The sequence below is a fragment of the Euleptes europaea genome, chromosome 1 (genome assembly GCF_029931775.1).
Source record: "Euleptes europaea isolate rEulEur1 chromosome 1, rEulEur1.hap1, whole genome shotgun sequence".
NCBI classification, from domain to species: Eukaryota; Metazoa; Chordata; class Lepidosauria; order Squamata; family Sphaerodactylidae; genus Euleptes; species Euleptes europaea.
This window is the reverse complement of record NC_079312.1, coordinates 44,908,839-44,980,927: the sequence shown is the minus strand read 5'-3', so window position 1 is coordinate 44,980,927 and position 72,089 is coordinate 44,908,839.

Genomic DNA, 72,089 nt, shown 5'->3' with positions numbered 1-72,089 from the left:
CTGTGACCTTAGGCAGATGATGAGAGGGAAGGCATCTTGGCCATCTTCTGGTCACTGGTGGTGTGGGGGGAGGTAGTTGTGAATGTCCTGCATTGTGCAGGGGGTTGGACTAGATGACCCTGGTGGTCCCTTCCAACTCTATGATTCTATGAAATTAGGGTATGGCTTTTTGTTGCAATGACAACTAAGATTTCTACAACAAGCCTCTGGGACAGAGGGTCTTAGTTGGTTTTGAAAGTGTCCAATATGTTCCATCTGGAATGTAGGGGAATACATCTCTCAGGTGACTTGCAAACTTCTGCATGCATACAGCTTCCTCCTATACTATGCAGCTGGTAGGAGGTGGGCTGTAAGATTTCCTACTATGCTACACTCTTTATAACTTATTCTGAATCACTGGAATTAAATTGTGCTCCTGTAGGCTATGCCATTTCTCTTCAGTTTCCAATGCAATTACTGTTTCTTTTGGACCCTGTTTTTTTACTCTCTTCTCATAGTGAAATGCAATTTTATAAGTATTATCTTTGTAAATTTAAATAGGTCTCCCTTTGAAAAGTCGATGAAGGGATTGTGAGGAAAGAGCATCTTCTTAAGGTTGACACAGCTGTTTCCTACTTTTTAGATAAAGTGCTAACCCGTGACGCTTCCCCCCTCATCTCTGTAGTTCATATATAATGTATGATTCTGCATTAAATTTAATAAATTAAGAACAGGACTGACTTTAACAACCTCGCTTTGTATAAATTCAAAACATTCTGTGTTTGCTTGGGAATTGCTCAGTCTGAGGTATTCACACGTTTTCTTAACCTATAAATTAATTGTAATATAACTCCCAGATAGTTTAGATCACCTTCTATAACTCACACAAAATTCCTGCCAGATCTTTTGTAAGGGTGGGGGGGAGAGAGACAATGCTGTGCAATGAAGTAGCACTGGGGGTGGGTGGGAAATGTTCCCGAAAATTCTTCTCAAAATTATCTTGTGTACATTTTAATGTCAACACTATACATTTCCTAACAGCACCTCATTCTGACCTAAGGGGAAGAGTTATTTTGTTTTGTTTTTCTTGAGTTGCTGAGGAAAGGAGGGACAGGACAAAGGGAAGGGAAAGAAACAGGAGAGGTCTCAGGGAGAACTACACCCAAGGAACAGGTCTATGAGAAATTGAAGGTCATCGCAAAGGGTGGGGGGCTGTTGAAGTTGGAACAAAGGAGCCCTCCTGGCAAACTGAAACACAAGGGTTCAATTAAAGTTAACTGTGTTGGGAAAGCCATGGGAAGAAGGGCCTAGAACCAAGGCATTCTGGATATTCAAACTGGCAAACACAAAAAAAGAGCATGAGGACCTCTTGGAGCCCAGTTATTATATAGGGTTGCCAGCTCCAGGTTGGAATATACCTGGAAATTTTGGGGGTGGAGTCGGAGGAGGGAGGGCTTTACAGAGGGGAGGGACTTCAATGCCATAGAGTCCAATGGCCAAAGCGGCCATTTTCTCCAGGGGAACTGATTCCTATCACCTGGAGATAATTTGTAATAGTGGGAAATCTCTTTTACGGAATTAAAAATCAAGAAATGAGCTGAAGAAGTGTATCGAAACGTGATACGGTTAGCTTCATATCCTCCGTGTTCAAACTTCCTGCCTTCGGGCTCTCCTCTGGATTCATTTGCACCCTTCTACGAAACAGAACCTCTTGTCTACTCTGATTTAGAGCCTGAGGGGCCAACTGGGTGCAAACGCTAATTCATGCTAAGATTTGACTCCATGGACCCTTTTTTGCGTTGTTGTTGAATTGCAATTCATGTTCATATTTTTGTATTTTGTTCTATGTTATGTGAATAGAATAGATAACAGCTTTGTGTTAGATTATTCCAATAGTTTAATTTTCTAGATAACAGCATGAAGTAATGGTGATTGTGTTGACAAATAAATAGGTTGAATGATAATTTATTGTGCATTATACACAGTTTGTCAGTATATGAGCCTCCGTGCTGCCTTTTTTCTAAAGTTCACTTATTACTTGCACAGATTGTTTTTTCGTTGTTTAACCCCCTGGAGGTTGGCAACCCTAGGAATCTAGCTGTTCTACCTCATTAATGTGCTTGTTGTTAACAATAGCCGTGCTCACCCATTACACTGAACAGACAAACAAAAGGGCTGCACTAGTCATCAATATGAAAGAGGACAAGGCCAAATGCCGCTGATGGGAAAGCAAGAATGTATTTTATGGATACTAAAGAAGCCCCTACACATTTTGCATGCAGCTTTATCAGGGGGATCTCTAGATATGTTTCTCACCAGTGCTTTTCTTACAGCATGTTACAATGAACATGCATCTATCCTTCAATAAAAGGTGTATATCTAGAAAGAACCAATACGCATACACTTTGAAAATAAAACTGGAACCGGCACCTGGGAGCCAGTAGTCTTAATTTGCATGTTCAGCTATCCATGCATCAGATACAATGTAAAAAAAAAAAATACTCAACACACAAATGTACACTGCACACAGAAGCCCTGTTCACAAGTTATAGTGAATGCACATACAGTCTGTGCACATTGTACACTTGATTTTTCTTTATACATGTGTTGAGTAATTATCACATTATATTCATCACATATATAGTCAAATGTGTGATTGAAAGAGTACATTTCTCCAGGTGAAGGTCCCAGAATTGTTGGGTTGCATGCCCCGCACTGCATAGCTGAAGCTGCTGGGAGAGGGCTACACTTTGGCAGCTGCTTCACCGGTTGATTTTCTGCCCTATCATGCTCATTCTTGCAGTGAGGTATGCATTTTTACAGGCTCTATAAAAGATTGATGTGGTATTGGTGTAGGGAAGTAGCCTGAGGGAAACATTTCTGAATAAAATATAAGTTATAAAACATATGCACTATAAGCAATAGGCCTATATTGATTATCTAGATTTACATCTTTTGTTATCTTTGTACTCTTTTAATTATCTAAAAGCAAGTGGTATTTATCCATAGTTATATTATTCTGTATAGCTAAGTACAGGAAATTTTGCTGACTTGGTACAGGATGCTTTCTCGGTGTCCTGCTGAGTGATTTTTCTTTTGCTGAGGATTTTTGTGTGAAGGGCTCTCTTGTGTACCTCTAGCTGCTGCTTCATTAAAATTGACAGCTTCCCTTCACAAAGTTTCTTTTTAAGTTTTCGACTGTGGAAGTTGCTCGCCTTGAATTTTACTTTGAGAATTGGATTCAAGGAAATAAATCCTCTTCGCACAGGTATTTCTGTACTATGTGATCTCATTTTATATCAAAAGAGTATAATCTCATTTTTACTTTCTCCCACTGGCCGTTTCATCAAACCCAAAGGCTTGCTGTGACATAAATCTAGATATGAGCTGTAGTCCAAGTTATGGGCAAATTCAGCCAAAGACTTCAAAGTCTGATTTATTTAAGTGGGACAAAGTTAATTGAATGCTTCAGAAAGTGCAATCATAAGAAGATTTTCCTTGGAATAAGCCCTATTGAATAGATGGTTACCCAGTGGGGGCACCCTTGCACTCCGTTCCCACTGAATCCCATGTCAGTTTGCACCTCCAGATCTTTTAGCCCCAGATGTCAGAGGTGCAGGATTGAACTTGATATTACAACTGAGGAATTAAGGCAGGAATTCTCCCCAGGCCCTCCCAAAAGATAGTAGACTTGTAGTCTCCCATAAAACTAGAACGCGAGGTCATCTGTTGAAGCTGGAGGGTGACAGATTCAAAACAGATAAAAGGAAGTATTTTTTCACACAACACATAGTTAAATTGTGGAACTCCCTGCCCCGGGATGTGGTGATGGCTGCCAACTTGGAAGGCTTTAAGAGGGGAGTGGACATATTCATGGAGGAAAGGGGTATTCATGGTTTTTAGTTAAAATGGATACTAGTCATGCTGCATACTTATTCTCTCTAGTATCAGAGGAGCATGCCTATTATATTAGGTGCTGTGGAACACAGGCAGGATGGTGCTGCTGCAGTCGTCTTGTTTGTGGCTTCCTAGAGGCACCTGGTTGGCCACTGTGTGAACAGACTGCTGGACTTGATGGGCCTTGGTCTGATCCAGCAGGGCCTTTCTTATGTTCTTATGAATGTCCCAGGAGAACAGTAATCAGGGTCCCTTTGTTCAGACCTCCCAATCTTCCATAAACCCATGATAATAAACAATGACTCAAGTTCACAGGACAGTAACCTAAGGGCTCAGAGCCTCCTTCATAATACAATGTTCTCCATCAGTTCAATCACACACCCAGGGAAGGCCATCAAGACACTGCTCCATTGGAAAACAGGAAGACCCAGCATGAGATGGATTGATTCAATAAAGAAAGTCTTCGTTTGCAAGACCTGACCAAGACTGTTGATGATAGGACATTTTGAAGGACATTAATTCATAGGGTCACCATGAGTTGGAGGTGACTTGATGGCACATGTGTAGTGGTGGTGTAGTGGTTAAGAGCGGTGGTTTGGAGTGATGGACTCTGATCTGGAGAATCGGGTTTGATTCCCCACTCCTCCACACGAGCAGCAGAGGCTAATCTAGTGAACTAGATTTGTTTTCCTGCTCCTACACATGAAGCCAGCTGGGTGACCTTGGGCACGTTACAGTTCTATTAAGAGGTCTCTCAGCCCCACCTACCTCTCAGGATGTCTGTTGTGGGGAGGGGAGGGGAAGGGAGGATGATTGTAAAGCCAGTTTGAGTCTCCCTTAAGTGGTAGAGAAAGTTGGCATATAAAAACCAACTCTTCTTCTTCTTCTTCTTCTTCTTCTTCATATAAATTGCCTTGCAACTATTTCAACTGTTCCCTATCTGATATGTTTTCCTTGACTTCACCCCTCTCTTTTCTGTTTCTTGGATAAGGTAATACATTTACTTGCAGGTGACGCGCTTGTTTCCCTTCCATCTTTTCTTTTCAAGGGTTTATTGAACTAAACTGTGACCCTAGTATAAAATACAACAGGAATCCCCAATGTGCACTTTGGGTGGCATAGTGCCCACTAATTCCTTTCCTGATGCCTGCAAAATGTTTTTAGAAGTGGGTGAAGCCAGGTGGGGCTTCTGCCCAGCAGGGCTTCTGATTGGCCATTGGAGGTATGATTGACTGTGCAGTTTTTTTTTAATTGCTTTGACTGCAGCTGCCACCACAGCATGAGGATCTTTACTGCACTGCATGACTAAAGGCAAGCTGTGTGTATGCAGGAAAATATTTTTAAACAATATGTTGTTTTAAACGCACCCTGTTAAGCAGAGCTTCTGGCTGAAATGTTGAAGAGTGACTGTTAGAATTACTTATGACCTCACTCCCTGACATTTTATGATTGGCTCCACCCCCTGGGGAAGCCGTTCTGTTGTTGCTCCGACCACTCTGTGTCAGAATTTCAAAGGCGCCAGCTGGCTCAAAAAGGCTGGGGACCCCTGCAGTAGTAGGGCTGTCAATTTGGTTTGTCCCGAACCGAAAAATTGTCGAATTTCCCCCAATTTGGCAATTTTTAGTTCGGATGGAACCGAATTCAAAAAAGGCGGAAAAATGACGAGCCAAATTCGGCGAGTTTGGGGCAATTGCTGAATAAATTCAGCAAATTCGGGGGATCCAAATCAGCAGCATAACCATCAGTTAGTAAGCAACTAGCAGCATTCTCCCGCGGCCAATCGGTGGCCAAGCTGGGTCTTCTTCTAGCCAATCAGTCATGGTTGAAAGCGTGAGCCCAGCTGCTGCACGGCCTGGGGAGAGAAAGAGAGAGTGTCTGTTTGTGTGTGAGAGAGATCTCCATGTGGGGGGGTGCGTGTGCACATTTGCGGCTTTGGAGGAAGATGTCCCAAATGTTCAGGGTAGTTTGAGGGGACGCTTCTTGCAAGAATCCCCAAGTTTTGTTAAGATTGGATCAGAGGGTCCCGAGATATGGGGCCCGGAAGGGGTCCCCCCCAAAATCACCCACAGGAATAAATCCATTAAAAACACATTGGCGGCATTCCACGGCTCCGGGGGGCATTTTTGGAGGTTGGCATCCCAAACTTTCAGGGTAGCTTGAGGGGACCCTTCTTGCAAGAACCCCCAAGTTTTGTAAAGATTGGATAAGGGGGTCCCGAGATATGGGGCCCGGAAGGAGTCCCCCCCATAATCACCAATTGGAATAAAGCACATTGGCGGCATTCCACGGCTCTGGGGGGGGCATTTTTGGAGGTAGTCATCCCAAACATTCAGGGTAGCTTGAGGGGACCCTTCTTGCAAGAACCCCCACGTTTTGTGAAGATTGGATTGGAGGGTCCCAAGATATGGGGCCTGGAAGGGGTCCCCCCCAAAATCGCCCACAGGAATAAAGCCACTTAAAGCATATTGGCGGCATTCCGTGGCTCCGTGGGAGGGCATTTTTAGAGGTAGACGTCCCAAACGTTCAGAGTAGCTTGAGGGGACCCTTCTTGGAAGAACCCCCAAGTTTTGTGAAGATTGGGTCAGAGGGTCCCAAGATATGCCCCCCAACTGCCCATTGGGATGAATGGGATCAGGCGATCCTGAATGTGCATCTCTACAGAGTGGCAAATCCAAGGCAAAACCTCCCGTGCATAAATGGCCAGAGAGCCGTGAGAGATCCTGAGCAGCTGCTGCTGCCCTGCTTCTGCTAGAACAGAAGACATCCACTGTTTGACCCCTTTTGGGGCTTTTATCTATAATTTTTTTCCTGTATGTGTTTGTGTGGGGGGGAGCAGATTCTCTCTCTGTGTGTGAGGGGGGAAGCCAAAGTGGGGTGGGTTTGATTGCCTCTGTGTGGGACTGTGCTTTCTCCTGTTGGTTGCCAACTTCGTCGAGTTAACTGTGGGCCAGTGAGTCTCTTTCTGGCTGGCTGCTATTGTTTCCAATGGGCTGTGGAGCCACTCCTGTTGTTTCTAATGGGCTAGCCTGTCATTCGTTTTAGTGCATCCCATGCTAGTTACGCTATTTACTTATGCTTTGAGCGTTGTTGGATGCACTTTTGGCGTAGTTACACCGGCTCTTAGAAGCCACAGACTGGCTTCTACTGTGTGTGTGTGTGTGTGTGTGTGGGGAACCAAAGTGGGGTGGGTTTGATTGCCTCTGTGCTTTCTCCTGTTTTCATTGATTGAAAACTTCATCTGGAGTTAACTGTGGGTCAGTGAGTCTCTTTCTGGCTGGCTGCTATTGTTTCCAATGGGCTGTGCAGCCACTCCTGTTGTTTCTAATGGGCTAGCCTGTCATTCATTTTAGTGCATCCCCTGTAATGTATTTTCAATGGAGTCAATGCAAGTCAACCGACATTCCCCTCTCCCATTATCTTCAATGGTCTGGGCAGCCTCTCCCATTATTTCAAATGGGCTGACTTGTCATTCCTTTTAGTACATCCCTTTTAATGGCTTTATTCCCCCGGGCCGAGGTAATGGTACGGCCCAACCGCCAAGGCAGCCAGACCCCCGGCCGGGCAGTTGGGTGGGGGACCCCTTCTGAGCCCCATATCTCGGGACCCTCTGATCCAATCTTCACAAAACGTGGGGGTTCTTGCAAGAAGGAACCCCTCAAGCTACCCTGAAAGTTTGGGACCTCTACTCCAAAAAATGCCCCCCCGGAGCCATGGAAAGGCTCAAATGTGTTTTTAATGGCTTTATTCCTGTGACCGATTTTGGGAGGGGACCCCTTCCGGGCCCCATATCTCAGGACCCTTTGATCCAGTATTCACAAAACTTGGGGGTTCTTGCAAGAAGGGTCCCCTCAAGCTACCCTGAAAGTTTGGGACCTCTACCCCCAAAAATGCCCCCCCAGAGCCACAGAAAGGCACGAATGTGTTTTTAATGGCTTTATTCGGCCGAATTTTTTCCTGAACTCAGAACTTGGCGCCAAATTCCTCGGATCCGAATCAGGAGAGTTTGGACTTCGGCATTTCCTGAATTAAAATGGGCCAAATTTTGCCAAATCCGAATTTTATCGAATTTTTTTTCAACAGCTTTATGCAGAAGACACAAATTTCTGCCAGGGTATGTGTTCTTAGCATTTTTACATGTCGCGGAAACTCTCCAGGTGACAGGACTGTCCCAGGGACTGATTTGGCTAACGAGACCTGTGATGCCTCTGCAGGTCTTGGACCGCCCTTCTGGGTTCAAGGGGAACCAACCATGGGGGAGTATCGAGCCTGATACCCTGAGGAAGGGCATACCCAAAGTGGAGACTTGCCTATGGGCGGGATGTGGCCAGGCACACCTTTGCTATTATATCCCACATACACCAAATAACAATTCACCGTACAGTTCCAAATACAATCACAAACCTCAACAGAGGAAAAGCATGATAGACACCGTAATCAGTATCTATATAAATATCAAGTCTGTCACCCAAAAAGTTCACCGTAGGCCCAAAGTCCGGAGTACATGGAAGCTGTCCTGCAAATGACAGACTGGCGCAGAGCAGAGGAGACGTCAGCAGGTAGCCAGACTAAGGCGGGGTCTCACGCTGCAGACAGATGGAAATTCCACTTGTGGGGTACAGGGAAACGATCCGGAACGTGTGATCTAGATAACTGTGTTTGTTAGCTACATTGCCACAGCACAGTCATTTATTTATTGGTTAATAAGTCCGGCACAGGCACACTTTTGGCAGGGTGAGGATGGCTAACCCTTTTGGCATCTGTCAGAGGCAATAGTGTCCCATTAGGGCTAAGGCACAGTTGGAACAGGCAGCCAGGAGAGCTGCCACCTAATCATGGTGGGTGGTTCCAACTATTGGGTCAGGCAATTAAGGCGGTGGTGAAGCAGAACTTGGTGGTAGCCAGAGACAGAGGCAGATGAGGGGATCTGGAGTCAACGGGGGAGAGCAGTTAACTACTCTGAGGATGACCGAGTCTTTAATGTTGTTGGCATCCCTAACAAAAAGCAGTGCTCCTGGACTATCAAGCATGCCTCCTCCTTCAATCACGCATGGAATCGAGAGCACCACTTAATTTGATCTGAGCCTTGGACATAAAAAGTACCAGGCCTCATCATGCCTACTCCAACCCCTACCTAAGTAGGAATCTGAGTAAACCTGCTTAGAGTGGCTCTCTAACTCACCTACTGAGTTAACCCAAGCGAGCTGGGGTAGGGGTGGGTGGTTGTAATGTGCTATTTCAATAACATGCCATCATTACTGACTTTTTTAGTATGGTGGTAGTAGGACAGATATAGTTGCAACATGGTGCTGTATGCAACTAATAACGAGAGAGAGAGAGAGAGAGAGAGAGAGAGAGAGAGAGAGAGAGAGAGAGAGAGAGAGAGAGAGAGAGAGAGAGAGAGAGAGTGTGTTGGAGGAGAGGGTTATTTATGTCTACTAATTAAAATGGATACTTCTCATGATGCGTATCTATTATCTCCATGATCAGAGGAGCATGCCAAATATATTAGGTCCTGTGGAACACAGGCAGGACAATGCTGCTGCAGTCATTTTGCTTGTGGGCTTCCTAGAGGCACCTGGTTGGCCACTGTGTGAACAGACTGCTGGACTTGATGGGCCTTGGTCTGATCCAGCAGGGCTTTTCTTATGTTCTTATGATGTTCTTTTCCATTGGCTTTGCAATGGTTAATACGTATTCGATGCCTTGCATTTAAGGTAACATATCAAATCCCTTGTGTATGAACATACATTACAGTATCGATGCATGGTGCAATTCTATTCAACCCATGTGCACAATGCCAGTGAAGAACAGGAATTCTATGCAAACACCTGCTTCCATGTATTGCTTTCCCATGCTGGCTCAGGGAATACAAATGCTGAATATTAAGGCAATTTTTTTTACATCCAATTTTGGTTTTGGACCATGCGTTTGCAGCCCGTGTTTTTCCTTATATGATTTATTTTCTCCTTCGATGATCTGTGTCAAAACATCAGGAATACAAGACTTTTTTTTAAGTTGATGAGATAAATCAGGTTTATGAGTGTTTCTAGAGAAATCATATTCGATAGGTAAACACTTCAAGTTATGTGTTCTCTATGCAGTCTTCTCTTATTACCCCACCTGCAATTCCTGCCGGTCTTTAATTTCAGTTCACTCATGTGAAGAGAATACTTAAGAGATGCAAAGATTTTTGACCAAAAAAAGTGAAAGCTCAATATAAGCCCTAGCAATAAAGTTGTGGCCACTTAAGTCCTATCAGTTTCACGATACATAACTGCACACTGGCATTTGGCCATTATTTTGTAGCCTCTTCTAAGCAATGGAAAGATCAGGTTAGTTTCCATGCAAAGCTGATTCAATCCATCCCATCTTCTGGAGCACACAAACCAGCGCATGATTTCCTCTGTGCCCCTCCCTGTACCTCCTTGACCCACCCACTCTCCCAAAATAACGTATTTGTAGTTAGCATGAATAAGCTACCAGTGGGAGGTTGTGAGGGCCTCTGTCTATGTGTCTCTGCTTCCCATCACCTGCTTTGTTATCAGTGAACTCGTAAAAGCAGTTCACACCTTCTGGTCTCAGGCGCCAGGCCTGATTGCCCCAAGTATCTTCCCTCCCGCTGTTCTTCCTGTCAGTACTCCCTCAGGCCGATGCGGCCTTGGAAGTGTGATAGCTTCACCAGACTTCCTGGGACTCGTCTGATGTTTTGTATTATGCCAAGCTTGTAACTTCCCATAACAATAAGTGTGAACCCCAGTGCCCCAGTGCCCTGGAGTCAATATATTCTGTAAACCCGAATAGCCCCTCACTTGCAACTTTCTACCTGTGCCTGTCTCATCTCCTGATGTCTTCAATAAATCCTTTGTTTCTTTACCACCGTCTGAACATTTGATTTGGAGAAGCAAACTCAGAGAGAGGGGATCTCTCACATTAAGTTGCAAGTCTTTGCCTCTCGGACTGCTGCTGTACCTTTTGGGACAGAATGCAAGGCGACGAGGAAAACACCCCTACTACCCCTGTGGCACCGAAGGAACCGGTGGTGCCGGAGAAACCGGACCCCAAGGAGGAGGGTACCAAGCCAAAGAAACCTAGGGATCCCATCCCCGACCAAGGCCGGGACGGACGTCCCCGAGGACTTTTCAACAATTGGCTGGACTCCCCCAAGGGTTGGTCTCTCTCCCGAACCGCGGCGAAGGATCGCCGATTAGCCTTCCCCAGCACGGGACTCGAAGGGGACCCGGCACGCAAGGAGGCCCTGATGGAGGAAGAACGCAAGCAGTGGCAGGAGGAGCGCCAAGCTATGCAGGAGCAGATGGAGACCATGCAGCGTGTGATGGGTGAGATGGCAGCGGCCCTTGACGCACTGAAAGTGCAACCGCCTGCCGGCAATCTCCCGGACGGGGCACCGGCAGCCCCTCCCGCACCTCCTAACCTCCCGTCCCGTCGGGACCTGAAAGTCACGTATGACGGTTCAGGGGACCAGTTGACCTTTTTCATGGTCCAAGTGGACATTTTTATGCGAGAACAAGGCCGAACCTTCACTTCCGAGGAGTCCCGGGTGCAGTACGTGGCTTCCTTACTGCAAGGGGAGGCGGCCGCCTGGATGGTGTTGCAGTATGAACTCCGCTCACCGGTGCTGCGAACCCTGGACGAGTTTATGGTAGCACTCCGAAACCGCTTTGAGGACCCGACTCTGGGTGAGCGGGCTAAAGCCTCCCTGATGCAACTGCGCCAAGGGACCAAGTCGGTGGCGCAGTATGCAAGTGAGTTCCAGTCACTGGCCAGCCGAATCCTGGACTGGAGTGAGGCCACTTTGGTACAGTGTTTCAGGGAGGGCCTCAACCCGGACCTCCAACATTGGGCCTTTATGCAAGGGAACCCCCCGGATGTGGAAGGTTGGGTTCGCCACGCTGCCGACATCGAGAACCGCAAACAACTTCTGACCTTGTCCAAACAACGCGTTGGACGAGACCCGAGACCCCGGAGCGACCGGGGCCGAGACTTCCGACTGGGGGGCAGCGGGGGTCCCTCGGCCGCTGAACGCCGCAAGCGTTTTGAGACCGGTGTCTGCCTGACCTGCGGAGGTAAGGGACACTTTGCGTCGCAATGCCCCTCCCGTTCGGGCCGTCCCAACCCCCCACGCCAAGCCCCGACCGAACCACAGAAGGCGGCTGCCGAGGACCAGCCCCGCCGCAGGAGCGGACCACCGGGCCGACGTTCCGGCGCACCCTCTGCTCTCCATGCGCGCCCCCAGGACGGGGTCTCCACTTCTACTGGCCCAACGGGGTCCCGGATTACAAGTACTACTTTTGATTCGGACGGGTCCCCGACCGCCACCACTCCTTCCCCCTCTTCCAGCGAGGAGGAGGAGTGGGAACAGCCGGCAAAAAACGCCGTCGGTCTGCTGTAGAGGGGGCTCCGCAGCAGACCGCCCCTGTTGTTGTGCAAGGAGCTCCACCGATGGTAAGCGCCCAAGAGGACAATGTATATGTGCGTGTTCACCTTTCCCTACCAAAAGGGGGTCCCAGTTTAGAATTCCCCGCTTTGGTTGACTCGGGGTGTGCCCGCACCATGATTAGTGAGGACACTGCCAAGAAACTGGGAGTCCGGCGCAAGCGGCTTCCGGGACCCCTCCGTTTTTCCCAAATGGACGGGAGTGATTTTAAACGGGGCCCGGTGACCCACAGAACTGCAGCCGTGATTATGTCCGTGGGGGAGCATTGGGAACGCTTGTATTTCACCATCGCCCCTATAGTAACCCCTGTGGTGTTAGGGATGAACTGGCTACGGGGACACAACCCATCCATCGACTGGGTTGAACGGGTGCTCTCGTTTCCCGAAAACCCCTGTAGGTTACATGATAAGGAACGGGTTGTCCGGTCTCCGGCCGCCGCTGTGGTAGGGTTTCCCCCCCCAGCCACCGTTCCTCCTCAACTGCCCACTGAATACTCGCAGTTTGCGGACGTCTTTGATGTTAGGGAATGTGACGAACTACCCCCCCACAGAGAGACGGACTGCGCCATCGAAATTGTGGGGGAAGGCAAACTGTCTAAAGGGAAGATCTACCCCATGAGCCCCAGTGAAAAGGCGGTGTTACGGGACTATCTGGATGCCAACTTGGCGAGGGGTTTCATACGCCCTTCCAAGGCTCCTTATTCGGCCCCAGCCTTCTTTGTGAAGAAAAAGACGGGAGATTTAAGACTGTGCATTGACTTTCGTAGGCTAAACGCCGTCACCCAGTCTAACGCTTACCCTCTCCCTCTTATTCCCGACCTTCTAGCACAATTAAAGGAGGGCCGAATCTTCACCAAACTGGACTTAGTGGAAGCATACCACCGCATTCGCATTAAAGAAGGAGACGAGTCCAAAACAGCCTTTTCCAGCTGTTTTGGAATGTTTGAGTACCTAGTCATGCCTTTCGGACTTTCGGGGGCTCCCAGTGTGTTTATGCAATTAATTAATGAGGTTTTACATGATTTGCTGTTTCGGGGGGTGGTGGTATTTCTCGATGACATTCTTATTTACTCTGAAACCATGGAAGAACATGTGCGCCTAGTGCGAGAAGTGCTCCAGCGGCTGCGGGAGCACAAACTGTATGCTAAGGTATCCAAATGTGAGTTCCACCAACCTTCCATTACATTTCTTGGGTACGTGATTTCCCACCAAGGGTTAGAAATGGACCCCGCAAAGGTACAGGCGGTGCGGGATTGGGAACCCCCCACTACCCGCCGCCAGCTTCAGCAGTTTTTGGGATTCGCTAACTTTTACCGAAACTTCATTCCCAACTTTGCCCAGGTTGCGCTTCCTCTCACTGCCCTGTTGCGTACCAAGGACAAGGGGGCTAGCGCCGCGCTTCCCTCAGCCCGTTTGCAATGGTCCCCCCAGTGCCAGCAAGCTTTTGAACGTTTAAAGCTGCTTTTTTCATCCGAACCCGTTTTGGCTCACCCGGATTGCACCAAGCCTTTTGTGGTGCAAGTGGATGCCTCGGATGTGGCCATGGGCGGGGCCCTATTGCAGAGGGATGAAGGGGGGCGGTTGAGGCCATGCGCCTACTTCTCCAAGAAGTTTTCCCAGTCCGAAATCAACTGGGCTATTTGGGAGAAGGAGGCGGCGGCGGTCAAACATGCCCTCACCATATGGAGGCACTTTTTAGAAGGTGCCGAACTGCCGTTTGAAGTGTGTACCGATCACAAGAATCTCGAGGCTCTTAAGGGAGCTAGAAAGCTCAACGCCAAACAAATTCGGTGGGCCCAATTCTTCGCAAAATTCCGGTTCACCCTCAAGCATGTCCCTGGCAAAGAAAATGCCCTAGCCGACGCTTTGTCACGACTTCCCCAGTATCGCAACGATTTCGATCGCCCAGTCGACTCCCTGTTCACTCCCGAGCAGCGAGGGGAGGTTCCTAGCTTAGCCGTCACTACCCGGTCCCAAGCCCAACAACCAGAGACCCCCCCTACGCTCAAAGGTATCCCTGAAGCCTTCCAACAGCGGCTCCGGGACGCCTCCTTACAGGAGGAGGAGCACCATCTCCTCCCCACTGGCTTGGAACGAACTAACACCTGGTGGGTGCAAGGGGGAAAACTATATGTCCCATCCTCCCTTCGTAAAGAGGTATTGGGACTTGTACATGGTGCCAGGTTGGCGGGTCATTTTGGTTTCATAAAAACTCTTCACCTGGTACGCAGGCAGTTCTGGTGGCCCGGTATGAGATCCGATGTAGAGCTGTATGTGCGCAGCTGCCCCACTTGCGCCACAGCTAAGAAACGGATGGGAAAACCCCCAGGGCTTCTCAAACCGCTTGAGAACCCCTCCCGTCCCTGGGAAGTCATCGCCATGGATTTTATCACCGACCTACCTCCAAGTCGGGGAAAGACGGTTCTCTGGGTAATCACGGACCTCTTTTCCAAACAGGTCCATTTCGTTCCATGTGCAGGTCTTCCCTCAGCCCAGGGATTGGCTAAACTGTTCGTCACACACGTCCTCAGGCTACACTCGATCCCGAGGAAGGTCTTCTCCGACCGGGGGGTCCAGTTTGTTGCCAAATTTTGGCGAGCCTTCCTAAAGCTAATGGGGGTGGAGGAACAGGGCCTTTCTTCCGCCTATCACCCCCAGACGGATGGTCAAACTGAACGAGTAAACGCGGTGGTAGAATGTTATTTGCGTTGCTATGTAAATTTCCACCAGGACGACTGGGTCGACCTGCTGCCATTTGCCGAATATGCGTACAACAATGCGCCTCATTCCTCTACCGGCTTTAGTCCCTTCCAAGTAATATACGGGACGGAATTCGGTCCTTTCGGTTCCGCTCCCGTCACGCCAGATCTCCAGTCCACCCCTGACCTTCAGGAGTGGATTCAGGTAGTCAAATCTACCTGGCCATGGCTGCTCAAGAATCTTGAGAGGGCAAAAAGCAAGTACAAGGAACAGGCAGACAAACACCGGTCTCCGGGATGGGAACTCAAGGTGGGAGAGCAAGTCTATCTGTCCACTAAAAACCTCCGCTCTCTTCGTCCCTGCAAAAAACTGAGCGACCGTTATGTGGGACCTTTCCCCATTACCAGAGTAATCAACGAGGTTACCGTGGAACTGGAACTCCCAAAGACCCTCAAGGGGGTCCATCCAGTCTTTCATATAAGCCTCCTCAAACCTTATGTGCCAGCTCCCCAGTTCCACCCCCCTCCCGCACACGAGATTCCTACCGTGGTAGGGGGGGATACCCATTTGGAAATATCCAAGGTTTTAGATTCCAAATGGAAGAAAGGGAAACTGTTTTACTTTGTTCGTTGGAAAAACCTTGGGTCCGCTCACGACGAGTGGGTGGCCGCACCCCACATGGCGGCCCCTCGCTTGATCCGAGAATTCCACCTCGCTTATCCCGATAAGCCTCGCCCTCTCGAGGACCCTGGAGGGGGGCCTTAAGGGGGGCAGAATGTGAGGGCCTCTGTCTATGTGTCTCTGCTTCCCATCACCTGCTTTGTTATCAGTGAACTCGTAAAAGCAGTTCACACCTTCTGGTCTCAGGCGCCAGGCCTGATTGCCCCAAGTATCTTCCCTCCCGCTGTTCTTCCTGTCAGTACTCCCTCAGGCCGATGCGGCCTTGGAAGTGTGATAGCTTCACCAGACTTCCTGGGACTCATCTGATGTTTTGTATTATGCCAAGCTTGTAACTTCCCATAACAATAAGTGTGAACCCCAGTGCCCCAGTGCCCTGGAGTCAATATATTCTGTAAACCCGAATAGCCCCTCACTTGCAACTTTCTACCTGTGCCTGTCTCATCTCCTGATGTCTTCAATAAATCCTTTGTTTCTTTACCACCGTCTGAACATTTGATTTGGAGAAGCAAACTCAGAGAGAGGGGATCTCTCACAGAGGTATTGGGGTGGAGCCTGAGGAGGGTGGGGCTTGGGGAGGGGAGGGACTTCAATGCCATAGAGTCCAATTGCCAAAGCGGCCATTTTCTCCAGGTGAACTGATCTCTGTCGGCTGGAGATCAGTTGTAATAGCAGGAGATCTCCAACTACTACCTGGAGGTTGGAAACCCTTTTATCCCACTGGGTAATTTTGGACCAGTCACATACTTTCTGCCTAACCTACCCCACAGGATTGCTGTGGAGATAAAAAGGAGGAGGAAAAAATGATGTAAGCTGTTTTTGTCCCCGCTGTGAAGAAACCATGATCCATCATCACGAATGGCAGCTATCATTAGAACTGTGGTTTTTGAAGGTCTGGCACTGAATTTCATCAATAAGTAGGTGGCTGATTTTCTGTTAGTAAAATTCCCTAATTCCTATTTCTTATTCGTTACCCAAAGTACATAAATAATTAATTAATCCACCAGGGTGTCCCATCATTTCGGCCGTAGGGTCCTTAATTGAACTCCTCTCCCAATATGTGGATTTTTTCTTCCAACCTTTCGTTATGGACACCTCCTCATATATATTGGATACAAGAGAAAAGAAGACCAACCAGCTGATGAAGCTATCAAAATGTACACCAATCTAGAGGTGGCTTCCGGGTTGGCTTCGCTTCTCGGGACCTTGCCGATTGTGAACCCCGCGGGGGTGTATCCAGCCATCTCCGTTTGAAGGAAGTTCTTGAATCCACGCTTCTTCACCCACCTAAGCATTTGGAATCCGTGAGAGTTGCTGGGCTCTGCTCTTCTCGCTTATGGACAAGAGTTCTAAGAGCAAGTAGAGACTTTCTTTGCAAGGACTATTCAAGCCACAGGTGGCATATTATTTCCACATTGAGTAGGATTTCTATAGTTGTTAAGGTTCTCTGTAACTGTTAAGAAGAATTATACTCTTGGTGTTTATTATAGGTGTATGTCTATGTGTTGGGAGGTTCAGTTACTTTAGAAATATAGTATAGTCTTTGAGATAAGTGTATGTTGTAATCTTGAATATAGTGAAATTGAGCAAACAGTGTGTTGCATTCATATTTGAATATTCTATGCTTTAGTGCTATATTTTGAGCCCACATGCTGTTCTTATTTGCAACGTAGTTACATTCAGCATAGGTTTATTAGTTTCAGTAAGTGTGCTTGACTACCTGGAGGTTGGCAACCCTTTTATCCCACTGGGTAATTTTGGACCAGTCACATACTTTCTGCCTAACCTACCCCACAGAGTTGCTGTGAGGATAAAAAGGAGGAAAGAATGATGTAAGCTGTTTTGGTCCCCACTGTGGAGAAAGGTGGGGTACAAATAAAGTAAGTAAATAATAAATATAGCTGAAGATGGAAGGCAGATAAAGTGCAGGTTGTTGAACGGTTGAGAAGGAGAAAAGGGGGCAGGGGAAGAGGAAATAATGTGGGGAGGGGAATACAGGGGAAAGTGATGTGCCCCCCACAAGTCCTTGAGGGTTCCCTACCATGCAAGTGGGTCTGGCCCAGGGGCTGGCCCCACATCATTGGGCCATAGCTGTCCTAGATAGAGGATGCTGGGAGGGAGAGGAAAACCTGAAGACAGTAAGACAGATAAAGGTAGGTTGGCTGTTGGTTGGGAAGGAGAGAAGGAAGTAGGAAAAGAAGAGAGGCTATGGGGATTCCAGGAACGTTGCTGTAGATATATAGATACTGGAATGCAAGGGCTTGCTAGCAATATGCTACTGCATGGCATGGGGATGTTGGTGGGGCTCAGCTCTTCTTGGCACAACTCTGTATAGAAAAATAAAGTGTCAAAAGTGTTCTTACCACTGTTGTTTGCGCTATCTCTCTCTCTCTCTCTCTCTCTCTCTCTCTCTCTAAGTTCCTTCATTCTGAGTATCAAAATTTCTGGTTTCATCCAGCAGGGCTCCTTTTTGTGTCCTTATGTTCTCATGTTGCCTTTAACCTTTTAAAGAGTTTGTGTTTGCAAATCCACAAGAATGATCTGCAATAGTCTTTTTGATTGGGTTGAATGTACCCAAATGATATTTCAGTGCTTTGGTAGGCCAACATTGGTGCATGCTGAGTCCCTTGTCTTCAATATAACTCTTTGAGGATGTTGTGATTTTTATTGCATTGTAATAGAGAATAATATTTGGTCTTGTCATCCTTCCTTTAACTGTTGCCAGAAGGAGGAGGAGGAGGAGGAGGAGGAGAGGAGGAGTTTTACTCTTTGCTGTTTTTGACTTTTATGAGAGATTTTATGGTTTTATTACATTTTATTGTTAGTTATTGTCACCCACCCGGAGCCTGGCTTGGCTGGGAATGAGGCTATAAATCTAAATCTATCAATCAATAAATAAAGACCAGCTCCCTTTCCACACAGAATTAAAGATTACCATTTTTGTCATAATGCCATTGTGATGTCAATCAGAATAACAAGATTAATTTAAAAACATACATTTTGACCAATATTACCGCAGAGCTTTGGACTTGTTTTTTTGTGTCTAAATTCACAACTGGAGAAGAGGTTTGTTAATAACTGATTAGTTATAAGTACTTTGTTTAAGGTAGCTTTTCATTTGCACTCAGGGATGATTTCAAAGTGGAAAAGTCTGCAAATAGCAAAAGAAAAAATCTTACTACAGAAAACAAATTTAGTCCTCCACATAATGAGCTTCCAAAACAATATCACAAATGTTACTGTTGCCTGGGCCAAATAAGCTTTCTTGCTAAGCTTCTGCTTCAAATGAGGCATGTTAAAAAAGAGGAGGATTCTGTCACCGAGACAATTTCGGAATATTTAAAATCAAATTAAAAGCAAAACTCTGAATGTAAGTGTTTTGTTTGATTACAACTCATGAAGACAAGATTTTAATAACTGGTCATGTAATGGAGACTAATAACTCCTTACTTTATCAAGCAAACCAACAACCCCTCCCCCCGCAAAAAAAGTTTCACTAGAAGGATTTCCTTTTCCCCCTTCAAGCTATCTCCCCTTTTCCCTTTTGGCTGCCCTATCTTGACCGCAATTTTCAGCATCTTGTGTGAAAAATATTTAATAACCATCTGATATACTGATAACTGTATTGCTCCTGCAGCTGATATACCAAAGGGGAAAATCATGAGTGAATTATAATTAGGTTATAATTTAATAATGCTCAAATATACAGAGATGCAATCAGGGCATGGTTTTAGACATTCTGAAGGATTCCCCAAGACTGTTTCCTTACAGAAATTACATGCAAAGTATATTTAGGACATAGAAGACCTGAGAAACAAACCAAATATGCCTACAAGCAAACTGAAATGTTCTGATTCCTCATCAGCACCTGAGACTTGCCATGCATGTTTGCATACAGCAGAGACCCTAGGGAGGTAGCAAGAGGCAGCAGGAACTTTTGGATGTGTTCCATGAGTGAGCAAATGTTCCCTTTTGATTATTTATATTTTAACCAATGGTTTCAAGACACTGCTTTTTGCAGATGGCTTTGCAGATTTGCTTGTGGGTTACATAAATAGATTTTAAACCCAATTCACACAATATTAATGTGTATATGTGTTACTGTGTGTCTGTGCTACAATGAGTCACCAGAAGAGTTAGGGTTGTCAAGTCCCTCTTCGCTACCAGCGAGAGGTTTTTGGGGCATAGCCTGAGGAGGGCGGGGTTTGGGGAGGGACTTCAATGCCATAGAGTCCAGTTGCCAAAGTGGCCATTTTCTCCAGGTGAACTGATCTCAATTGGCTGGAGATCAGTTGTCATAGTAGGAGATCTCCAGCTGGGACCTGGCAAGCCTAGGAGGATTGCTTGAGGCTGGTTGCCGGAGTAATAGTGGTCAGCCATGTCAATGGGTCCCTGAACCGCCTGCTGTGGTTTGGCCTTGAGTAGGCCTCACCCAGGTAGTAGCAGCTCAGCATCAGGGCAAAGCTCTTGGTTTGAGACCCAGGTCGCATCATTGGGACTCAATCTATTCCCCCCAAACATTTTACCAGCTTTCCCTTCCACATCTTTTTTATTCTAGGTTCTGGCTCTTCCCAGTTGCCTTTGCCAAGTAGACCATCTCTATTTGTGTTAGGATTGCCAGCTCCGGGATGAGAAATACCTGGAGATTTTGGAGGTGGAATCTGAGGAGGGCGGGGTTTGGAGAGGGAAGGGACTTCAATGCCATAGAGTCCAATTGCCAAAGTGGCCATTTTCTCCTGGGGTACTGATTTATATTGCCTGGATATCAGTTGTAATAGCGGGAAATATCCAGCCATTACCTGGAGGTTGGCAACCCTAATTTGCATCCAGCCTCACAGAGGAAAAAAAGCTTTTAATCTCCAGTTCCCTATTAGGCTCCTCCTCTTGACCTTCCCCTTCCTCAAAGACAGGGTCAAGGAAAGAAATGAAATGAAGGACTGTGGGGAGAAAGAAGAAGAAAGAAGCTGTTCCTGTACTTCAAACCTCCAAAGCCCTTTGTCAAAACTGAAAACCATATCCTTACTCTCTAAAGCACTTTATTTTTAGTGGGAGGTTTTTAAGTCAGCTGGATTTAATAAAGAAAAATGGTTCATTGATGAGGTTCATATGTAAGAAGCTTTTTTTTTCTGGGGCTTTGGTACAACTAAGTTGTTGATTGGGCAGCAAGTGAGCTTTTCGCTAAGGCAAAAGTATTATCAAGCCCCAGGTCTTCTGTATAAGCTTATGGAAAAGGGAAACAGACTCCTTTTCCCCATCAGCTAAGAGCAGCTATTGATCTCTTTCCAGCAGCCTCCTACTCTTCATCTTCCCTTATACTGTCAAATAGAAGTCTCCAAATTATGCTGAATTGAGGTTAAGTGGCAGAGACTTTCCAAAGGTATCCATTACATTTGTGGTTGTGATGAACATCCAAACCTATAAATGTGTTTCCAGGATCACTCAGAAATAAATTAACCTCTGTGGTGTTCCTTGAAATTAAATTGAGACAAAATGACAAGCCATGAAGATATAGCTGTATCTGACAACTGCTGAACCGAATACAGCAAGGCGTGATGAATGGGCCTTTTTCTGATCCATTATTGTCCCATGGAACCAGTGGTTCTGAAGTCCATGAGAGTCCATTGAACGATGGTTGTCAATGTCAATTGACTTTGTGAAAATAGCTAATTTTATACTTGTACATCTGTTTATCCAGATAACACAAGTTCCTTTGGGAACAGAACACAATGCTTATTCATGTAGAAAAATCAATAATACAGAATCACTTTGTGGCCAGTTGAAGGGAAAGTACTCTTGGTCCATTGTGAATGGCAGATGCTGATGCTGAACTTTAACAGGGGTTTTACTCTTTCATGGCTTCCGAGGGCATTTTGACATGGAGTTCATTACTCCCATTTTCAGGTGTGCTCTTTCAGCATCAATCCAGTGATCTGCAAGGTTTCCAGGTGGCTTGGAATGGCGGGCAATTGCCCGCCAATCCATCAGCTGGCTCACAGCACTTCCAGAAGTGCCACAGCACAAAGGGACAATTTACCACTCAAATGGGGGTTTGAGTGGTAAATCATCCCGTTGCACTGCTGTGCTTCCTGAAGTAAACCGGAAGTAATGGGATTGTGTTGCTTGCGGCCGCACGTGTGCAATCCTTACCCCAAAAATTTCCTGCCGGAGGAGAGGGGGGCCCTGGTAACCCTAGTGATCTGGCAAAGTGCCACTCCTGGAGAATCCTAGGTGCGGTTCAAAAGGAAATAATGAAACTTTTGTGGGTTCCAAGATTGTGTCACCACCCCATGTACACACCACATATCACCATGCTTTCGTTTTATTAGCTCTGCTAAAACATTCAGGATTACTAAAACTCATGCTTTTTAAAAAACAAAGGTGGGTGGGAAGGCACCAACACGCTCAAGAAAAAAACACACAGAGATGTGCATTTTCTGTGCACCAGTAACTGTTATAGCACCTCTTTGGCATGTGTGTCATCCTAAATTAAATACCACTGGTGAAAGTGTAAGGCCATGTGATATCTTGGCCCGAGACGCTAGAAGTGCGACTTAGGGCAAACTTCCTGTGTCACAGTAATAGCTTGTGGGCAGAAGGAGGGGCTGCCTGCTCTTTACTGGACAGCAGCAGCACCACTGGTTGAAAAACAGAATTGCAGCTACCAACTTAGTAAGGAACAGGTATCCATGCAAGAGGTGTACAGGATTCTGCTTTGTCTAATAAAGTAGCTAACTTTGGCCAGGCCCTTCAATCTTCAGGCATCGGCTAAGTGACTATTAGATTGCCCATCCCTACTTGCCTCCAAACCAGCTCAACTGATATAAAAGGATTTAGGCAAAGGCAATGGGAAATACCTCTGCCTCTGACCTTGAACAGTTCCTCCCTGAATAGGGAATACTAGACCAGAGGAACAGATGGATTGGCTCCAGGCTGCTTACCACCCTGGCCTGCAGATTGCCAGCTCTTCATTCCACCTGCAGAGCTACAACTCTGTCCCTGCCTAAAGAAGATATAAAGACCTGGAACTGGGAAGGGACAGCTGCTTCTTGCCTTGACCTGCAGATTGTCATATTTTCAATGATTTGTTTCCCTGTTTTTAACTTTTGGGCTTCATAGCTAATCTGTTTTTTTTTTTTGGTCTCTGTGAGTGGGTTTCTTGCTGTTGTCCCGTTTTGAATTTTTGTGGTAATGGGGGGTGAGCAAGATGTGTTTTGATGTATTCGAATTTTAAGTGATTATACTGAACTTAGATTTTTTTAAACTGCATTTGACATTTGTAAACCACTTTGAGTCCTGTGTTTTAGGAGAAAAGCAGCATATAAATATGCTAAACAAATAACTATGAGAGTGGAAGGTACCACTGGTTGCAGATCTTTCCTGATTCCCCGAACATAATTAGATACCATCAGCCACGAAAGGCAAAGGTTGAGCTTAGATGTGATAGGGCACATGCTTCGAAGTAGCTTCACCCAGGCCTCACCAGCTAAAACTCACCCATATAACAAGGACCAGAGTGCCAGCGTGGTGTAGTGCTTAAGTGCAGTGGAGCGGTGGACTTTAATCTGGAGAACCAGGTTGGATTCCCCACTCCTCCACATGAGCGGCGGAGGATAATCTGGTGAACTGGATTTGTTTCCCTACTCCTCCACAAGAAGCCAGCTGGGTCACCTTGGCCTAGTCACAGTTCTCTTAGTGCTCTCTCAGCCCCACCTACCTAACAAGGTGTCTGTTCTGGGGAGTGGAAGGGAAGATGATTGTAAACCAGTTCGATTCTTCTTTAAGTGGTAGAGGAAGTTGGCGTATAAAAACCAATTCCTCTTCCTCTTCCAATTATATCCTGAGTCAAAACGTACTCAACTGTGGTATCCAAGTTAACACATACACACATTTTTATCTGCAGAATGCATGTTCATTGCCTGGGTTTACATTCTCAAGCACCTGAGACAAAAAAAAAAAAAAAAACCTCACAGCTCAGAAAGACTCTGTCAGAAGATGGAGGCGTGAAACTTCTTTGCTGCAATTGCTGCCACAAAGTGGACACGACAATGTGCTCTCACCTATGTTTATTTGCCATTCATTTAAAGTTTTCCTCCTCTTTCACGTAGCCATCTGCTCAATTGTTTCATCACTCTGAGTGCCTTGGTAAACCAACAGGTATTCCTCTGATAGAGTTGACAGGTCCCTCTTCGCCAACTGGTGGGAGGTTTTGGGGGTGGAGCCTGAGGAAGGTGGGGTTTGGGGATGGGAGGGACTTCAATGCCATAGAGTCCAATTGCCAAAGCGGCCATTTTCTCCAAGTGAACTGAGCTCTATCGGCAGGGGATCAGTTGTAATAGCAGGAGATCTCCAGCTAGTACCTGGAGGCTGGCAACCCTATCCTCTGAAGATCCATATTCCCCAGTATTCTTGGGAATCCTGCACAAGCATCTCTTTTATCACCACCACTGCCACTAGATATGTTTAGGGAAGTAGGGAGAAAAGATGACCATAGGGTTAGGACACACAGAGGTGGTTGGGGGGGGGGGGCTTACAAGACTTGAGGGGGAATTTAAGGCCCAATTACACTTCTCAGTATGTCATCATGGGTGAAATAAGCTCGCAAAATATTTTGGCTCACTGTATAGCAATACCTTTCTCAGTAAAAACAACCTTTTCATATGTAAAGGAACACATACAGTTACTTTACATCAGGCTTGACAGTCTATTTCCATTTATCTTACCACAAAATCAATATTAAGGAAGTTATAATTTCTGCAAGTTCAAATCCCTCGGAGTCCATTCCAGAAAACAAACAAACACAATCTGACTTTTGTCACCAAGGAAACATGGACGGTGGAATTTCTGCTTTCAGGCAATTTAATATTGTACCATGTCAGCTAGTTATAAATATGTTCTGGGATTAGAGGGAAATATGTAGGTACAGGTGTAGATCCAACTGTAGACGCATATTATTTTTCCTAGTCTCTAGGAAGGCACAATGTAATACAAAACATGGCATGAAGTTTTCAAACTGGATACATCTTTGTTGTACAGTTTGGTCTTGTGGGATTTCTGGCCGACATCGGACAGTGTTTAAAATTAAATCTTAAATAACACCCCAAGTGACAGGCTGACAATTCACAATGCAGAGCTCTGGGTTTTTATTTTCATTCACCGTAAGCAATTGCTTATTTCATGCTGTATTGTTCCAAAAGGTGATATTTCATGATTAATAATAAGCTATTTGACAGTGTCAAAATGTAAACTTGAGGCTTGGGGATGATTTATTGGAACGCTCCAATGACAACGAAGCACAAAACTATCGCCTCAAATACAAAGTGGAAACTGGTAAAATATTTGACTTCTATTACATTATTTGTTCTTAACCCTTTGGGGTTCTGCCATTACACCATCGTAAGTTCCTTGGACAAAAGGTGGGATCACGATTTAATAGAGAACATATATATGAGCAAGTCTTCAGGCTTAACACATTTTCAAGCCATGTGGATTCATCATTGCAGAATATCTATCACTATCATTACAATAATCAAGAATCACATTCTGTCCATAATACGGTTGTGCCCCCCCCCCCAAAAAAAAATCCAGTAAATTTTGGGTTCAGGTTTATTGAGCCTATTTTTTCCAGTAAACCCAGAATAAGCAGAATACCCATACCAGTAAATACGGGTATTCGATTTATTTCTAGGTTTACTGAAAATTCAGGTCAGTATAGTCTATGGTTTTTTTTTTTGAAAGCTCCTGTGGGGGCATTTTTGGAGGTAGAGTCCCCAAATTAGCAGCGTGGCAGCAAGGGACTCTACTTAGATGGTTGCAAAAGTTTGGTGAACTTTGGGACAGGGGTCCAATTTTATGGGCCCACAAAGGGGTCGCCCCCATCCTCTATGCATTTGCGAGCCAAGCTGTCAATCAGTTTTCAGGTTCAGAAGTTCAGCTTTGCCCAGGACTGGCAAAAAGAGCAGACTGGCAGCATGGCACCTCAAAGTCTGGCTAATTTTGTGTTTGTTTTTGGTTTGGGTATATCGATATGCACAGTCCTAGTCCATAACCTTGAACTGAAGGGTTACCAGGTCCCTCTTCGCTACCGGCGGGAGGTTTTTGGGGCAGAGCCTGAGGAGGGCAGGGTTTGGAGGGGGGAGGGACATCAATGCCATAGAGTCCAAGTGCCAAAGTGGCCATTTTCTCCAGGTGAACTGATCTCTATTGGCTGGAGATCAGTTGAAAAAGAAGGAGATCTCCTGCTACTACCTGGTGGTTCATAGACCATATACGTGACATATATACAACACAATTATATACAATATGTACAGTTCACACAAAAAATGTAGAGAAATTTCCAAAGGTCTCAGCTGAGTACCACAAATATATAGAGGAAGTTCCAAAGGTCTCAACTGAGTACCAAATGAATGCTAATATTGTAATCCTTGTGTAAGGCAGAAGGAGGCTTTCTTCATTCACCTTTTGGTACAAGTACAGAGGTGCCGTTTTTCTCCCCACTACCTGGTGGTTGGCAACCCTATTGAAATGAAGAATCAAATTATGTAGTTATCTGCCATTACTAATCTCTTTGAGGAACCTCCAATATGGTTTGACAAATGCCAGCTTTCCTTAGAATACAGTTCAAAAACTACTGCAACAAACTAATAGCAGATAACAGAAATGTAAATTAGATCAGAACGATGATGCAAGTTTCCAATGTGTTTCGGTTCAACGCAACAGGAAAATGGGTAATTGTATCTGAGGACAGCTAAATGCAAAAATCAATCCACTGTTAAAATCAAAATGTAGTTTTGTATCTAGTGATTGCATTGTGATTTAGCAAAATATTTTCAGCCTCTGTTTTCTTAGCAAGGAGATAATCAACATATTAAGGTTTTCACGAAGCTTTTTCCTCTGAATTGTCCTTGCTGATATTCCAATTAAGGGAAATGCAAATGAAGATATGGCAAGACCAATTAGTAAAAACAGAGCGAAGTTCAGTAATGCTCACTGGAAACCCGGGATTATGCCCATTGGCAAATTAATGTGCTACCGTTATGTCATACTTGAAGCATTGACTCCCTGAATACAGGTACAAGGAATAAAAGAATTGCTAGAAACAGCCAAACAAACAATATTTGGGGCATTAACTGACCTTACTAAAGTCTATGCCTCAGACTTGTACATTGATTAAATGTACAATACCTTAAGGAAAGACCTAATCAGTAGGGCTGCCAACCTCCAGGTACTAGCTGGACATCTCCTGATATTACAACTAATCTCCAGCCGAAAGAGATCTGTTCACCTAAAGATAATGGCCGCTTTGGCAATTGGACTCTATGGCATTTAAGTCCTTCCCCTCCCCAAACCCTGCCCTCCTCAGGTTCCACCCCAAAAACCTCCCGCTGGTGGTGAAGAGGGACCTGGCAACCCTACTGATCAGCTCTAACTGAACCATCACCCATATCCTAAGCAAACTCTGTCCTCTTCTTCATGTCCCACTTTGGCCAGAGAAATTGTGTGCTGTCTCAACAATGTATAAGAACAACTGAAATCCTCACACTGACAGCAAAGGAGCTCTGCCCAATCTCAAGTGCTCCAGCTGCCTCTTGTCATATATATGGAAACCAGGAATGCATTCCCTTCGTCTCTCAAAGATGGCAGTAAAGCTCACTACGGTTCTATTTTAGCCAATTGATGTAAGTATTGAATGTATTTTTATCCTGCTCTCTCAATCTCAAACATTTCCAAGGCTGCCTACACACATTTAAAAGTACATGGCACATCCATCTTTTGCTGGATTAAAGTCACTCAGGGGTCATGTTTTTTGGTTGTTTTTTTAAGGACAAGAAGAAGAGTTGGTTTTTATATGCCGGCTTTCTCTGCCACTTAAGGGAGAATCAAACCGGCTTACAATCACCTTCCCTTCCCCTCCCCACAACAGACACCCTGTGAGGTAGGTGAGGCTGAGAGTGAATGACTTGCCCAGGGTCACCCAGCTGGCTTCGTGTGTGGGGAAACAAATCCAGTTTACCAGATTAGCCTCTGCCGCTCCTGTGGAGGAATGGGGAATAAAACCCGGTTTTCCAGATCAGACTCCACCACTCCAAACCACCATTCTTAACCACTACACTATGCTGGCTCTCACCATGTTGGCTCTCAAGGAATCTATATGTTGCCTCATTTTGCTTCATAACCTCTAGGTTGCTTCATTTACCCGGCATGAGATACCACTTCACCTCCTGAGGTTCAAAACACCTTAAACATCAGGCTTTTATTTGCCAAGTCATAATGTATCATTTATCAGTTATAGTCTCAAGTAATACAAAACCTACCTGCTAGCTGATGTCTGGAAGCATCAAGGAGAGAAAAAGCAGCCATATGGTTATAATAGAGCACCAAATGAACAGAATTCCTTTACAAAATAAACACTCTATCTTTGTCGTCTGGTCCCTTGAACCCTTTAGTAATATGACACAGGGCTATATATCCTTTCATGGCTCATTCTAGCTCCTTGCCACATAGTAAGTATGCCATTTAATGGGAAGGAGCACAACATTTCTGCTTCCTATTTAACAGACTGTAAATTATTTTTACAACCAATTTAAAAGAAAATACCAATCTTGCATAATGTGCTTAACATCTATTATCCCCAATCAAATTGTTACTGATTTGTATTATAGGGGATTATGCAAATTAGTAGATGATCAATCAGAAAACACCCTTCTGTCGTGCCCTTCATGCAACATATCCCAGAGCGCTAAAGGGGATAATAAAAGTAGCAGCTGAGTAAATAGGAAGAAGATAGGCCAAATAAAGCCTTATTGGGCAGCCCATTCCTGAAGGGGGGGGCGAAGTTCCTTTAAAGCTTATCATGGAATAAGGTAGCATCTATGTCGGCGCAGAGGCAGACACAACAGCAGGGCTTTCCTGGAAGGGAAAGCCTGCGCCACCATGGGGGGCATTCCCGGGGGTGGAGTTGCCTTTAGGCAGCTTCCACAGCCCTTTCACCCCAGGAATGACCCCCTGAGCCTCACTGTTTTCAATGGGGTATTTCCCCTTTTTAAAATTTTAAATATGCTTTTTAAGGTTCCACAGCGGCTGGGAAGCCTCTGAGGAGGAGGTGTGGCTCCACCTTTCCCGGCCGCTGCAGATCTACACCCCTTTTCAGGATGGTGTTCTTAGACATGAAAACATGTCTGAGAGGTAGAGGATAGGTAGTTCTATAGAGAAGGTGTGCAGTAATTCAAAGCTCTCACTTTAGATTATTTCAGTTGATGCAGTTAAAACGAACCCCAGGGTAAATAAGAGACTGCAATAAGAATGACGATTAAAACACAATATATTTACAATGTGATTACATTTTTAAAAGTCTGCAGGGTGCTCACCAAAGATCTGTTTTCCAGTCGGTGTTCTAAAACTTTCCTCGTATTTCTGCATCCCATTTTAAAGATAGCATTTCCAATGTCTGGATGTTTTGTTCAAAGTCTGTCAATATTTGAGGTTCTTTGTAGATATCCAAGTTACAAAATAAACTGCTTTCACTTTGGACATATTTTCAGACCATGTCCTTTCCCCATCTAGTTCCCAATCACATTTTCCACTCACCCTTTCTCCAAGAAGCTCAGGGAGTTATGTGGTTCTCCCATCCTCTTTTTTATCCTCACTACAATCCTATGAGTTAGATGAGGCTGAAAGGAAGTGAATGGCCTGAGATCAGTTCGTGATAGAGTTGTCAGGTCCCTATTCACCACTGGTGGGAGATTTTTGAGGCAGAGCCTGTGGAGGTTGGGGTTTGGGGAGGGGAGGGACTTCAATGCAATAGAGTCCAATTGCTGAAGGGGCCATTTTCACCAGGTGAACTGATCTCGATCAGCTGGAGATCATTTGTAATAGCAGTAGATCTCCAGCTAGTACCTGGAGGTTGGCAAACCTAGCCGGTGACCTTCATAGCTGAGTGGGGATGTGAACGGATTCCTGAGTCCTTGTCCAACACATTAACAGTTACATCACACTTCACCTTGATTTGATCCATTTAAAGTACTTATGATCAGGAATCAGGTCAGCACATTTCAGGTTCTGCAAACAGATGTTTCTTTCAGCCTCCTCTGGTTCTTACATGGCTGATAAAAACCCAAGCCAGTCACATGACTTCCTGTGCTGGGATCGAAATAGGAACATGGAGGGCAACAACTGATAAATGCAGGGAAATCTACGTATAAATCTGTAACAAAATTTCAAAGGGGTTCAGGGGGATCTTCCTGAGGGTCTGCTGTCCCCCTGTAACAAAATTTCAAGGGGCTTAAATGGCTGCAGTAGGAAGGAGGAATCTGAATAAATCATCACCCTTCTTAAGAAAAGTTAAGCGCTCTAATGACTTTAGAATGGTGAGGATGGATAAAAGGCAGGGCCCTTCATCAATAGGTGCCATGCTCCAACCCTGCTGGGCACCAGCGGGGGCATGATGCCCAGTAGCGCAACATCCTCCATCAGCAGATGTCATTTTGACTGGGGATGGCTTCCAACAGAATTACCCCTCATTATTTTCCAAAGTACCTCTATACTGTTCTGCAGCTTTCAGCAGCTCTCAAAATATTTTTGATTCTATAAAGGAAAGGAAAGGAAGACGCTGAACTGAATGTTCACAATGGAAAGAGACTATGGTAAATTGGCACCCCGTTGTTAAAGTCAAATTATGCTGTCTGGCATCACATAACTAAGCATGTGGATACAGTCATTACTTTACATGATCCACAATTCATTCATGACTCTTTGTCTGTTGTTCTCCCTTAAAAGTCTGTGGCTGCCTCGGAAAATAATGAGTTAAACAAATTGTGCCTTCATTTTCTTGCTACCCCAAATGGGACCACATGCCAGCCGAGTCACCAGAGTGATTACAGCTAATAAGATCAAGCATCTGTGATGTTCTGCTTGCACAGTCATTGTTCAAATCATAATGGAAGCCATTTAAGTTTCCAGTAACCAAAAACTGCACCAAGTGGCTTCAACAAAGTTAGACTTTTATTTTTAAAATTAATCAAATAGTATGGGGAAATAGCAATCATTTGATTTCAATATTGATGGCAATATCAAAACATTGTTTCATTCTCTTTCCACATTTTAGCACAGGGTGCAAAGTTGCATGAACAATAATAGCAATTGTAGAATGTTTTGTTCTTCCTGGTAATTCACAGTGGTTATTCACACAGTGTGGAGAATTCTTGCAGTCAGTGACTACATATGATATGGCTATAGAGGGAAGAAGCTGCAGACTGGAGAGTGTGGAAACCTTTTTCAATGGTCTTAACATGGGAGTCACCATAAAGTATACCCTGGTTCTCAGTTTCTCAAGAGGGCCTCTGGGTGAGATTATCAAACCAGTCATGGGAGTGAGCTGGCTAATCCCTAATGAGTCCCAAGAAAGCATTTTTTTAACCCACATCTGCAATATACATAACAGAGTAAAGCTTTCCTTCTTGTTCACTGAATACTCTGAATAAGAATTTAAGGAACCAGCCAAAAGCACAGAAAAATATATAGTTAGCCCAGTAAAGCAGCTTTCTCAGAATCACTGTGAATTGTTATTAATTTATTGGATCTGCAACATAAAACTATGGAAATATAACTGAAAAAATAAGGCAGGTCTGCACTGTCAAAGGCAAATTAACAGCCAGGATTGAAATAAGCCTATGCCCATTGCAAATAGGCTGGAAGGGTGATCAGGCTTCCATCCGGATCCACTCTGACCCAGCAGGGCTTTCCCCCAGAGGTGACGGAGGGAGACAGAGAGAAAGCCAGGCAATAAATTCTTGAATATAGAAGTCATGTTGATTAAGCTCACACCAAGGAAATCCAAAAGCACCTTACTGTTCACTCATACACAATCATATGCAGGCTTACCATACATACCTAGACTGGCTTTTGATGCAGCTGATACCATTCAAGCTGGAGAATTCCGACAGGTGGTAAAGGAGATTCAGGCTTTACCACCTGTTGGGATTCTCCTCTCTTGCCCTTTGCTGGTTTTAAACTTCTTCGTGTCTCAGGCCCCATTTGGCTTGCACCCTCCTCCTTCTGAGAAACAGGGTGGGAATCAGCCAGATCCTGGTGAGTTTCTTGGAGAAATGGCCTTTTGTTTGGGAGTCGGGACAGCCTAGTGAAAACTTCTTTCCCAATCATCATCATCATCATCTAGACCTGGCCCAGGGCAGCTACCAACACAATTAAATATACAAAATTTTACTTAAAATATAAAATAATCTAACATATTTTAAAAACATTCTAAAACAGAATGAAACAGTTCTCGTTATAATTATGGCCTCCCTAGTCCTCCCCCCTTCCCCACCTTCTATACCACCTTGGGGTGGTTAGATTCAACTGCCACCTGCAGGTTGCTATTTTGGGGGTTTTTAGCACCTTTGAGGGGCATTATTAGGCTATTTTAAATTATATTTTTAAATGTGTTATTGTTTTTATTATGTTTTTGATCGTGTAAGCTCTCTCCAGATCAGAGGAGCATTCCTATTATCTTGGGTGCTGTGGAACACAGGCAGGACAGTGCTGCTGCAGTCTTCTTGTTTGGGGGCTTCCTAGAGGCACCTGGTTGGCCACTGTGTGAGCAGACTGCTGGACTTGATGAGCCTTGGTCTGATCCAGCAGGGCTTTTCTTATGTTCTTATGTTCTTAAGCTGCTCTGAACCCGACCTTCGGGTTGGAGAGAGTGGGGTAGAAATGTAATAAAATAAATAAAATAAATAAATCAATTAGCATGCTGTAATTCTATGATTCTAACTTCGGCGCCCAGTTTCCTATGTAGGGGGCGATGATGGTATGGTTGAGCTAGTTATTACAGTGTCATGCCCATATTACCAATCTCAGGGAGGCTGTTATCAGCTGGTTCTTGGGGCATCTTCAGTATATCAACCAGAGGTTACCTAGCACAATAGCCAAGGTATCCCTGTAGAGTGGCTGCGGGGGAGGGGCAGTTATGCACACAACTTCCCTCTGAGTTCCCTGCCAACTGGAAAAAGTATCTTCTGCTTTTGTAGCTTGCATTCACTGCAGACAATAGATCAGACTCTTCTGCTTGGGGTATCTCATCTGCACATGTGGATGCAAGTGGATGCAATAACACCCAGCCCAACTCAGCCACACATTCATGCTTTCAGCCTAGTATTCCATAAAACAAAAATCAGCTACGAAAAACTAACGTTGCATGTTGGATAAAAGAAAGCATTATTAATCAACCGTGGATAATTTCAAAAGGGCATAAATCCTTTAAGCCATCACTTCACATCTCCTCTTAGCTTCTCACATAACTCCCAGCCTATTTATTGGAGCATGCCAAGACCAACATTTGTCCCCTCTGTTCATACATTTTCCAATTAGGAAATGAGTGAAGGCCTTGGATCATTTTGTTATCAATACAAGACTGGTGGGCCAGGAATCATAAAGACCTGTCCTATGCAGATCTTTCTGTTTATTTGGCTAATCCAATACAGGAATGATAAGGAGGGCATGCAAAAATAAATACCTGCCATTTGGAGAACTACAAAATGGTTCACATCAATATCACTTGATTTCTCTTCCCTTGATTACTCTATATTTTATTCGATTCGGTTCCATCCAAACTGAAAAACAGCCGAATTTTCCCCGATTTGGCAATTTTCAGTTCGGATGGAGCAAAATTTTAAAAAAGGCAGAAAAACGACGAGCCGAATTCGGCGAGTTTGGGCGGATGCCGAATCAATTCAGGCAAATTTGGCGGCCCTGAATCAGCAACATAACCGTCAGTTAGTTAGCAGCATTCTCCCGCGGCCAATGGTGGCCAAGCTGGGTCTTCTCCTGGCCAATCAGTGCAGGGATTTCCCCTTTTGAAATGGACAGGAGGAGAGTATAAAAACTCCCATCCTCCCGTTCCGTCCCGAGTCTGGAACTCATTTCCTTCCATTTTGGTGGTGCTGCTCCTGACTCTGAGAGATCCCAGTTCCTGCTTACTGGAATAGGACTGGATTGGATTTACTTCTCATCCCTGCTCCTGCTGGAAGACATCCACACAGTTTGATTTTTGAAGTTTTTTCTCTAAACCTTTTCTGCTGTGTGTGTGTGTGTGTTGGGAAAGCAGATTATGAGATTGTGTGTGTGGGGGGGGAGCAGTTTCTGTGGGTGGGTGGGAAGCCAAAGGGGGGGTTGCCGGTTCTGACTGGGGTTTGTGTTTGTGCCCGCTCACCTCTGCCCGTGGCCTGGCCACCCTTGCCTGGAGCTGAGTCCATGCAGTGGTGCGCGCAAGTGAGTCTCTCCCTCCGCTCGGCACCCGCGCACCTCCTCCTCCTCGGTTTGTTTGTGTTTGGGGTTGAGCCAAGCCATCCTGGTTTGAGAGGGGGGGCTTCGCCTTTTCTGCCTGGGGGGGTGCCTGCTCGCCTCTGCGGGAGTGTGCGTTCTGTTTTTGTTTTTTGCCCTTTGCCACCCTTGCCCAGAGTTGAATGCGGCAGTGCTGCGAGAGTCTCCCTCCGCTCGACACCCACGCACCTCCTCCTGCTCGGTTTGTTTGTGTTTGGGTTGAGCCGAGCCATACTGGTTTGAGAGGGGGAGCTTCGCCTTTTCTGCCTGGGGGGTGCTCGCTCGCCTCTGCGGAAGTGTGCATTCTGCTTTTGTTTTTTGCCCTTTGCCACCCTCGCCCGGAGTTGTGCTTTGGGGTTTGTTTGTTTGTATGGAAGGCATAAAATCGCGCTGAGCCAGTGCTTATCTCTCCCCCTTTCTCCCATAAACCATCCGGCTCCTATTGATTCATACAATAAGCCAGCCTTACTTTTGCAACCATTTTGCAAGCCTCATTGCTTATTACAATAAATGTTGCATCAGGAGAAATTCCACTCCCCCACTCGCCCACACCTTTCTTCCTGTTTGCTTAGCTAATAGCATATGCATATGCATAGCTAGCGCACCTCTGTTCCTTACCATGGCTTGCAAACTCCCAAGGTCACGTGTTGCAATTGCAATGGTTTGCAAACTCCAAAAGGTCTATTCTATTCATTCCAATGGGCTGATCAAGGGGGGATCCCCTTCCGGGCCCCATAACTTCGGACTCCCTAATCCAATCTTCACAAAACTTGGGGGTTCTTGCAAGAAGGGTCCCCTCAAGCTACACTGAAAGTTTGGGACCTCTACCTCCAAAAATGTTCCTCCCGGAGCCGGGGAAAGGCGCAAATGTGTTTTTCATGGCTTTAAATGGCCGAATTTATTCGTGAACTCTGAACGTAGAGCTGAATTCCATAAATCTGAATTGGGGGAGTTCAGACTTTATCATTTCCCGAATAAAAATGGGCCAAATTTTGCCGAATCCGAATTTTACTGATTTTTTTCCCCCAACAGCCCTATATTTTATACCTGGCAGATGAAAGTATTGACTTCATTGGTTTTAGATGAGTTAGACACATGTGTAGGGTTGCCAGCCTCCCGGTGGTGACTACAGTTCTCCTGCTATTTCAACTGTTCTCCAGGTGACAGAGATTAGTTCCCCTGGAGAAAATGGCCGCTTTGGCAATTGGACTCTATGGCGTTGAAGTCCCTCCCCTCTCTAAACCCCACTTTCCTCAGGCTCCATCCCCAAAATCTCCAGGTATTTCCCAATCCAGAGCTGGCAACCCTGCACATGTGCTAGTCATCATGCATACTGCAGTCACCAAGTGATAACTATGCATGTGCAAAATCTCTCAAAAAGCCAAGCTGATATTGCAGAGGGGGAGTGATACCAGAAGAATCTATTAGCCAGATTTATTTTATAGAGAGAAGAGATGCTCTTAAGACATGTCTGCAAAACTTGTCACCACCTACCATGCTGTATAGAGCCCACCAGCCTTCTGGGACAGAGCTTGATACACCCTACCAGCCTTTGTTCGGAGCGGCACTTAAAGTGCTTAAATAGGCTACAATACATGGTTGGCATATTGCATTTGGCTTGGTGGCCAGAAAATGTACAGCCCACTCTATACAAGAAACATTTCCACCTGGAGAAGATGTGTTTCATTCCCACAGTATTCTTCCTAATGGAGAATTTATTGTCCACATCTAAGTAACATGGAGCATGTTGGATTTTGTTCAAGTAAGGTAGAAGAGTCTGCACTTCAAATAAGGATGTCATCACATTTTGAGGCTCCACAACATCATTTTCACTTTTCCTTTGTATGATTTAAACCCACTAGCCTTTAGTTTTGCATATTTCCTGTTTATTTTGGCTGATCCTCCCTCATTAAATGTACACTGTTTTTAATGTCATTTTTCTTTCAATTACATATAAATGAAATAAAAGAAACAAACAAATCTGGAATACCAGCAATGGAAATGCGTAAAACACAAATACAACATGAAAGCAAAACAAAACGAACGAAATACATATTTGTACCTCCCAGACTTCAAAGAAAGGAACATTTTTTTCTTTGTCATCTTATTAAGCTTTCTTTAAAAGCACTAACATAGAAAATAACGATTGAAAAACTTCTAATTAGAAAGCAAAACTGCATTTTTCTTCAAACTTTCCACCTCAGAAATAGCTGACCTTTTCAGTCTGAGATTTTTTTAAAAGTGTATAAGCAAGAGCTGGAAGTATTTACATGGGATTCTCACCACTGCCTATAACAGCCTTATAAATTAGCTTTCCAGATGTAGATTATGGGGAATTTGGCTCTATTAAAAAAGAGTTATTGATGACAAAGATATTAAGATGAAGTTGTGTGTAGCAAACAGAGAGGGATTTAGTGGGTATCATAAAAACCTGTATCTTGGGCCCATGACAAGGCCAATAATGTCAAAAAAATGAGTGGCAATAAAGTTGGGCTGTAATTTATGACATGTAAAGCATCTGCTCAGATGAGGGGCATAAACCACAGGACATAGGCAAGTAAAAGTGTATATTAGGCACACAAAAAACTGTAATGAAAGTGAAATATAGGGATGCTCCAATCTACTATGTAAAATGTCAATGAGCCACCTATTGTTTCCTCTAAAATGTTTATTGCAGGAGACAGCCTAATTGAAGGCTGGTTCTCATGACAGTTTTTCATATGGTGAAGAGAGGACAGAAGGGGCACTTTCACACATGCCGAATAATGCACTTTCGATGTACTTTAACCATCGTTTGCAAATGGATCTTGCCATTTCACACAGTAAAATTTGGCTTCAAAGTACTTTGGAAGTGCATTGAAAGTGCATTGTTCGGCATTGTCAGACCTCAGCACCTCGTCGCGTTTCTTGCATAGGGAACTTCACTCCAGACGTAGTCGCGAGTTTAAAGTTTTATTAAGAAAGCCAGTGAGTTCAGGAAGTCATAGAAACTTAAGGCTAGAATACAGACATGGGGAAATAATGGTACATTTATAGGGTACATACAATGGGGTTGATTAGTTCAGGGTACAATACAAAAGAACGAGGAGCGGCAGAGTTGTCTTGATAGTTCAGATACAAGGAAACAATATGGAAGTTAACAGCCGGTAACTACTTAAGAAAACACACACAAGAATTTAACGCGTGTAATAGCTAGATGATCTCCAGGGCTCCCAGGCATTGTTCCGTGGGACTTGGTATCATACTAGCGATTACTCGGGCGGGTCTCCATTATGGTGCAGATGCCGGGCGGGCAAACAGGGGAGGAAGGAGCAAACTAAAACTCCATTTTGTTTATGTAAGGAACCATCTTGTCTTATCCGGGGTTGCCAGAAGCCTTAGCTGACATCTCGCCTCCCCAAAGGCCTCTCCCCTGGACCTCCCTGTTTGTTGGGGCAATTCCAGTGGAATTCAGCTATCAGGATAGGGGCGTTTACACACACCACGGACACCCATTCGTCATGGCTAGAGTTCAGGTGTTTCCAGTGTACAAAGTATTCCAGCTGACCCCTCCGTACCCTGGAATCTAAAACTTTAGAGATTTCGAATTGCTGTTCCCCTTGAACCATAATTGGGGTTGCCGCCGTGGGTTCTGGGTGCCAATCAGGGGCAGGCAAAAAGGGTTTCAACAGACTTATGTGGAATACCGGGTGTACTCCTTGTAAGGTTTTGTGTGTGTGTGTAAAGTGCTGTCAAGTCGCAGCCGACTTATGGCGACCCCTTGTTGGGGTTTTCAAGGCAAGAGACTAACAGAGGTGGTTTGCCAGTGCCTTCCTCTGCACAGCAACCCTGGTATTCCTTGGTGGTCTCCCATCCAAATACTAACCAGGGCTGACCCTGCTTAGCTTCTGAGATCTGACGAGATCAGGCTAGCCTGGGACATCCAGGTCAGGGCTGTAAGGTTTTAGGGAGGTCCAATTCTACGGTGACCTCATTGATAACCCGGGAGATTGGGGACAGGCCCACATACATTTGACACAATTTCTTGCACGGGCGTAATGACCTGAGATTCTTTGTGGATACACCCTTTCTCCGACCCTAAGGTCCCATTGGGGCGCTCTGTGTTTATCCGCCTGCTCCTTGTACCTTTCCTTCGCCTGTTCCAAATGCTTCACTAACCAGGACCAAGTATTTCTTACTGTGTTAGCCCAAGCAGATACTTCCGGGGGATCCCCACCCGGCGGGGGAGGGACGGCTTCCAAGGGATCGAATTCCATACCATAAACTGCTTTGAAAGGGCTCAAGCCTGTAGCTGAGTGTACGGAGTTGTTGTAAGCGTACTCAGCTAGCGGTAGCAGGTCAATCCAATTGTCCTGGTGGTAATTTGCAAAACAACGTAAATAGCATTCTATCACTGTGTTAACCCTTTCCGTCTGCCCATCCGTCTGCAGGTGATAGACCAATGATAAACCCTGTTGCACTCCAACCAGACCTAAGAATGCCTTCCAAAATTTAGATATGAATACTGACCCTCTGTTGCTCACAAACATCCGTGGAAAAATGTCCAGGCGGAAGATCTGGTGTTCAAACAGATAGGCCAATTTGTGGGCCGAGGGCATTCCCTTGCATGGTATGAGGTGAATTTGCTTTGAAAAAAGATCCGTAATCACCCAAAGAACCGACTTCCCCTGACTGGGGGGGAGGCCAGTGATGAAATCCATCCCAGTCACCCGCCAGGGCGCCTCCGGAGCCTCTAGGGGATTTAACAATTCGGGAGACTTCCCCATCAGGTGTTTATTCGTGGCGCATGCTGGGCAAGACTTTATGAAACCATCGATGTCCTGGCGCATCCCCGGCCACCAGAAATGACGTCTCACCAGGTGTAGGGTCTTGACGAACCCGAAATGCCCTCCTGTCTTGGAGCTGTGGCTCTACTCTAGTACATCTCGTCGCAGTTTCCTGGGGACATAAGTCTTATCTCTCGGGGTACCGTCATCCTCCCCTACCTGAGGAGGCAGGGGCTTATCCCTTCGCTCCTCCTGAAGGGCTTCCCCCTACCTATCTTGGATGGCTGCAGGAAGATCCCCTGGGATTGCTAGGGACCGGGGAGCAGAGTCAGCCCCTCCCTGTGGGGGGTCCGGGGCCGGCTCTGGAGCCGCCACACGGGCTTGGGCTCTGGTCAGAACTCCCACGCTTGCCCCCTCTGGGTCCAAGCCTAGGTGTTCCGGGGTAAAGAGGGACTGTACTGGCTGCTCGACCTTGCAGTCGTATTGCGGCATGCGGGACAACCCGTCCGCCAGACTATTCTCCCTCCCTGCGACATGCCTAATTGTGAAATGGAACTTGGAAAAGAAGTCTGCCCACCGGAGTTGTTCGGCCGACAGCTTCCTCTGCCCCAAGATAGCCACCAGATTCTGGTGATCCGTCCAGACCTCAAACAGTGCAGCCGCCCCCTCTAGGAACTGGTGCCAGATCGTGAGGACATGCCTAATTGCCATGGCCTCCTTCTCTCCAATCGGCCAGTTAAGCTCAGGACCGGATAATTTTTTTGAAAAATAGGCGCAGGGTCTGAGCACCCCCTGAGCGTCCCCCTGTAGAAGCGCGCCTCCCATCGCCTTATCTGAGGCGTCCACCTGAAGGGTGAATGGGCGCGAACAGTCACCCTTCAGGATGGGTTCGGAGGTAAAACGGCTTTTCAGCAACTCAAATGCCTCCTGACAGCGGTTGTCCCAAGGCACCTGATAGTGAGCAGCAGTAGCCACCTGCCCCTTTCCTTTAGTTTTAAGAAGGTCCGTGATGGGCAGGGCAACCTTGGCAAAGTCCGCGATGAAATTGCGGTAAAAATTAACGAACCCCAAGAATTGCTGGACTTGTTTGCGAGTCCTGGGGGGTTCCCACTCACGGACTACCTGAACCTTCTCGGGGTTCATGATCAATTCGCTGGGGGACACGACATACCCGAGAAAAGACAGCTGGTCCTGATTAAACGCACACTTAGAAAGCTTGGCATACAAATGATGTTCTTGCAAGTGGGGCAATATCTCCCTTACCAACTCCCGGTGTTCCTCCGGGTCCCTGGAGTAGATTGTGTGGAAGCGCCCAAGGTGACAGTCTCAGTGGATAGTGGTTCCTTGTGAATGTGAACATTACTTATTGAATTGGTGCATTTTTTTACTCTACTTTCCATCTCCTCCCCCCAGAAACCACAAAAGCAGTGAACAACAACAACAACAAAATAACATGCCATCATTGCAAGTGATTCATGGCGAACTCACAAAGTTTCACCTCCTTGGGTTTTCTTTTTCTTTTTTAATAAAATGTTATTGATTTTTTTAGGAAATATTAAATTTAACATTCGTTTAACATTTATAATAATAATCATTAGTAAATATCTCGGTAATGTTGTTAAAAATACATAGTAATGAATTAACAATAACTTCCCCATCACCTCCCTCTGCTTCAAAATGGATTAGTACATTTCTTTTGTTTATTATATTGACCCTAATATTAAACAAAAATTGTCAACAACTACCGTATATACCCATGTATAAGCTGACCCGCGTATAAGCCGAGGTGCCTAATTTCTCCCCAAAAATGGCGTATAAGCCGAGGGTCGGCTTATAACCCCTCCCCCCCGCAGGCTTACCTGACCGGGCTCCTGGTGGCGCAGGGGGCCTCTGGAGGCCGCTCCCGGCCGGGAGAAGGCGACGGGGGCAGCTGAGCAGCCTCCCTGCGGCTGCAGGGGGCCTCTGGAGGCCGCTCCCGGCGGCGGTAAGTTCCCCCCTCCCTCCTCCCTCCTCTCTCCCGTCCCCTACTGTATTGACCCACGTATAAGCCGAGTTCGGCTTTTTCAGCCCTTTTTTTGGGCTGAAAACTCGGCTTATACGCGAGTATATACGGTAATCATCAAAAAACACATAATGGGTCAATTCAATATGTAACCTTCTATTTTCCCAGAATGTAATTCTTGTTCACAATAAATTCTCCATACCTCCAATTCTCCCCTGAACTGTTCATTATCACTTTGGTTAATCTAAGCCGTTAATTTTGCCATCTCCACTAAGTCTAACATTTTCAATATCCAATCGCGTTTGTTTGGGATATCCATTTGTTTTCCATTTAGCTGCGTATAACAGTCTTGCAGCCGTGGTTGCATAAATCAAAAAAGTTCTGTGAGTTAAAATGGTATCTGGTATTATGCTAAGTAGCATCATCTCTGGTGACTTAGGTATATTCTTCTGCAATATCAATCTAATTTCATAATAAATCATGTCCCAAAATTCTATAGCTTTGTCACAAGTCCACCACATATGATGAAATGAGCCAATCTCTGTATTACATTTCCAACATTTAGGGGACATCGTATTGTAAATCTTCGCCATCTTTTTGGGTGTTAAATAACACCTATACATCATTTTATAAATATTCTCCCTTAAAGATTGGGCATAAACACCTTTTAGGTCCCGAGTCCATAGTCTTTCCCATTTATTTAATGGGATATCATGTCCTAACGTTTGTGCCCAGTCAATCATTGCTGGTTTAATTCTTTCTTGCTCACAATAGATTTCTAATAAAAGTTTATACATCTTTGAAATCAACCGTTCGTTGTTATCTAATATGAGTCTATGAAAAAGTGATTTATCTTTGGAAAAACCTCTTTTCAAATCTTGTAAAAATACTGATGTAACTTGTTGAAATTGAAACCAGTTCAAAATCTCTTGGATCTCTTGATAGTCCTTTAAAGTACATTTATTACCATCCCATTTCAGTATATCTTGGTAAGTAACAAAACATTCTGGTCTTAACGTACGTAATGTTAACATTTCCTGTGATGATATCCACATTGGAGTTTTGGTCTCCAAAATATGTTTATACTTGGACCATATTCTAAATAAAGAAGATCTTATTATATGATTCCGAAATGATGCTTGTATCTTTATTTTGTCATACCATACCACTTCGGCATATATTTGAAAGTTAGGAAGTGCGAATCCTCCTCTGTCTTTGGTGTCCACAAGATATTTATAAGCAATTCTCGATTTTTTTCCCTGCCAGATGAAATTCAATAAGTCTCTTTTCCAACTTTCAAAGTATTTAGCATGGGAAATTATCGGTAAATTCTGGAACAGAAAAAGCATCCTCGGCAAAATATTCATTTGAACTGTTGATATCCGTCCCAGCATTGAAAGTCTCTTATTCGACCAAATTATCATGTCTCTCTTGATGGATTCCCACAATTTTAAGTAATTACCTCCTTGGGTTTTCAAGGCAAGAGATTAACAAAGGTAGTTTGCCATTGCCTTCCTCTGCGTTGCAATCCGGGTATTTCTTGGTGGTCTCCCATCCAAATACTAACCATAGCCAACCTTGCTTAGTTTCCAGGCTCTGACAAACTCAGGCTACTCTTGGGTATTCTGGAGGCTGAGCAGTATATTTTTAATGAAGGCTCACACCTGGCATGCTGGTACCAGTAGGTGGCTACAGAATCTTTGTTCTGAGAGGCAGGGAAGAACTGAAATTTCCACTGGAGTTGGATTCAGAGCACAGTGGAGGTCTACCTGACTGCTGTCTCTCTTTCCACTGGCCTCAGTGATGGTATTTGTTTTCTAGGAGGAAGGGACTTCTTAGATGAACCTGGATCATGTGGAGTCCAGTTTACTAGGACTCTAGACCGCTTTGCATATTTATTGTTTAAAGTTGTATCCATAAGATACTTTAAAGTGGCGGTTCCTAAACTGTGCACCACAGAGCACTTGGTGCTCCGCGAAACATCTCCTAGTGCAAAATAGTACCTTTTCTAACTATAGATGGGGTACTTCTACAAGAAGTCTAGGCCTTAAATGATCAGCAATATATACTTCTAAAGGGTATTAATTCCACCCCCAATTCAGACTTGAGTTCTAAATGGATTAATGGGAAAATACATCATCATTAGATTGCCAAATAAAAATTCATTTTTTTGCATTCAGGTTTGAGAACCATTTGAAGTCAATCTTCAGTGTTGCCGAGAATTCATTAAACATTATCACACTTTCCCAAAGGATACAGTAAGAGCCTTCTTCTGCAAGTTCCTCTCCTTTCCCACAATTCCATCCCACAGGTTCTGAATCTGCAAAGTTTGTTCTGTACTCTTCTCCTTCTTGTTCTGTATATTTCCCTAGCCTGTCATCCCACCCCCAAATGCCTAGCTCACTGCCTTCCTCAGTGACAACACCTCACCCTTCATCTTGGTAATTTGAAGTTGATAATATCGTCAACCCACCTACTTCCCATCCCCTTTTTCTAACCTCATCCTTTGATCTTTGCCTTTGGACTGAATCTCCATCCACTGCCTTGGGCATTCTCTTGATCTGGCATTCACTGAAAATTGATCTCCTTCTCCTATGTAGAATACCATCTGTATGGCCATCACTTTGTCTCCTTCAGCATAGTACACATTCTACGTTTCTTGAAGTCTCCCTTTTGATCAGTGGAAGGGGAGGTAAAAGCCTTAAGTAATGAGGCAGGGCTTAGTAGGGCATGAAAGGCTGAGAAGAGACATTGTTCATTCCTAGATGGTAATTCCAGATCAGTAGCAGTTTTAGTCTGTAACAGCAGAGTAAAATAGGAATCCAATCAAAGTAGGACTGATTTTATTTATTTATTTATTTATTTATTGTTTAGATTTATATCCCAAAAAAATAATAGTGAGTTTGTATTATGTCTATCTTGATAGAATGCAATATTTTGAATAAGAGGTTAGGCTAAGTTTCGTAAATAAGTATAATAAGAATTTGGGTATTACTGAAGATATAGTAGGGGATGTGGACTGTCCAGGGCATGGGTCACAACTTATTGATATTGTATAGTCCTTTTTTTCCTATTCCCCCCGTTTCCCTTTTTTTCTCTTCTGCATCCTATAAAAACAAAACAAATAAATAAAAAAGATTTCTATCCCACCTTCAATTCCCAGCCAAGGCTGGGCTCAGGGCAGGTATCAACAAACCTTAATACAATAAAGCACAATAAAAATATAGTAATAACTCAGGAGAACTGGAAACCATTGAACATGTTTTTTTTTTCTTTCAGATGTGCTTCTTATAAGACAGCCCACCTCAACATTATTAAACCTCTCATTGGGAAAATGGGTGCTGGTGGATTGGGTGAATGGACTAAAAGGTTCCTGTTGGGAGATAATTTTCCAATCACCACTCAGGTTGCCAATACTGCACGGTTGCATTTAAGATAAGTCGCCTTAGAATATCGTGTGAGCCCTGTTTGTAAATTTATTCCTTGTAAATTTAGCTTCTGTTTTATCTGGCAAATAGCTGCATATAAAATGTATTATTATTGTTATTATTGTTGTTGTTATCATCATCATCATCATCATCATCATCATCATCATCCAAGTCTTCAGATAAGAACCCCTAAAACAACAGATCTATAAATTACAGCAGATGGTAATACTGGTAGACACGATTCCTGTCTTATTCTGTGGATTCCTAGAATTAGTGTGGGTTGTAACCCGATGTCCATTCAGTAGCTTTTATGGCAGCATTGTCTCCTTTTATCCCTTTTATCTTACTTTCACTCCTTAGACTCCTGAAGTTCTGTTTTCGATTCATCACTGCCTTTCCTTCTTGACTCATTTACTACAGTTTCCTAACAAACTATTCATCCATCTCATGATGAATGTCTGTGATAATCATAACAATCCTAATTGTGATTTTAATCATTTTTAAGCTACCTAGCTTTGAATTAAACTACCCGGTTGTCATTGCAAAACCTGACGTTTTAAACCTGAAATCCTAGTGCTAAGTAATATGTCCTAAAACTGATTTTCAGGACTTGAAAATATTGGTAGATATTCTTGTTGAGAAATGGATTCATTGTAAATACTCTACTAGTAAAGAATGAAACCTTTTCCACTGGAATCTGGCTTGGAATTGACTCTGAGGTATATGTGAGACTCATTTACATTCCGGTGGCTATCCATTCTGCCCCTCCTTCTTTCCGGTATCATTACTTTTCTTTTCTGGACATATCTAGAGAACAAACTGTTTTAGTGGATATGAAGCACACAACATGTTATGCAAATATGTTCAAAGCTTCTCATCTGAACAGAACAATATATAAAAGCACATCAGGGGACAATATTGCAAAGTCATGAGAGAGGATGGTGCTTCTGGTTGGCTGAATGCTCAAAGAAAGGGAAGGCTTACATAGAAGAACATCACAAAGTATAGCTTCAATACAATATTTCAATAGGTATGTAAATAAGGAATGGGTGGAAGGAACTGATAAGTGCAGCATTTGTGGCACTTCTATAGAATCATAAGAGACACGTAAATAGGCGGAAAATGGAAGGTGGTGATACCAGAATAAGAAATGCTAAATGACGTACTCTGTTTTAAAATGTCAGCCTTAAATCCTTTATTACCACAAGTTTACTATATTGAGAGGTTAATCAAAAGAACCTTTCCTTTCCAGCTGTTTTCCTTTTAAATACTTTGTTAACTTGGTTTTCAATACCAATTTCTAATGTGATTTTAAGAAACTGCCTATATCCCTCATGATGGGACAGAGCTATTTATTACATGGGGGAGGGGGGAAATGTTTGTGGCAGCCGGTTGAAACATTCATTCAGGCAACTGTCGTTCTAGGGGAGGAGCAAACTTATAAGGTTTGCTTGCTCCTTCCTCTTGCTTCAGATGGAGCTAGGGTTGCCAGCTCTGAGTTGGGAAATACCTGGAGATTATGGGGGTGGAGCCTGAGAAGGGCGGGGTTTAGAGCAGAGAGAGACTTCAATGCCATAGAATCCAGTTGCCAAAGCAGCCGTTTTCTCCAGGAGAACTGATTTCTGGAGATCAATTGTAATAGCAGGAGATCTCCAGCCACCACCTAGAGGTTGGCAACCCCAGATGGAGCCCAGCCTCCCAGCATGCCTCCCTGAAAAAGCTCAGTGTCTTCCTTATTTGGAAAAAGGAAATGAGGCAAAAAGCAGCTTCGTAATCACTGGGGCTGGACCTAAAATCTTTATTGGGTTTACATCAGACAAAGTAAGAGGTGGATCCAATGACTCCTTTCTGCTAAATGAGGAATCTTTCAGTGAAAGAAGACTCCTTTTGCTGGAGGAAGATTTCTTTCTATTGGCAATAAGGCTCTCTTCTCTGACAAAAGTTTTTTTTTCTTCTGAGTAAATATTTCTCCTTGAATAGAAGGGAACCATTAACTTTGACCGGATGTGAGGGCGATCTGGCTGCGACATCTGTCACCCCATTGATTGCCAGGGTTGATTCAGCTGATCTGGCTGGCTAGGCGGGTGTCCCCTACCTCCCTCACCGCTCCATGAGCGTCCCTCCCGAAGCTGCGCGCTCGGTGGAAGAGGACAACCATCCCAGATAGCAGTGTACCGTTCTTCGGTCAAAGGTGTACAATAGCTGCATTCCCCTGCTAGAACCTGCATTAACTTTGACCACAAAGTCTTCCTCCAGCATCTTATATTCTAACAGTGAAGTCGGCAAATACCTGGATACTTAAATCCGGTGACTGGAACTGTGAACAGGCAAGACAGGTCTTTCTACAAACTGGAAAAGGGCCCCAAGTTTGCAGAAAAATCTGAAATCTCCCCACTGTGGAGAAAGACCAGTTTTCCAAGGTAGAGGCTGTGGGGGGAGGGAGGAGGAGATGGAACACTTAAGACAGAGGAGCAGATAAAGTAGGGGGGTTGGCTGTTGGGTGGGAAGGAGACAGGGTCACCAACTCCTAGTTGAGAAATTCCTGGAGATTTGAGCGGTGGAGCATGGGCAAGGTGGGGTTTGAGTAGTGGAGGAATCTCAGAAGGGTATAATGCCATAGATCATTATGTGACTATAGGTTATAATATTAAGGTATGCATGTGGTCATTTCAACCCAAACTCATTTAATATAAAGTAATAATATATTTAATATGAACTAATGTTCAATACTGAAAATTCTCGCGACACTTATTTGTTATTGTTGTGGCTTTAGTTTCTGTTCCAAGCAGCATTGGGAATCCTATATAGAGTGAAAAGGCCTACTGGAATGCCTTTAAAAACAAATAAGGTTGGTTTCCCATATTTATTCCCCTACACACACCATTTTTTTCTGTCTTTGTATGTATAACACATTCTGCAAACCTCTGGGGTTCTTTATCAGAAGAATTTTGAAAACTATAGAAGAGAATACTGGTTTTCCCCCACAAAGCAGAAAGACATTCCCTCAACTGTGATTAAAACAGAAAAATCCATGATTTATTTGCATGTCGTTTTACTTTGATAATCTCAAGTGCCATATTAATTAAGAACAAATTAGTCAGGGGCCAGGGGCAGAAATACGAACTAAATTAAAATTAATAATCTGATCACATTATGAAAACACCACAAAAGGACCGGCTTAGAATTCTTCTGGCAATACTCGTCTAGCATTACTACTAAACACAAGAATAAAGAACTTCATAATAAAAGCACTGAATGTACACACTTATACTGAATATACATAAACTATTGCCAGTGATAACTAAACATATTTAGATTTTTTTTAAGGATTTTTTTTCTAAACAGAATTATTTCTAGGGGGCAAGGAGACCAGCAAAAACCATCCTATGGCAAGATCAGTCATCCAACACCCATAACCACACACATAGCACCAACAAATGTACATGCAGAGAGGCCAAGTTAAGTCCATATACACTCTTCCTGAACTAAAGACCAATGTGGTAAATTTGGGCAAATCTAGGAGATCAGGAACTATAGCTGCCTCCTTCGCTGAGTGGAAAAATACAACTCAGCTTTGTAACTTGTTATTTTAAAACATGTTTTACCTTCCCTCTCCTTTGGTGATGTCACACATTTCTAGCTATTTTGACCTCCAGATTTTTTTGCAGCATACGCAATATTGGGGGGCAGGATCAAAGAGACTTATCCCATTTCCATCGCCCAGCAACTTCTATGGCAGTTTGCTGCTTTGTGTCTCTCTTCTGATCCTTTAGTGTCATTTAAACATAAAGTTTATTACAACATATTCTCATCCAGTTAGGGTTGCCAGGCCCCTCTTCACCACCAGTGGGAGGTTTTTTTGGGTGGAGCCTGAGGAGGGTGGGGTTTGGGGAGGGGAGGGACTTCAATGCCATAGAGTCCAATTGCCAAAGCAGCCATTTTCTCCAGGGGAACTGATCTCTATCGGCTGGTGGTCAGTTTAACAGCAGGAGATTACCAGCTAGTACTTGGAGGTTGGCAACCCTACATCCAGTCAGGGATCACATCATAAATGTGATGACATCACTGAGGGCCAAAACATTACTTTGCCTTCACACTGAATGGCTGCTATTAGAAGGAAAGTCTCTGAGCCAAGCAGGGCTTTTAACTTTATTCTGGCTCTTGTAATCCCACAAACTATGTCAGAGTGTCACACAGAACATCAACACAGCTGTCACTTTCCAAAAGAGTCAGGCTACAGAATAAAAGAGCACACTGCTGAGTGTCATCGCTCAATTACGTGGTGACATCACCTTGACTGAAGAAGGAAAAACAAGAATGGAGCAGAACTCCAAGTATAGCAAATGTTTTACAATGGAGCAAGGAAAGAAGTGGAAAGAGGGCAGCCCATTTTGAAAATCTGTTTGTGAAATTGAGGGTTCCAGTTTGATTCAGCCCTACTTCTATCAATAGATAACAGTATTGCTGGAATTTGGGGAGGGGTTGTGGCTGACAGCCAGCATGGTGTAGTGGTTAAGAGTGGCAGACTCTAATCTGGACAACCGGGTTTGATTCCCCACTCCTCCACATGAAGCCTGCTGGGTGACCTTGGGCTAGTCACAGATCTCTCAGAACTCTGTCAGCCTCACCTTCCTAACAATGGGGCTGTTTGGGGGTGGGGAAGGTGATTGTAAGCCTTTTAGAGACCCCTTTTGGTAGAGAAAAGCAGGATATAAAAAACCACTCTTCTTCTCCTCCTTCTCAGTGGCAGAGCATCTGCTTGGCATGCAGAGGGTCCCAGGTTCAATCCCCAACATCTCCAGATTTATTTATTTATTTATTTCAAAAGACCCTAAAATTAGGTAGTAGGTCATTTGAAAAATCTCTACCTAAGACCCTGGAGAGCTGCTGCCAGAATGAATAATAATTACCTTGATAGACAAACAGTCTGATTCAGTGTATGACAGGTTCACATGTTCTTACTGTAGGAAATACAATGGCCCTGAATTTTATACATTTTTTATTACTAAGCATACTGGTCACTCTACCTAAGACCCTGGAGAGCTGCTGCAAGAATGAATAATAATTACCTTGATAGACAAACAGTCTGATTCAGTGTATGGCAGGTTCACATGTTCTTACTGTAGGAAATACAATGGCCCTGAATTTTATGCATTTTTTATTACTAAGCATACTGGTCACTCTTTTTCTTGACAGCACACATGGGGAGGGAAACTAAATTTTCTTTTGAATGAATGCAATATTTCATAGCTTGCACTGGTAAAGCCTTATGGTTCCAAACTCAATCACTATCTGTACTGTGAATTTGATTGGGGTAGTATAGAAGGTAAAAGTAGTCCCCTATGCAAGCACCAGGTAATTACTGACTCACAGGGTGGCATCACATCACGACGTTTACTAGGCAGACTATATTTATGGGGTTGGCTTGCCATTGCCTTCCCCAATTGTCTACACTTTACCCCCAGCAAGCTGGGTACTCATTTTACAAACCTCGTGAAGGATGGAAGGCTGAGTCATCCTTGAACTGGGTACCTGAAACTGACTTCCATGGGGATCAAATTCAGGTCGTGAGCAGAAAGGGATAGTTATTCCAGGTTATGATATATTCGGAATGCTCTGAAGCAGCTCTAGGAACTCAGCTGATACAAGTTGACCCAGGCAAAGGGGGGGCTTACAGACAAAATCCATTATGTCTTTTTTATTTTTTTTAACAGTGAAAGGAATAATCCCATTCATTGTGAGCCTGAGACGATTGTCATGCTCATTATCTGCCACTAGATGTCATAGACTGGACTGTTGGGAGCATTTAGTGGCAAGACATAAGTCCCTTAAAAACTGCTGTAAAAATAGTCATGATGCATACCTATTCTGCAGCTGCTGCAGTTGTCTTGTTCATGGGCTTCCTAGAGGCACCTGGTTGGCCACTGTGTGAATAGACTGCTGAACTTGATGGCTCTTGGTCTGATCCAGCAGGGCTTTTCTTATGTTGGTTGTTCATCAGTGCTTATGAAGGGTTGATCCTCTAGAATCACGGGACTGGACAAGACTGAATTTACACAAGGAGCATACTATACAAGGGCAGAAGAACAGAAACATTGCATGGAGGAATACCTACAGAATTCATGGTCCTTTCAGGAATTTTAGTTGAATTTATAATGTAACTCTGACCCTACGCACCTTCCCTGGAATATTTAATCACTGGAGAATTACAGAGGATAAGAATATAAGAAGAGCCCTGCTGGATCAGACCAGTGGTCTATCTAATCCAGCATCCTGTCTCACACATTGCCAACCAGTTCTTCTGGAGGGCCAATAACAGGGCAAAGAGATCTAGGGCTTCCCCTGATGTTAACTCCTGGCACTTGGACTCAAAGGTTGACTGCCTCTGAACATGGAGGGTCCCTTTAGTCACCATCAGTCATGGTGCAAAGACCTTTCCTATCAAAGTGGCCCATTTCAATTCATTCCTAAATAAACTGTAGTGAGACAAAATGTAAATAAATTTATATTTGGGATGAGGTTGTGGTGTTTCATATAACATTGCCTTAACTCAGTGGCATTGTTTAAACTTGTGATTCTAGGTTTGTGCTCTAAGAAAAAGAAATACTCTTTTGCACAGTTTTGCATAATAAAATTAACACTGGTAATCCATAGATATGAATGGCTTGTTCTCTACCCCAGCTAAAGCCCTTTGTGGAAACATTTATCAGCAATGTCTCTGGTTTCCCACATTTCCCCTTTCATACAAATCTGTCTTTAGGGAAATATTTTTCTTTAAAAAATATTGCCAGTGGGCTCAAATCTTTTTTAGGGCTTTTTCTGTATGGGCAATCAGAGAGCAGAAACATGTCCCCTAACTTCAGAAGTAGACCGTGCAGAAAGTTAACAGAGCTGAATATGTTTGAGTTGCAGCTATACTATAATAAATACAACCAGATTTGTAGTGTCACTAAACATTCTATTAAATGCTCTTTTAAAATACTATGGTTGCTTAGTTCTGTTTTAGTAGCCAGTGCACAATAAGCTATTTACTCTAGAAATGAATACATTGAACAGAAGAAATCTGTTAGCAGTGTATTAAAGTGGAAACAGGCTTTTGGGCTGCCAAACCTGGCCTGGCAACCAAAAGGAGACTGGTGGGGGGCAGAAGAATAAGGCTGCAGCATGCTGTCATTTCCAGGAAAACTTCAGAAGTGACATCACACCTCTCTAGGAATCTCCAGAAACTATAACAAACCACAGAGGGTTTTTTCAGGGGTGATTCCTAGAGAGAATTGATGTTTTTTCTAGGAATTACCAAACATCTGGTTTTACCATAGAGTCTCTGGTGATCCCTAGAGAGGTGTGACATATGGTTGCCAGCTCCCTCTTTGCCACTAGCAGGAGGTTTTTGGGGCAGAGCGTCAGGAGGGTGGGGTTTGGGGAGGGGAGTTCAATGTCATAGGGTCCAGTTGCCAAAGTGGCGATTTTCTCCAGGTGAACTGATCTCTATCGGTTGGAGATCAGTTAAAATAGCAGGAGATTTCCAGCTATTACCTGGAGGTTGGCAATCCTAGTGTGACATCATTTCTGGGTTTTTCCAGGAAGTGATATTATCCCATATGCCCAACAGCCTTTTAAAAAGAAAAAATTGCTCCCTCCACTGCTCTGAGCAGTGGTGGGAAATGGGCTGGGGGCATAGGGTTGCCAACCTCCAGGTGGTAGCTGGAGATCTCCTGCTATTACAACTGATCTCCAGACGATAGAGATCAGTTCACCTGGACAAAATGGCTGCTTTGGCAACTGGACTCTATGGCCTCGAAATCCCTCCCCAAACCCCGCCCTCCTCAGGCTCCACCTCAAAAATCTCCCGCCGTTGGTGAAGAGGGATCTGGCAACCCTATGGGGGCAGGGAATCCCTAACATCCTCAGGGGCCTTTGAGCAGTCATCTTAGAGTGAGAATTGTTTGGTGGGGTAGTTAACAGTGTGAGAATAAGAGCAGGGAGTCCCATGTTCTAGTCCCCATTCTGCAACAAAGCTCACACAGGCTAAGGGTACTTTCCTGTGAGTAACCCCCACTGAATACCACGACACTTATTTGTGAATAGACTTGTTCAGGATTGCTCCCTGAGTGACCTTGGGCCAGTCATTGCCTCTGATTCTCACAAGGTTATTATGGGGATAAAATGGAGGAAAGGAGAACTTAGTATAGCCATACTGAGCTCCTTGAAGGAAAAGTGGGATAAAAATGTAATAGTAAATTTGACTAGGCCATACCTAATAATGGTATCTCCTGCTATTGCTGTTGAGCCACCAAAACATTCTGAATCAGCTTATGATGTCAGTACAACACCCAAATGTACAACAATACAACGAAGTAAGACTTGGTCTTTCTGACCCCAAATACTTATTTGCCAGGAGATAAATTCATAGGATTAAGCTGTTAAAACATGAAGCTTCCACTTTCTATTGCAATAGGGTTCACAGTTTCCTTGGACAAGGTCTCAAGAAGCTAAACACTTCTTACCTGTGATATTAAAATTTATTATAAATTTTGAAAGGGATTTGATTCATGAAACAAGCTGCAAGCCTCATTCGTCATTGGTTTGGTATTCCTAGATAGTTTAAAAAATGAGCAAGTTAGAGACATTCAATATAGATATTACAAATTTAAATGGATTTTGCCAGAATACATTATAGCTATTAAAATAAATCACACTATTAAACAAGGAGAGGAAAAAAAGTTGAGCCTAGAAAGGAATGTAATTCCATATAACTTCATGACAGAATCAATTATTATATAACGATGATTTGAAGCTCTTTCTATAAAGCCCATGAAAAGAAAGAGAGACAGAGTTCCATGCAATAGTTTGTCATTAACCAAAGTATGGAAAATAAATTTTGCACAAAAGATCATTTGCTCAAGAATTGTCCATAGCAAGTATTCACATAGACGTGGAAAATTGGGGTGTAGGAAGGTTAGATTCCTCTTCATTTCCATTGTCACCTTCAACTAATTATAGAGGAGAGTCTACCCCTAGGGGTTAATCCATCATGACCAAGTTCCTTTTAAGTTCTGTTGGACTGAATTTCAATTCTACAATGAGACTTTTCTACTTATGCACTGAGCATGAAGCATAGGCTCTAACTAGGGAGCTTCGCGGGGCCGTGGCGTTAGCGCGCTGTGCGTGTGAGCCCGCATGCGATTCGCCTACGTCACTTCCAGTTTAACCCGGAAGTGACGAGGACGCTGTAGCGATCCCAGCTCAGACTCTATGGTTTCTATAGAGTTTTAGCCGAGGATGCTAGAGCATCTGCGTCACTTTCGGGTTAAACCAAAAGTGACGCGTGCGCTGTGCCCACCGGCCCTCAGCTGGCCGGCGGGCAGGACGGTGGATGGGCGGTAATTTACCCACCACCACCGGGCAATTGGCAACCCTACGTGTTAGTGCACTTTTGCCACCCAAAACACGGGTTGCTCCTTTGAAGGCAGGAAAGAAAGAAAGAAAGAAAGAAAGAAAGAAAGAAAGAAAGAAAGAAAGAAAGAAAGAAAGAAAGAAAGAAAGAAAGAAAGAAAGTCAGCAACTTGCTTAGCTCTTCTTCCTATCACTGCAATGTCTGGCGTATAAACAAATATTTGCCACATAGTAGATTTCTCTACCCCAGGGGCAACCAATTTTCTCACCAAAAACACAATGCTAGATTAAAGGAATATTGATCTGATCCAACAAGAGAGTTCCTGTGATCTCATATATGTATAAAATTGGTCTCCTTTATGTATTTTAAGCACCAGGTGACATACCGATGGGTCATTTATTTCTTTAACCAAACCAGACATTAGAGAGAGAGGAAGTGAAAAGGTAACTGGAAACATCTTGGATAATTCTCTTCAAGCAGCTTCACAGTTTCCTGACAAGCTCAAAAGGATGCTGCCATTTCTTGACATAACTCATCCCCACTTCTCCATTTTGGGAGGGGGATTTATGTTGACATGATTCTATTGGGCTGCACTTGCATCATACTTCACATTACGACTATGTGAAGGGGATATGCTGCATCCCACTCTATGGGATTACTATGGTATTGTTCTAGTCCCTTCAGTGTTTTTTCTAGTACTGGAGCAGGACTGAGAGAAAAATGCCGAAAACACAGCAAGATAAGGCAATGTGTCTCTGTGTTTTAGTTCTCTAAAAGTCCATTTCATACCCTACAGTCCTAGGAAAGAAGGAAAATGTTCATTCTCGTATCAGTTCAAGCCTCCCTGTACCCATTCCACAAGTGATAATTTGAATTGTCTGTAGAAAATGAAGTCTTACTCCTATCTGCCAAAAGGTTGACAGTGGGTTCAGCATCCGGCAGCTGTCAATATCTGACAGTTCTGTGTTTCTCACTGCAATGAATGGCAACGACTATTAATTTCCTAGCTTTAATTCCGATATTAAAGAATGCGACTTGAGTTTTCAAAATGACAAATGATTCAAATTTGAATCCAGTTTTGTGTGTGTGCGTGTGTCCCTAATGTTAGGAAGAACTCCAGGAGAACATAAAATACATAGTGTTTCCTATTTCCTGTTCTCTGTCTGGCCTGCATCCAGGGAAGGTCAGTGATCCTCATTAAAATAGATGGTTTCACTTGCTGTATGTTAATGGTTCCCAAGTGCTTCGGTGTCAGGTTGCCTCACAGGTCAATTTGACCTGCTTTCCGGTCCTTTGTGTGAGCGCAGCTTCAGTCAGCCCGAACATAAACCTGCAATTTTGTTATGAAAGATGGTAATTTCTGAAATAATTACCAAAGGTGCAAGTCAGTGTCAGCTAATGCAAGAAGAGTTTTCTTTCATCCTATTACAAAACCACCCCTTCCTTTCGTTAGCTGCCTCCTGCTGCTTTCTAAACTGAAGCAGGTGAGAAGGGTGGCAGCAGTAGGCAGGGAAGATGGGGATGATAAATGGGGTAGAAACTGCTTAAGGTCTCTGTAAAGTTTAATGAAAGATTTATCTCTGGAGGGTAATGTTCCTCTTTCTTTTTACTGAAGCAAGAGTTTGATAACTTCTCATTGCGCATTTGATAAATTGCACCTCACAGTCATAACCAAAATGACAAAGTGCATCTTTAAAATACTCAGGGCGGGGGGTGGAAAAGGCTAAAGAAAAGTATAGTTAGCACGGTGCTTTAAGGAGTACTTTGCTAGATCACACCAAGGACCACCTAGGTCAATGATCTGTTTACAGCTTAGCATAAGCATGGTATGAAGCACATAAGCATAGTATAAAGATAATGGCCATTGCGGTTGTTTGTTCCCAACATCTAACACGATAGAAATACTACCTCTGAACATGCACATATAGACAGCTATCATGGCTTAGCTATTTGTCTTGGCCTTAAAAAAAAAGAGCTTGCAGTCATAACTGTGTCTGGTGGCAATAAATTAATTATGTGAAGGTAGGGTTGCCAGGTCCCTCTTTGCCACCAGTGGTGGATTTTGGGGGCAGAGCCTGAGAAGGGTGGAGTTTACGAAGGGACTTCAATGCCATAGAGTCCAATTGCCAAAGAAGCCATTTTCTCCAGGTGAACTGATCTCTATTGGCTGGAGATCAGTTGTAATAGCAGGAGATCTCCAGCTAGTACATGAAGGTTGGCAACCCTATGTGAAGGAAGTCAAACAATTTTCTTAAATACTATAGATCCTATACTTTAAAAAATTGTACCACAGATGCTTTGAATAGAATGTCTTAATCTACTTAGTTATTGGTCACCCTGAACCAATATATGTTTTTGTAACTTATATTTCAGTGCAATCACTTAAAACAAAAGTTAAGTATACATAGAGGTGAGTCCATATATGTTCAATCACTTTCTAATAACACAATCTTGTCTTATTACAGGAACGAAATTCCTTGGTTAAACAACAAATGTCAGGTTGAAGAGGAAGACGGCCGTTTCTGTTCTTATGTCTTCATCAGTTCCCCTTCATATAAGCTTTTCCTGATTTAATTCATTGTACTTTGTTCTTATTCTTATTACTACTCATTACATATCAGGATAAAATCATGCACAGCACTAGAAAGACCATATCTTGAATCGTGCTGTTGCTGTTCTTCATTCAGAGAGTTTGCTGAGTATCTTCTACTTAATTTGAAAATAGGGTTCCTAATTGCCCAGTGGTGGTGGGCAATTGCTCGTCAGCTCACCAGGCTGCCCGCTGCCCCTCAGCTGGCCAGCAAGCAGAAGCAAGCCAGCTAAGGAAAGGGCAGTGATCCGTGTGTGCGGTGCAAGCACAGCATGATGCCATCACTTCCAGGTTTATCCCAGAAGTGCCAGTGACATAAGAACATAAGAGCATAAGAAAGGCCCTGCTGGATCAGACCAAGGCCCATCAAGTACAGCAGTTTGTTCACACAGTGGCGAAGCAGGTGCCTCCAGGAAGCCCCAAACCAGACGACTGCAGCAGTGACACTCTAGCACCCCCCCCATTCTATGGTTCCCATAGAGTTTTGGGAGGAATGTGCTAGAGTGCCCTGCCTCCCAGCCCTGACCCTACGAAGCTCCTGCCAGTGGCATCGGGGGACCTGACAACCCTATTTGGAAAACACTTGTATATCTATATTAGGGCTGTCAAAAAAAAAAAAATTCGGTACAGTTCGGATTCGGCCGAATTTGGCCCTTGTGGGTTCGGTACGTGCCGAAGTCTGAACTCCCCCACTTCGGATCCGTTCAATTCGGCGAGAATTCAAAGTTCGGGAAAAAAATTCGGCCGAATAAAGCCATTAAAAACACAATCGCGCCTTTCCGCGGCTCTGGGGGAGACATTTTTGGGCTTAGAGGTCCCAAACTTTCAGCAGAGCTTCAAAGGACGTATATTGAAAGACTCCCCAAGTTTTGTAAAGATTGGGTCAGGGGGGGCTGAGATATGGGCCCTGAAAGGGGTCCCCCCACCCTTAATGTGTATCTCTCAGCAGAGCTTGCCGCCCATGCACTAAGCTCCCAGCCCCGACAAACAGCTGATGAGAGCAAGGGAGGGGCAGGTGCTAAGAACTTTGCAAAGCAACACAACTGAAAAGCAACACCTTTGCAAACATGCAAAGGGCGGGGCAGGTGTGAAGAATTTTGCAAAACAATACAACTGCAAAGCAACACAAGCACGCAATGCAACACCTTTGCAACAGTGCAAAGCAACACCTGACACCTGGGAGTTTGCATACCATGGAAAGGGACAGAGGCAGCTAGCTATGCATAATGAGCAGGAGGGGGTGGAATTTCTCCTTTTGCATTGGACTTGGGACCAGGTAGATGCATTCTTTAAGTCACCATTTGAAAACCAGTTTTGAGCAAGCATCAAAATAACCTAACTGATCTTATGAATGAGGAAAAACCTGAAGAATAAAAATGAAGCCCCCCCCCCTCAAACCAGGGAGAGAGAGACTGGAGGGGGAACACACACCCCAGGCAGAACCAGCAAAAGCCCCCTTTGGCTTCCCCCCCCACCCACAGAAACTGCTCCCTCCCCACACACACACACAGACTCTGCTTTCCCCCACACACACACACAGAAAAGAAAAATTATAGATTAAAGCCCCCAAAGGGGTTTTACTGTGGCTGTCTTCTGTTCCAGCAGGAGGGGCTGGGAGGCTGGGTAATCCAATATGATTCCATTTGTATCCAATATAAGATCCATATGTATGCATCTCTCGAGGGTGATCCATTCATCCCAATAGGGAAAAGGGGAAAGCCCATATCTCGGGGGGCCCTGACCCAATGTTTACAAAACTTGGGTGGTCTCTTAAAAAGCCTTGACTGAAGCTCCGCTGAAAGTTTGCGGTCGGCACACCCAAAAATGCGCCCCCTGCAGCCACGGAAAGAGAAAAGGGGGGAGCCGATATTTCAGCCCCCACTGAACCCATCTTTACAAAACTTGGGTGGTCTCTTAAGAGGGATTCTCTGAAGCTATGATAAAAGTTTGGGGGCTGCACCCCAAAAAAAGCGCCCCCTGCAGCCACGAAAATGGAAAAGGGGGGAGAGGAAAAAGGGGTGGAGCCCATATCTCGGGACCCCCTGACCCAATGTTTACAAAACTTGGGGGGTATCTTAAGAAGCCTTGTTTGATGCTCCGCTGAAATTTTGAGGTTGGCACACCCAAAAATGCGCCCTCTGCAGCCATGGAAAGAAAAAGGGGGGGAGCCCATATCTCGGGACCCCCTGACCCAATGTTTACAAAACTTGGGTGGTCTCTTAAGAAAACTTGTCTGAATATCCCCTGAAAGTTTGGGGTCTGTACCCCAAAAAATGCACCCCCTGAAGCCACGGAAAGGAGTGAATGTGCACAAGCACCCCCTCACACACACATGAGGATTTCCCTCTCTCTCTCTCTTTCCCCAGCCGGCCGCACATCAGCTGATTCCTCCAGTACTCAATCCTGACTGATTGGCCAGAAGAAGACCCAGCTTGGCCACCGATTGGCCGGGGGAGGAGAATGCTGCTTACTGAAGGTTAAGCTGCTTACTGACGGCCCCGAATTGGCCGAATTTATTCGCGAACTCCCGAACTCGCTGAATTCAGCCCCCCCGGTTGCCCGCCAGTTTTGAGTTCGGTTCCTCCCGAACTAAAAACCGCCGAATCAAGGGAAATTCGGCTGATTTTCAGTTCAGACCGAACCGAATTGACAGCCCTAATCTATATACTGTAGATAAATAAATGTCAGATCCTCAAATGAGATATATATATATGATAGACCATGAAGCTCTTAATAAGAGAAATCCTTTTGTACTTGAGCTTTCCTTTCAATGCAGTGCATGGCAAACCTTCAGGGGAGGAAAAGGAGAACATGTTTTTACACGGAAAACTGAAGCCTGAAAGGAAACAGTCACTCATTTCTATCATGTGCACATTTGTCTCATGTCTTTCTCTCTCCTTCCTTTTATGGCAAACTCATAAATGCACAATTTTTGTTTTTGCTTTTAGTGACTATAAAAACACACTTCCCACATTTGGTGTCAACCTGTGCAACAGAACTAATGAGGGGCTCCCTCTTCAGTGCACTGGACAAAGGCTTACCAGTCCTACTAACATAGGTGCGTTTCCAAGCCTGCTGTTCTCATCAAGAGGTTACATAGGTTGCCAGCCTCCAGGTGGGGCCTGGAGATTTCCCATAATTACAACTGACCTCCAGATGACAGAGATCAGTTTCCCTGGAGCAAATGATTGCTATGGCATTATACCCTGCTGAGGTCCCTCCCCTCCATAAACCCTGCCCTCTCCAGTCTTAACCCCCTGCAATTCTCCAGGAAATTCCCAAACCAGAGTTAGCATTCATACATTACTAGCAGCCACTGTTGTTCTGCTGCCTACTCTTATTTTTGTTATATCTATACCAGTCCCATAGGAATTATTGGGCCCTCACTGGATCAATCTGGGACAGATGCTTACGGAAATACCACCATTTAAGGAAGAATGGGAGATCTATAGATTATAAAAAACTAATTTCGGCCCCCAAGGTTTGTTGTTTTCAAATTCTCATGAAGATTTTACTATTCCAAAACACACACATTCCTATGCACACTTACATGTAAGTAAATCCCATCCATCACATACAACAGAATAATCTTTAACAAGGGTGTGCAGCATTTTTTTTTTTTTTTTTTTGGTATTTTTCAGCTTTGGGTTTATCAAACCCAGATTATTAAAAAAAATTGGATAAACCCAAAGCTGAAAAATACAGACCCCGCCCCCATCCAAATCATTCAGATCTGCCCTGCTGGCCTTCTCCGGGGCCTGGAGAAGGCTGAAGTAGGGTTGCCAGGTCCCTCTTCTCCACCGGTGGGAGATTTTTGGGGCAGAACCTGAGGAGGGTGGGATTTGGGGAAGGGAGGGACTTCAATGCCATAGAGTTCAATTGCCAAAGCGGCCATTTTTCTCCAGGTGAACTGATCTCTATCGGCTGGAGATCAGTTGAATTAGCAGGAGTTCTCCAGCTAATACCTGGAGGTTGGCAACCCCAAGGCTGAGGGGGAATGGCTCTGAAAGCAATCCACCCCGCCCCACTTCTCTGGGCTCTGGAGAAGTAGCTAGGGATGGATTTCTGGCAAATCTACCCCACCGTCCTTCTCTGGGATACAGAGAAGGATGGCAGGGCACATCTAAAAGCAATCTACCCCGGCTGATTCTCTGGGCTCTATAGAGGCAGCCGGGGTGGATTTCTTTCAGATCCACCATGCTGGCCTTCTCCAGGGTCCAGAGAAAGCCAGATCTAAAAGCAATCCAGCCCGCACCACTTCTCTGGAGTCTGGAGAAGCGGTGCAGGCTGGATTGGTGTCAAAGGTAGGTAAGAAAGGAGGGAGGGAAGACAGGTGAGGGAGGGGGGAGGGAGGGGAAATGGTGGCCAGGCCAAAGCAGCCCTAACAATGTTCAGAAATGGCATTATTTGGGATATGCTTTTTCCGGCTCCCTTTGTTGCTGCCTTTTTTCATAGCGGTAAAAAAAATCCTGAAAAAATACCAAAAAAGGTATTTTTCATTATTTTAAAATTTCGGGATACCAATATGCACACCCCTAATTTGTAGGATTTGACTGCATTTGTAGCCCAACAAAGCACAGGAATAAAATCACATACCAGAGCTCAAGATCTGACAATTTTTCTTCTGGTAAGGATTTTCTGCTTTTGCAATAGCAACGACATGTTTTAGTTAAGTATATGCTTTCCAAAGCAAGCCATTGAAAGTTCTGTTCCCAGTAACAAGGACCTTAATTTATAGAAATGCCATTTTTCTTCCTGAGAATCACTTGAAGGGATTAAGCTTCAAGCAAGTCTTAAATCGCCTTACAGTTAAGAGCTACATGCTTGTTCTCCCTTCAAGTCTTTATTCACAGTGGGGCTCAAATATGTAGTGACAACTCATGGAAAGCCATCATCTCCTTAGAACTTTCCACCATTCATTGGAAAAGCCTGCATAAAGAAAGCCAATATACAAAGTAAAGTACAAAATATTGCCAATCTCAGGATAGTTGCAATCAGTACCATCTAGGGTTGCCAACTTCCAAGTACTAGCTGGAGATCTCCTGCTAGTACAACTGGTCTCCAGCTGATAGAGATCAGTCAGTTCATCTGGAGAAAATTGCCACTTTGGCAATTGGATTCTGTAGCATTGAAGTCCCTCCCCTCCCCTCCCCTCCTCAGCCTCAACCCCAAAAACCTCCCGCCGATGGCAAAGAGGGACCTGGCAACCCTAAATCAGTACCATCTTGCTTTTTAGGATCCTTTTCTTCAGTCATATTGGGCCCCAGAGGTATATGAAGATATAGAGTACCTGTATTGTGAGCCATACACATTTTGAGAAGTTCAGATCTTTGACCATTCAATCGGCCAAATACAAACAGCCGTAATAGAAGGACTTTAATGCTTGTGTCTTTTCAGCTCCTCATATCTCCTTTAATGGATGAAGAACCTGGTGGCACTCACTGTGAGTTTAGAAGTTGTTGAATTTTTCAGAAGATTGCAGGGGAAAGGGCAACAATTTATCTTGTAGCAGTTTTGGTATGTCCAGAACAAAAGATTATTCCATTCAAAATGCATTAGATTTTCTTTTTCTATGTACACCCTGTTTCTACTTGGGATTTTTTTAAAAATAAAATGCATTAGATTTTTTGTCTGACTAATACCCATCTTGCACTTTAAGGAAGCCACCTTTTGCTCCTGCCACCAGGCCTAAGGTGCGGAGAGGCCTAGCCCACTTTGAGCTTTCTGGACAATAACCATAATAAAAACGATGGTATGTTTTATTCAATATTTATGAACATTTTAGCTGCTTTAATATGACAGACTGTCTATGGGATAACAAAAACGTGTCTTTTACCAAATTGCATTTATGTTTTACTTAAATTTGTACCTCGTTCAGCCCATTCCTGAAGTGGGGGCAGGGCCACAAAGGAACTGGTGTGACCCCTATGCCAGCATCCATGGCACTTGCGCCATTAAAAGTGGCATGGACAATGGCGCAGGGCAACTTATGCCAGCCCTGGGGCTCCAAGCAGCAGCATGAGCCTCCTACAGTCTCGCTGCCTCCCTAGCACCATATGTTTGGCGTGAGTGCTTTCACTGGCATCCTGGGAGGCCAGTTCTTAAGGGAGGAGCTGCCCTTAGGCAGCTTCCTAACCCCTCTCAGCTCCGAAACACGCCATTTTGCAGGCGGCAAGATACGCCTGCAAAATCATGGTGCAGCCCCATGGAATTCTATGGGGAGTTCCGCAGGTTTTTTTCCTCGGAACAATACAGTTTATTTTCTTTTTTGGCTTACTGCTCTGGCAGCAAGCCGCTCTGGAGGTGGTGAAACCTGAGGAGGGTGGGGTTTGGGGAGGGGAGGTACTTCTTCTTTTTTTTAATAATAATTTTTTATTTTCTTAATTTGACTCGTTAACATACAAAACATTTTCCAATACTAATAATACTAAAAAAACACTTAAAATTCTAAATTAACCATAAATTGACTTCCCCCTCTCCCTCTTCCATCCAAAAATAAATTGTTAAAACTTTTGCTAACGGGACTAATCCCTTTACTGGGAGGGGAGGTACTTCAATGCTATCCTGTGCTTTTTTCCAAACCTGTACGGTATAGGCACAGAGGGGCCCATGGTTTTTGATCTACTAGTACCTGGAGGTTGGCAACTCTAGACCTCACAGATGAGAATGACTCCACAGGCTTCCCTCAATCTTTTCCCTTGCCCACCAAGCTTAGAAGGGGCTTGGGGATATGATTCACTGTGATGAACTATGACTGCTGCAGTGCTATGAGCATTAGGAGATAGATAGAGTTCCTCTTCTTTCTGAACTGGATTCTCACTTGTACTTATAATGAATATGGCCTTTTAAGAAAGATAAAGGCAGTTTAAACTTTGCCAATTAAAAAAGACGGCAGACTCTCAGAGGCTGAGTTATAGGTGAATGCAAAATAGATGGGCCTTTATGAGGAGCAAGGTGGCCTGTGGGATTCAGCAAGATCAGTACATTCTGCAAACAGTGCCGTTTTATATACTTCTTGTAGTGCACTTTTAATTAGATGATTATGAAAAGGGCACACTGCTTTATGATGCATTAACCTTCCTCACAATTAGATACACGATGGGAACAGACGATCGCGACGATAATCTGGATGAAAACCGCACCACTGCAAAGGCAGAGGAGGAGGCAGCCATTAGTACTGTTGCGCCTTAAGCAATCGTTTATCTTGGAGCCGAAGATGTTTCAAGCCTTATAGCAAACAAACTCATTTCAGCATATTTTAGGGGGCCTCTAGAGCAATTTCACAGTTACATTCTGAGTGCTATTACATGAATGCTGGCAATCTGGAGAAACAGAAAAGTGCTACAGTGTGGGTCATTCGCCAGAGTTACATTGCTCTGTCATGGTCAGTGCATGAATCACGCTTTAAAAGGCATGAGTTTGGCATAATGCTTTCCTTTGTGCGCATACATATGACATAAGAATTTCTTTTTATATATATATATATATATATATATATATATATATATATATATATATATATATATATATATATATATATATATATATATATATATAAATAACTCTTTATTGTCATTTTGGAAGAAAACTAGAGGCAATCCCAGCTTGTCAAAACCCTGAGATTTCGGAGAAAAATCTGTTTCATAGACAGTACATGCAGTTTGTTCCAGTCGTGTATAGAATCGCTCTTTAAATGGCACGAGTTTGGCATATTGCTTTTCTTTGTGCGCATACATGTGACATATGTATTCCTTTTTTTTCTATCTCTTTTTTGACATTTTGGAAGAAAACGAGAGGAGATCCCTGCTTGTCAAAACCCTGAGATTTCAGAGGGAAATCCATTTCAAAGGGAAAAAAAATCAAAATCAATCATGTTTACAAAACCTTCCTACCACTACAAAAAAAAACCGTTCCTCCTGAAATGTACTAAATAAGTTATCCCTAAAAACACCCTGACAATAAAGGCTAGACAGTTACAAGGACTGAGTAGTATTCTATCATACAGGTGTAAACATACATAAAACTGTACCTCTGAATTCCCTTAGAAGAAACAAGTAATAAAGATGTTAGTTTCCCTGGGACTGCAGCGTACAGACCTCCTGTGCAGAATTTAGCAACATGCTGAGAAGTGCTGAATGTTATGAGAAATTTAAAAAGAAGAAGAAAGGGAATGAGTATAGCAACAGGTCCCCCCCTTGATGAGTTTCAGTAGTTAACATGACAATTTACAGAGAATAAGACAACCCTACAGTATACATTTATTAATGAATTTATTTATAGTTCACCTTTCCTCATATCTCAAGGTGGCTTACAAATCACCATTGAAAACATACAAAATAAATAGTAATTAATGCAAATATTTTCAGATTCATTTCAGTGGAGAGAATCCATATCTGCATGTATGCTACTGGATGACTAGACTGGCAGAAATGAAAAGAAGAAGAGTTGGTTTTGATATGCCGACTTTCTCTACCACTTAAAGGAGAATCAAACCGGCTTACAATCACCTTCCCTTCCCCTCCCCACAACAGATACCCTGTGGGGTAGGTGGGGCTGAGACAGCTCTAAGAGAGCTGTGACTAGCTCAAGGTCACCCAGCTGGATTCATGTGGAGGAGTGGGGAAACTAACCCTGTTCACCAGATTAGCCTCTGCTGCTCATGGGGAGGAGTGGGGAATCAAACCCGGTTCTCCAGATCAGAGTCCACCACTCCAAACCACCACTCTTAACCACTACACCATGCTGGCTCTGAAAATGAATGCTGAGGTGACTTCTATGAAAGAATAAAACACATCTAACTTTACTTAGAGCTCCAAACTGGTTGGTGGAAATCAGCTTTTCTAAGGGAAAAAGGGACAATTAATTCACATCTGGTCCCTGGTTTGTCAATGTCCTTCCAGGAAAATTGTCTTTGCATATAATATGATCAAGGTTTGTTTTCATCACCCCTTCTATTCTTCTATTACTGCATGTTGAATTTCTATGAATGTAAATGGATGTCCTGTGATAAAGCACAGTAGCAGGATAGAGAGATTTATAGAAACATAGAAATGAAAAAAGCTGCCATATAATCCAACAACTGGAATTTTCCACCAAGGTTCCTATTTAATAATAGTATCAAAAAAATTAATATTCTGCTTATGATGGAGGAAAGGGAAAGTAATATAGAAATAATGGGAAAGGGCAAATAACATTTTAATTATTACTTAAAATAGATGGCCATATTGAAAAAGGAAAGTGAGTCCATCCTTCAAACATAAATTAGCTGGTAAATGTGTCAAGATACAAATAATTTCAACTAAAGGCAACAAGCAAATTATTCAGAAAATTAAATCTTTTTTTTATTTTGTAAGAGGGCAGCTAAAAATAATATATTTCCCTGAAATATATTTGTATGGAACGTGCATGCAAGCATACATACACATTCATATATATATATTGAAAAAGGTGCCATTTGACTGGAGCTGAAAAAGCCAAATTTGAAAAGCTAAAAATTATCAGTTTTTTCGGCTTTTTGAGATTCCCCATAGGCTTCTATGGAGGCAAAATGCCTCAATTGAAGTCTATGGGGTATATTTGTGCAAGTCTGGTGGGCTGTTTTTTAAGGTAGATGCCCCAAATTTGCGACATATCTGCTGGTGACTGTCCTTAGAAAACCACCAAGTTTGCTAAATATTGGGTCAGGGCGTCCAATTTTATTGGCTCCCAAATGGAGGGGCGAAATTGGTGCCAATAAAATTGGACCCCCTGAACCAATCTTTACCAAACTCGGGGGTTCTTCTGAGTAGAGTAATCTCCAGCAACACTGAAAATTTGGAGAGGGGAGGGACTTCAATGCCATAGAGTCCAATTGCCAAAGTGGCCATTTTCTCCAAGTGAACAGATCTCTTTCGGCTGGAGATCAGTTGTAATAGCAGGAAATCTCCAGCTAATACCTGGAGGCTGGCAACCCTAGCCATGCTGTCGGCCCTTCTTATATTCATAGGAGCCATCCTGCAGCTTAAAAACACTTATTCAAAGCAACATTTCAAATAAAACCAAGGGATCTGACCATTTATTTTTTATTCTTAACTGTGAATTTATATCTCTTTTCTGATCCATATTTGAACCTGATTCTGAAAAACAAACTGATTTACAACAGAAAAATTCGTTCTTCATTTCTACTGCTTAAACTAGGGGACTTATATAGTTCATATAATGTTTTACAAGTTTGCATGCTTAAAATAATGCTTTAATCCACCATCAGAACCAGGAAAATGAAGGGAATAAATGCAGGACAGGCCTACACAAAATAACTACGCACTGTCCTTTTTGAAGATACAAGGCAAGGGCCACGGCATGTCCATTTGTTTTCAAGCTAGAATATAAACTGGTGAATGTCTGCATGGCATTTTACACTTTTGGCATTTTCAACACTTGGTTTTCCAGGGCAACCTCAAGTACTTGTAAAAGTTCATAAGTAATTTAGATTAAAAACAGTTTGAAGTTCTCCTAATCATAATTACTATACCCAAGCGTCCAACTTAATTTGCATTTCCAGTCCACAAGTGCATGAATTATGGTCAATAACCCTCTCAGCTGATAGTTTTATTGCTGTTTTCTAAATAAGAATGAAAACTAATAGAGAGGCCATCAATCATGGCACAGCAATTGCTCCAACTTTTAATAGATCACAAGTGCAAAGCCAAGAATATGACACGTTACTTTTTACCCTGACCACATTCCTCAGGTAAAAAGAGCACTGCTATTCCAATAACTTCTGAAATACAAAAAATGCAAAATACGCCGTGGGAATTGTACTGAAATACAATGTGGTGGTTGCCTATTATGAAATGAGTTTGCAAAGAATTCTCATTGGCTTTGATTGACATAGTGACATGTCAAAACCCTCCTCCTAAGAATGTATACTTGGAACTGTCCCATTTATTTCAGTAGGACTTATGTACAAGGAAATGGTGTAAGGATTTGGGTTACCGGTAGATTATTTGCACCTTGTATAATTCCAGTCCACATCTTGTACTTTGGAGTCATAATACAGGAACCAGATTCAAGGATTGAACTATACCTCAAACGAAGCTTGACTTCAGTTTTCTTCCCCCAAACATGTTCTGGCTACAAGCTTGCTTTCCCCCCCACCCCCATCTTCCATGTCTAATGTATCATTTACTACATCTTAACATTCTGTAAAATTAATGTTGGATAATTAGATTAATAAAATAACCATTTATGATGACAAGCCTATCGTTTTATATTTCAGTGTGCTCCTGTACATCTCCAGTTGTAAGTATCTGTAAATTTAATTGCACTATTTAGTAGGAATGCTTTCCTACTTCGTTACTGAAAGGGATGCTTGAGCAATTTCATGAACTATGGACACTAGTTTGAGAAGGGAAATTATTAGGATTGCCAACCTCCAAGAGGTAGCTGGAGATCTGATGCTATTACAACTGATCTCCAGGTGACAGAGATCAGTTCCCCTGGAGAAAATGGCTGCTTTGGCAATTGGACTTTTGTCATTGAAATGTCTCCCCTTCCCAAACCCTGCCCCCCTCAGGCTCCACCCCCAAAATCTCCAGGTATTTCCCAGCCTGGAGCTGGCAACCCTAGAAATTATTGTTTTCACTGAAAAAACCTAACACATTATGCTTTTTTGAACTGATGACTGTAATAATGTCCCACAATCCTTAAAATACTTATCAAATGTAATGAATGAGTATTGTCGAAGGCTTTCACGGTCAGAGTTCATTGGTTCTTGTAGGTTATCCGGGCTGTGTAACCGTGGTCTTGGAATTTTCTTTCCTGACGTTTCGCCAGCAACTGTGGCAGGCATCTTCAGAGTAGTAACACTGAAGGACACTGTCCTTCAGTGTTACTACTCTGAAGATGCCTGCCACAGTTGCTGGCGAAACGTCAGGAAAGAAAATTCCAAGACCACGGTTACACAGCCCGGATAACCTACAAGAACCAGTAATGAATGAGCTTTATGAAAATATCAAAACACATGAAAACATATGTTCCTCAATTCTAAGTAAGATCATTGGTCCATAGTTCAGTCTTGTCTACTGTGATTGGCAGTAACTCTACACGACCTCAGGCCTTTCTTAACTCCTGCTACCTAAGCTCCTTCGGGTCCAAACCATTGTTTTATCACCAGACATCACGATCACTTAAATTGACTTGGCTTTCATTTGACTGATTTCTTCCGGGAAACAAATTCATTTTGATAATGATGGGGGGAAATATACACAGGCATCCCGATCTAACACACCAGCTCATGCAAGATTGTTTTACACCCATAGGCAGATTGTTTTACACCCACCAAGATTAAACTGGACACTAAACCATATCGTATTTGAAAGTCTTTTCTGAACTGAAGGTAGATCAGAACCAAAAACTAATTTCAGAATACTAGTTAAGTATAAGACTTCAGCAAGTGTGGTGTAATGGTTAGGAGTGGTGGACCTCTAATCTGGTGAACTGGGTTGGTTTCCCCACTCCTACACATGAAGCCTGCTGGGTGACCTTGGGCTGGTCACAGTTCTCTCTGAACTCTCTCAGCCTCACCTACCTCTAGCTGTATCTGAAGAAGTGAGCTGTGGCTCACGAAAGCTCATATCCTGCCAGAAAATATTTTTGTTAGTCTTTAAGGTGCTACTGGACTCTTGCTCTTTTCTACTACTGCAGACAGACTAACACGACTACCCACTGTGAACTACCTCACAGGGTGTCTGTTGTGGGAAGAGGAAGAGGAGATTGTAAGCTGGTTTGATTCTCCTTAAAAGGTAGAGAAAGTTGGCATATAAAAACCAACTCTTCTTCTAAAAATGATGTGATATTAGCTGCAGTTACACTAAATTGTGAGAATGTGCAAGTTAATAGATACATACACTCTAGTTCAATTTGGACACTTAATTGTAATTACATTCCAATGAGCTCACTGGAGGAAGTCAGTAATAGCTCTTGTGAGTTTCAACAAGACATAAAGTGATTACTGTATAGATCCCACTTATCTGGTAAGTCCACCTCTTGCCATTCCCACTTAACCCTACAGGGCTAATTTGACTGGATGCTCTTCTTTGCAAAAGAAAGCTGGACATTTTGCCTAACTTTCTCCATGGTTTCCAAGAAAATAATTTTTTTGAAGTAGTGTTGCTGTGACTAGTGTGAACGAGTCTATGATTTTTCCAGAAGTGATCCAAGAAGGGATCAGGACCTTTAACAAAAGAATGTGAATATTCTTTAATGACTGTGTTTTCTCAAAGAGAGCTGGTACATCTGATTTTGTCCAGATTTCTGTACTCTGCCCTTTACAAGGACTGGGAGTCAACCATCAAAATATAGGCACAGTGCTTTAAGACTGATCTGCTGGACCATAACCTGAAGGCAAATGCAGAGGGAAAGTGAAAATATGTGCAACGCTGGCACAGGGTTACATTATAGACCTACCGAAGTGAATTGTTACAGACAGGTTGCATCTTTGGTGGTCAATCCTGTCGGGTCGCAGTGGATGCAGAGCATGTAGCAATGAATGAGTTCTGCCTCTGGCATACTGTACTCTGGACGAGGTGGGACAACATGCAGAAACAGTGTTGTATCACACCAAGAGTCATCTAGTCTAGCAGTCTTTCCGCAACAGTGGCACTAAGGTACCACTGGAAGATCATAAAGTAGCCATTCTTTTCTCCCCCTCCAACATCTGGAATTAAGAAGTATACTGCTTTAGAACATGCACATTCTGTTCTTACTTATCATGGCAGTGTGTGTGTGTGTAGAGTGACATCAAGTCCCAGCCAACTTATGGCAACCCTAGCAAGGTGCTTTCCAGGCAAGTGAGAAGCAGAGGTGCTTTGCCATTGCCTTCCTCTGCATAGTCTTCCTTGGTGGCCAGTCCCCCATCCAAGTACCAACCCTTCTTAGCTTTTGAGCTCTGATGATGCCACCTTCCCTCCCTAGCATGGAAGTAGTTTTGCTTTATCTTACAAATTTTACAAATGACCCCACTTCAAAGCACCAGACAACCTTTTGATCAATTCATGTTCTGGTCATTTTATTTTTTTCATAAGTTCTGAAATTGTGAAATGATTTTACCTTGAATTCAAGCCACTGAGCGAGCGGACTCCATTTGTCTTCCTGGTGGAGCTCATCCCAGCACAGCATTCATTGCCAATGAAATTCATTTTTGAACTCCCTGAGAGTTATTTCTGGTGTTCTCCATTCATGATTTTGCTGTGATCAAAGGTGAAGCCCAGATTAAATAAAAAGAAATACTGTTTCAATAACGGTGGAAGATCAGTTCTTAAATTAAGTTCAGAAGCTCTGTTGGAAGCAGCACGTTTGACAGTAAGAAATAGTGTTTTGTGCTGGCAACCTTGCTTCTTCGGATCTCAAGGACAAATTTTAAGCTGTTCATCTGTACGTTATCATCATTAATCAGGGCAGATAGAATTCTGCAGAAGATGTGCCTGAGACTTAGCCATTTTTCTCCCATTTCCTCTCTCCATCTTCATTATTTTGATGATAAGTAGTTTTGATGCACACAGCATTACATTACATGATTTGTACTTAGGCAGCTGATGTATTGAAACTGATCAAGGGCTTACCCCTTGGAAAAAGCCTGATAATTATAAAAACTACTGCAGTCACCGATGAATAAATCACACTAAAGAAAATGCTTCGGTTGCCTTCTTCTTTTTTACTTATCATGAGAAATAACCTCTTGCTAATATGTCTTGACTGGTACCTTGCTTCTGAAGATATGCTGACCAGTGATGGTATGCTCAATGGTTTGTTCTGATACATCGATTATGCAAGTCCAGTAGAACCACTTGTCCAAATGAACTGTTTTCATTTACAAAGCTATGGCAAATGGCTGCTGTCATATGTAGGGATCGTTGGAGGCCACAAACTGCTTCCAAATCCTCCAGACTTGCCTATGCTTAGAACATAAGGGCATAAGAAAAGCCATGCTGGATCAGACCAAGGCCCATCACATCCAGCAGTCTGTTCACTCAGTGGCCAACCAGGTGCTTCTAGGAAGCCCACGAACAGGACAACTGCAGCAGCATTATCCTGCCTGTGTTCCACAGCACCTAATATAATAGGCATGCTCCTCTGATATTCAGAAGAATAGGTATGCATCATGACTAGTATTCATTTTGACTAGAAGTCATGGATGTGTGTGTAAAGTGCCGTCAAGTCACAGCCGACTTATGGCGACCCCTTTTTGGGGTTTTCATGGCAAGAGACTAACAGAGGTGGTTTGCCAGTGCCTTCCTTTGCACAGCAACCCTGGACTTCCTTGGTGGTCTCCCATCCAAATACTAACCAGGGCTGACCCTGCTTAGCTTCTGAGATCTGACGAGATCAGGCTAGCCTGGGCCATCCAGATCAGGGCAGAAGTCATGGATAGCCCTCCACAAATCATAAATCACAGTCAAAGTCATTATCTGATCCATCTTTTCTTAGAGATAACATCAACGTTCCTAGACCAGTAAAATGAATTTAGTGGGCTAGGTTCAAAGATTCTCTTCCACTAGCTGAAGGCCGTCTTTGGATAGAAGATGCTTTCATCATTGGGAGGAAAACTCTCACTTATTGGCAATCTTTTTAAATCCAGCCCACAGTCTTGGCTTTGTAGTAAATTGCTTCTCCTCCTGCTTTCTTGATAACAGTTTTTTACACACCCACCCACATCCAGTTCTAAATTTCAAAATATCATTCTTGTGGTCTTAGAACAAGAAGAAGAAGAAAAAGAGTTGATTTTTATTCCCCACTTTTCTTTACCCTTTAAGGGGAATCAACCTGGTTTACAATCTTCTTCCCTTCTTCCCACAACAGACACCTTGTGAAGCAGGTGAGGCTGAGAGAGTTTGGAGTCAATTGT